The sequence below is a fragment of the Momordica charantia genome (assembly GCF_013281855.1).
Source record: "Momordica charantia cultivar OHB3-1 chromosome 2 unlocalized genomic scaffold, Mcharantia_2.0 BLBB01000002.1, whole genome shotgun sequence".
Classification (NCBI taxonomy): Eukaryota; Viridiplantae; Streptophyta; class Magnoliopsida; order Cucurbitales; family Cucurbitaceae; genus Momordica; species Momordica charantia.
In genome coordinates, this window is record NW_028275160.1 from 9,786,318 (window position 1) to 9,849,599 (window position 63,282).

Here is a 63,282-nt window from a genome sequence, read left to right on the forward strand (position 1 = left end):
GTTAGATAAATCTGTGTACAAACACGTACCTATAAATTTTTAATTTGATTACTAAATTGTTGCAATTAGACCCAACTATTATAATATCATTAGTCATAGATTGCATATCACAAAAATTACCCTTAAACTATAAGAATTGATTTGATTAAACTTCAAACTATAGAATTATTATGATTTAATCCCGATTTTTGAATTTTAGAAGAACAACTTGATGAACACAAAAACTTGAGAAATATAGTCGAGACACGCTTTAATAGAATTGACCTAGCAGACTACAACGATCGTCTCAGCAGGATACACCTAACTTCAGTAGAACAACAACCTTGAACTACTCAAATCTGGCACAACTCTCACTTGCTCTCAACATAAACAAGAACAACAATTCAAAAGAAGAAAGAATTCTCGTGAGGGAGGAGAACTTCAAATGTGAAATACTTAGATATTTCAAATGAAGGAACCAACCACTATATTTAGTTGTCCAAACATGTAACCTCTTACACAAAAATTACACATATATTTAACTTTTTTACATATGTAACTTTAACACATGAATGTAAAAACAACTCCCCAGTTAAGAAATAACTTAAGTTTAATATATATGTGTTTTTAACGCTTATGTAACTTTAACACATATAAAGTTACAAATACGTAATTTTAACACAAAATTAAACAAAACCACTAAAGGAATAATTATTAAGAATAATATTCACAATAATGCATGTGTGAATAATTTCTTTTTAAGTTCGTTTAAAATCCAGCTTAAAAGACTCTAAAGTCATCATCTTAACCTCCATCATTTCTTAGCTTGAAAAGAAAAAATCTCCATGAAACATTTAATTAATTACTTGACTTCAAAATTGAACTATATTTAAATATCAAGAAATTTATATGTTAAATATCTAAATTTAGGTTATGCCTTTTCACACAATTTTTGTTTTTTTTTTTGCTTCACACTTGTCTAACACATTATAATCAATTTTTTAATATATAATATAACATTATAAATTATAAATGTGTGAGATGAATATTCAAACCTCATGGGATTGAGAAACATGTGTATTAAATTTAAAATATAAATATTTACATCTCCATTCACTCTTACTTTTTCTATTTTGGATTAATTTTTCAACATCGAGAAGGAAAAGTTTAGGAGGATGATCACTTTTATTTTTCAATAAACAAATTAAATATGTATACTGTTGGAGGTAGATTTTCGCATGTCACGTGTCAACATCGTAAAAGTATTTGGATTGAAACCTATTTGGGTTATAATAATTCGTCTAAGTCCTTTCAGATTGGAAATCAGGGCACGAGCCGAGCTAGCCATTTTCTGCTATTGATTTGTTTAAATGGTCTGAGCCGACCTGAAATTGCATTCAAGGGAATGTCTCTGAAATCCGACAACACGACCTGTTTTACGGACAGTCGGACGGTCGTTAGTCCCACGTCGAGACTCCTGTCGGGTCCAGTTCTGCCCTTGGAACAAGGTACGCGAATCCATTTGCATTCATTGAATTAGATCGGATAAGAGTTAACTTGCTCGTTAGAGTGTTAACCTTGTTTTGCAGGTTCTTCAAAGACTTAGGAAGATCATTCCTTGCACTCCGACCTACGTTGATTCCAAACTTGATCTTTTTGGATCAAATGTATATTTTGAGAAAGGGTCAATAAACGTGATGAAATAATTATTTCTCAAGTAAGAGAAATTCGAAAATGTCCATGAAAATAGTCCAAAGAAATAAGCCTGCATAAATGTTTTTAATGTCATATTAAATTACATTTTTGGGTAAAATGTGTTTAATTAGAATTTGTTTAGTGCTTTCATATTAATTTTTTTAAAAAACAGCTTTTTGCCACATAAGCAATAAAAAAAAAATAATTGCACACTAACATGATTAACATTATAAAACTAATAAAATAATGTTCAATAAACTTTCTGTAATGTAGCTAATAGAAAATTAGCTATATGGCCGTTTAGAATAATTTTCTATCATTAGATTAGGAAAAAAAAAAAAAAGTGAAACTTTGGTATTGAAATGAAAAAAAAAAAAGTGAAATTTGCCCTAATTTTTTCTATATTGAATTAAAATCTCTATTACAGGCATAACTTTTTTTACAAATATTTTCTTTCTATAAATTAATTTTGAACTAAAATTTTTGTCATAAAGTCACGTTTAATACAGTCTGCTTCACTATCCTTCAACATCTTCAATTTGACATATTATATAAATAGTCACAAATGATTTTTTTTTTCTTCGTAACATTAGACTTTAGTTCTAGGGATATAAGTTTAGGGTTTTGGAAATCTGTCCCCTTTTTTTTACCAACAAATCAACTTCTATAGTATTTAAGATTACTAATTTCTTATTTGCTTGAAGTTGAGTGTTGAGGGTTAATAACAAATATTGCCACAGGGAGAACAACAGACGTTCAAAAGACCAGGTCTTCTTTGGAAACTCGAAGGAGTGGCCGATCTTCGAACTCAACCATGAAGTACACTATGGAAATCCTATTTGGTTGAAGGTCTCACCCGATTTTGACATTCGGCACCCGACTGACAAACCTTTGGTAACAGACTTGACTTTCTGACAGTTGAAATCGCTCAATCGGACGCCCTCTTGGATCACCATTCTATAAATAAAGGACCTCACTTTGATTTTAGGTATGCGTTCTAACTCGATCTTACACCTAAAGTTAAACTCATACAGACTTAGCGTCGGAGTGTCTGTTTCTCTTGTGCAAATCTTCTTCGCTAAGTGACACGCTCAAGCTTGGCCCAGTACCAAATCATGACCAGATCCGACCTAGACTGAAAATTTGCATAAACACCGAGGTTTATTTTACCAAAACAATAAGGTTTAGTGTATATAATTTTTGGGGGAAGTACCATTTTGGTTCCTAAACTTTTTCCTATAAGTCATTTATCGGTCTCTATGTTTCAAAATTATGTGCACTTTTGATCCCTAAGTTTTCAAAACAAGTTTAAAGAGTCTCTCATCTCAAATAATGTCATTAAGCATCTCATAGACAAGATGGTTGAGTTGATGTGGTATATCTGAGTTAGGCAATATCATTTGTTCAATAGACATTCACCATGTAGGCGTTGAACGTTAGACCGTACCTATCACGTAATACGATCAAATAAAATAGGATGAATGTGATGAAGCTCTAACAAGTCCATGTGAAATAGGATTTCATCGACAACATAATATGAATTCCATGTTGACATATGGTTTCATCGAGTAGCTAGTTTTTTTTATCGCACTTCGACATTGGGCCTAACGCCTAGTGCCAAGGTGATCCACGCGTAATGAAGGATATTTTTCAACTCAAGTATGTCATGTTAGTCTAGTCATCTTTAATGTGAGACAACAAACGAAAGCATTAGTTAAACATATTTCTCAAACTCAAGGGTTAAAAAGTGAATTTTTTTTTTTTAAATATAGAGACCAAAGTAACTTAATAGACCAAAATTTCAAAGACCAAGAGGAGTATTTTTCCTATATTTTTCCTATCACTCTTTTTTGGCTTAATTATTAACCATGTTTAGAATTTTATCACTAGGTAAATGGTTATTAGTAGAAGGTAGATTTACTAGTACATTTTTTTAACTTTTTCCCCTCTTCTTCTTGAGCTTGCTTTACCACAAACTTTCTATCCATCATTTGAAAGAAAAGAACCAAATCGAAACAAAATATCATAATTACTTTTGGGGGCTTTTTTATTTATTTATTTTTTTTTTAGAAGTAGAAGCAACATCATAATACTTCTAAGAAATGATTGGAAGATATTCTAAAACATATAGTACTAAAAATCACTCTCCATGTTTTCATACTTATATATATCTTTTTCTCGATGCTTAATAAACTCATCAACGTTGATGCTTTCAGTATTGATATTTTTAGATTTTTTTCTATATATTTGGAATAAGTCATCCTTGAAAGATGTAGGATCCTTTCATTATAAAAATATACTCCCTTGGGAAACAAATGTTGGCCGAGATGATTTTGACATCTCAATAATAATTGGCTCAAGCAAATATGTTAAAAAAAATTGTAATAAAAGAGGTGGAAGTGTGGTAATATGCTCTCTTGAGGAGATTTAAACTCCACAAATTGTTTTTCTTAATCTCTAACCAATGCAATAAGTTTTCTATTGACTTGATTTCTTTAGCATATACACAATAACATATCTAAAATTAGCTCCAACTACTCTTAGTAACCAATAAATGATTGTCACACTGATCATTCTCTGAATGTTGTTAAGAGAGAAGATAACGAGAGAAAATGAATAAATAAAGAGAAGATAGAAAAATAATTATAAGATATAATATTCGAAGTCCTTTAGTTAAATATCTTAACTACTTAATTGTTCAAATTAACATTAACTTCTTAAATAAAAACTCTCTTAATATAAACAGAATTCTTCACACATCAATCTGAACATAGTTTAATAGATAAGATACATAGTACTATCTCGAAGACTCGTGAGAAAAATAAAATGGATGGTAGAAAAAAGGAAATTGAAGGGTGGCACGTGCGGAGGACATGTCAGATGGTGCCAGTTTCCTCCAACAATTATTAGCCTTCCTTTTACCTAACAGTCATAATGCTCCTTTTGTTATGTCCATGGCCCTTTATTTAATGTTCCATGTGTCCCTTGTCTCTCCCATATGTTCATCGTTTTTCACTTTTACTCTCTCTTCTTTTGTCATATTACAAAGGTTAAATTGCAATGCCAAAATTAAACATAGTTTAGTGATAGTACCATGAATTTATCTTAAAAGTCGGAGGTTCAAATCGTGCTCTCAAATTATCGAATTCAAAGTTTGTTTATGAATTTTTAGAGGTGTGTATATAAACTTTTCAAGTGGGGATATTTAGTCTTTCGTTTTTCAAAATTAATTTTTTTAATATATCTTTGCACTTTTAATTTTGGGTCTAATAAATCTATATTGTTGACTTTGTCATTTTAATAATTTTGTGGCATGGTGAAGATTACATGACAATGTCGATTAAAGTGTTTGGTGACCTAATAGAGTTAATATAATGACTTATTAGAAAAAAAAAACGAAAACGTACATATTAATGGAAAACTTTTGAAGTATGTGGACTATAAAGACACAATCCTAAAGGTGTAAAGAACCAAACTGACCCGAGAATTTGACCCGAATCGACTCAACAGTACCACTGTTGGCGACGAAACTCCAGTGGCAGCACGCAACAAAACCCAACGGTAGCTCAGTGTAAATTCGGTGGCAACCCACTGTACATCTATAAGCTTTCGTGAAAAAAGAAATACAATTCCACTTTAGAAGAGAGATTAAAGCTTAGTTTGAAACAGTTACATAGCTGTTAAAATAATTGTTGTCAATTAACGTAAAATTGATGCCAGGTAAATTTCATTTCTAAATATGAAAATTAGTAGGTTACAATGTGTTTAATTAATGCAAAATTTTTGCAAACTTAACTATGCTGAAGGAACTCTTAAAAGGAAAAAAGCTATACTGAAACATAAAATGGAGTTTTAGAAAGTTTATTAACAAGAGGCACAAGCTTTTTTGGGAACTAATAAGAAACACGTGTATTGCATGTAGAATCTTGTAGTTCTAAATTAAAGTAAAACAAATAGTGTTTTTTAGGTTTATAATATTATCATTTTAAAGAAAGGAAGTGATTATATATAAATATAAATTCAATGTATGATATTGTTGTAATAAAAGAAGATGATGAGATATTAGCATGGAAAGTAAGTACAAATTTGAAGTGTAAGAAAGATGAAAAAGCACCAACGTGCAAGTTTTTTTTTTTTTTTTAATGAATGAACGTTCTTAATTTACCTCTAATTTTCTTGATTATAAATTATTATATTACATTTTATCTTTGTTAAATTGTGTGACGTTAAATCATTGAGTTTGTTCATTCTAGAATGAAAAAGAAAGGTAACAGTGAGAGAAAGAGTAAATCCTAAAAGGTCCTATTGAGAGGGATAAAAATTGTTTGTTTGCCCTAACTTTGTAAAAATAATTACAACATTTCACATATATAAATCAAAAGCATCAGTTTAAAAAATAAATAAATAAAAATCAAACTCATAAGCATTCTTATTATCCAAATTATGAGAATAATCGAATTTTGCTTTATCTCGATTCCATCGACCACCATCTCGACACATCGTACTCTGGAATTTCTTTCAACTTGAACAATGATAAATTTGGGGAAAGTGAACTGATGCCATCAACTCAGCTTTAATTTGGTTTCTCTTCACTATCAATTCGACTCTCGATCACCTATATGTGCATTGTTGTTGTCGTTGCTAAAGTAAGAGAGTAATTTTCATACCTTCACACCACTTGGAAAATTTTCCACTTTGTTCCATCCACCACCTTTTGATTTTTGGTTGTAATGAGAAAGAGAGGACACGTATTTATATATGGATTGGAAGGGGATTAGAAAGATGAAAGGATTGGGAGAGGGTATGTGGTAGATGAAAAGAGTTAAAAAAAAATCAATGAGAAAGATAAAGTTAATGAAAGAATAATTAAGAGAGAGAAGATTACTAAGAGAAAATAGGGGAATTTAGAGGGATGGGATCGTGATGGAGAGAAGAGATAAATTGAGAGACAGAAAGTTTGTATTTAAATGACACAATTGTCATCCAAAGAAAGGTGAAGAGAGTTATAATGAGAGGGTAAAAATGGTATATAGAAGTTTCTCCTCATCCCACCTTTTATATATACTATAGATTCAATTTCAAGAGCCACACTTTTGGTCTAATTTTGCAAATCAATGGAATTTTTTTTTTAAATAAATTAATATAAAATCAGTTTTACCCAATGTTGTCTACATTCTAATTTAATTAAACACTTTTTTCTATTACAAAAAGAAGTTTATAAAAATGGTTTTATTTATTTATTTTAGTACAAAGAACTTTACTGGAAAATATGAAAAAACGTCTAACCGTGAATTGGGTTGGTCGGTTAAGAACTCTTTCCATCCATATTGGGTACTCTTCAATCCAAATCCTTGAATGTCGATGTCTCCTTGCATGAATCGCTGAAGTATTTGTAGCTTCATTAGTTTATTTGCTTAAAAAATTGAAAATCCACATATAAAGAAAGCGTATGTGCTTTTATTGGCACAATTACAATATCAATATATAGCATAGTTGCAAGGCTATCGACGAATAGACAATTTTAAAAAAATTTAATTCTGATTCAAATAATAATATTTTAAAACTTACTCTAAACTTAAAGGCGAGATTGACCACTTTTTTTTAATTATTTTTTAAAAAAGTATGATTATAAGTCTTTTTTCCTTGTTTATTAAAATATATTTTAAAATTGTTATTCAAATCAAATATATCAAAATCTTAAAAAGTAAAGAAATGTTTAGTTCTCTTTTTTTCTTCTTTATTTATTTATTTATTTTCTTCTGTGCGATGGGGAGTGTATGGTTCTCAAGAGTCACTTTCGAGTTTTTTAAATTTATATTTCAAAAATAAAAAATAGTAGCTTTCGCAAGCTTAATATTTGAAAACAAAAAAACCAAACAAAAATAGTAATTTTAGACTTAAAAATTAGAACGAGAAACTTTACCTCTGATCATAGCAATCAACTTCGTAGAAAAGAATATATCTTGTACACGTTACTAGCTTATCCAATATTTAAATTTGTGTCTTGAAAAATGCTTAAATTTATACCTTGACGAGAAAACACAAAACTTCTAGAAATTCTTAATATTTCTTTTTAAAAAAAACTCTCGTACATTCTTCTCCCACAGAAAATAAATATATAGACTTAAAAGAATTTTAAAATTACAACCACCACCTAAGATATTGTGGGATAGGGTGAGTCATCATTACGTTTAAATTTATAGAATTTAAGGAGAGGCTAGATATAAATATATATATATATATAATTATGTATTTCATATATGTAATTAATAAAACTTGAAACGCTTACCATTTTCACAAGCTTAATTTTCAAAAAGCAGAAAAAACAAAATTGCTATCGAATAGGACCTTAATTTTTCTCTTTGAAATTTAATTAAGACGTAACAAAAAGTATGAAACAAAAAGAACCTAATGGGTAGGATTAAATTATAAGTTTGATTTTTGAACTTTAAAAATAATATATATTTAATTTAAGAACACTTTTAAAAAATTTATAACTAATGATTAAATTTGTAACTCAGCAAAAAGTTTTAATAGATTATTTGAACTCCTGTGTTTAGGTAAATGAAAGTTATTTTATTAAAAAAAGAGAAAAAAGACTAAAAAATTTATTACCAACTGAATAATTAAAAAAAAAATCCAAACAGTTAAACAATAAAAGGCATCTTGTACATCCATGGGTAACAAAAACAAATACTTTTAAAACAGTTATTGGTTGGATTTTTCATTAGAATATATATATATATATATATATATATATTTCATAACCATTCTTCTGTACTTTTATTTTTATTTTTTATTTTTCTTCCAAGCTTTAACCCTTTTTTTTATATCATATGTAACATAACAATGTGCCATTAATTTGTTAACAAGTACAATATTTTTGGATGCAACAGTAAGTAAATAAATATATATATTTTAATATTATCACTTTTAAATATATCAATCAAATACTATTTATTCGTGCACGTAAAAATAAGGGTCTAAATGTTATATGAACTAATTTTGAATCATCACTCTCTTATTTAGTGCATTCAAGACTTTGAAAACAATAAAGAAAATTAAGTTTTGTATTAATTTTTTAAAAGGACAAAAATTAATTAAAAATAAAGGTTAAATTACAAGTTTGGTTTTTGAAGTTTCGGGTTTATATCTTGTTAGGAGGAAATCTGAGCAAGACACATGTCGGATTTCGAGAGCCACAACAACCTAAGGTGCGGGACCACAGACGACTGACCTTGCGAACACATTGCCACCATAGCTGTATAGGGGAGTCGTCAAGCACGACACGTGTCGGATCTCGTTGGTCATTAATTTTAAAATTGTCTAATAGATTCTTAAACTTTCAATTTTGCATTCAATTAGTCTCTAAATTTTGAATTTGTGTCCGATAGATATTTGACTTATGAGATACTTTTTTTTCGAAAAACATATATCATATACAAAATCGAAAGTTTATGACTTTATTAAAACACATTTTAACTATTAGAACTTTTCTACAGCGTTTTTTTTTTCTTTTTGAGTTCATCAAAATAATGGGTGAGATGAAAATTTGGATGCTTGAACCAAATTAAGAACTCACAACCTTTAGAATTTAGGGACATAACTGGAAAAATGGAAAACTTATTCAAAAGTAGAAAAGAAAGAAAATACTTGAACAGCCAGGTTTAAAGTTCTCTTTTTGTTTATAAAAAATACTTAGGTGCTTATTAATGAAATCTTTTTTTCTTGGTTGACTACAATTAAATTTTTGAAAATTGAAAGAGAAAAATGCACTACTCAAACAAAAACAAAAAGAGATAGAAAATGCCACAAAACAATTTTCTTTTTTCTTTTTTATATTTGTTAAGAAATTAAAATGCTATCAAATTTTTATTGGTATGGACCTATAAACACGTAATATTGTTCTTTTGTTTATTCTCTGGCTCAAAATTAAAACTAGATGGTTATTTTTCTCCTCCATTTTCTTAATTTCTTCCTCCACTCTCAAAAATTAAAAAGATACATTGCAAATTAGTGCATTACTCACTAGTTATGACATTTATATCCGATTAAAAAGTCGTGAATTTGATATCACCTCTATAAAAAATATATAATTTTCCTCATTTTTGAGTTATGAATGCTTTTTCTTATTTTATGAGAGATTTATTTTCTAGTGTATGACAGACTTACACGTGGCATGTTTTGGACGAAAAATTAACACCAATTGAGAAAACGAGCCAACTTCAACACTTGTTAAAATGTTGGAGAAATGATTGATGAAATTTGAAAATTTTAAGAACTCAATTAGATCATTTTTCATGTTTTATATTTATGGTTATTGTTTCTCTTTTCTTATTTCTCTCTTTCTCTCCCTCTCTCTCTTTTTTTGGGGAAAAAAAACTACGTAGGATAATTACTTTGTTTTAATAAGTTGGTTTTTTTCCTTATTTCTTTTCTCTTACGATATAAAATTTTAAAAATCAATGTTCTATATAAACGTTAATTTTCTTAGGGCCGTTGGATAACCATTTCATTTTGTGTTTAGTTTTTTTATTTTTAGTTTTTAAAAAGTAGTGTTGTTCGATGACCAATTCAATTTTCTGTATGGATCCTTTTTCAAGTCCATCTCGAATACAATGCGGTATGGTACTCGTGACCCTGCTGGTGGCTGCCACTACCTCACACTTAAATGCTGCCAGCTCAGTCTTCCTACTTAAGCTTAAGGCATCCGTGACCTGGTTGGTCCGTCAAAGCGACAAACTCTAGCACCATATCAATCAAACTTGGCAAGTTTGTCTTGCTTGCCATCGTCCCCATTTTGGCGTGAGTTTCTTCTAGGTCAGGAAGTCACTCGTCGCCACATTATCCGTCCCATCTTGACCAGAAATTGCGACCCACCTCCACGTTCTCAAGTAGTGCATCACTGTTGTCATCTCCTTCTCTTGGACTATGCCTTTTGGTCTCATTGAGCTTTCGGCTCTCATATTCTACTGGGTTACCTTATTGTACTAGCACACTGCCTATGGCATAGTCTGATGCATCCGTGTGTACTTCAAATGACTTAGTTTCTTCAAAATCTGATTTTTTCTTTAAATACTCAACTTTCTTTCTCATTCTAAAATTTGTTTCTTTCTAAATTTCTCCCTACAAAATTTATTTTTTTCTCTCTAAAATTTTCATATTTTGAATATTTATTATTATTTGTCTCTCCAAATTTTTCTAAATTTTTATTTTTTATGTTTTTCTTCTAACAGATCAGTTTCATTTATCTCTCTAGAAATTTAATATTTCTCGTAACTTTTTTCTTTCTAAAATTTCTATCTTTTATAACTTTTCTTTCAATTCATAATCTATTTTTTCGCTGAAAATTATATTTTCTTTTTTCGTTTAATTTTCTTTCGGTGTAACTTTTATTTATCTATGTATTTATTTATTTTCTCTTAAAATTATTTATTTTCTCTTAAAATTATATTTTGAATCTTGTTTATCTCTAAATTTGTTTCCACTATAGTTTTTCTCTTTCTTTTTCTAATTTTTTTTCTTTAACATATGTTTTCCTCTCAACTTTACTTTTTTTTCTCTAAAATTTTTCTCTTTTTGTCTTTTAACTTTTCTTTCACTCATTTTTTTCTAAATTTTTTTTTATCTCCCTAAAATTTATCTTCCAAAACTTTATTTACATCTCTCTAAACTTGTATTTTCATGTCTCTACAGGGATGACAAAAATTTCCATAGGGTCAAGCCCAAAAATAGGAAATGCATGTCCCGACCCCGTCCCCGATTCCATTTTTTAAATAATTAATATATATTTATCACACTTTTTTTATACTTAAATTCTAAAAATAATTAAAAACAATTATAAAACCGATAATTTTTCTCGAGAACATCTCTCGAACTGAATAACGAGGTGGGGACGGAGACTAAAAATTTTTACGAGCACGAGAATGGGAGCATCCTCACTCGCACCCACACCATTGTCATATCTACTCTACATATAATTTTCTCTCTAATATGTATTTTCAATTTTCTAACTTTTTAAAAACAGAAAACTAAAAATGATTACCAAATTGCTTGGTTTTCTGTTTTTTAAAAACAAAAAACAAAAAATGGTTATCAAACATATATGGTTTTTGTTTTTTAAAAACACAAAACCAAAAACTGTATAGGGTTGATAACCATTTTTTTATAAAAACAGAAAACTAAAAACAAGAAAACCCAAAAATAAAAAATATAAATGGTTATCAAACGGACCCTTCATAAATAATCAAAATTAAGAAAAGGAATTGACCCGACGAGCTATGTTTATATTGATATTAAATTCATTTTTTAATATTTATTATATGTTAGATATCGAATATATAAATTAAATTTACCCAACCCATTAGTTTAAGCTTTCGAGTTGAGTGGTAGTTTTTCATCTTTAAAATTATATTATACTGTCAAAGTAAGCATAGTTTAGCGGTAATTGATACATATCTCTAACCAAGAGGTTGTGAGTTCAAATCCCACCTCTGCCATCTATTGTACTAACGTATGTATATGTATATATATATGTGTGTGTGAATAATAAACCCCTAAATATTATTTACAGCAATATTATCAAATGCGCCTACACACATCTTCTTCTTCGTTTAATTTTTTCAAATTTTTAAAGCGAAGGGTACGTATGTCATTTCAGTCACGTACACAATAATTACGCTGAGGACCGGTTCCTTACCGAACGGGATTTTGCCGATTTTTTTAACCGCCCGATCAGTATCGTTAGAAACTCTGTTACTGTTAGTAACAGATCGCCGTCTCAAATTTTACTTTCTTTACTGCTTGATTCGCTCACCGACTCGTGGCGGTTTGCTAGTGGTACGAAATTTGGCAGTGGGGCCCACCAATTCATATAACTGCGCCGTCAAATTACCCCGTTTACAGATTCCCCTGTCATTGCCAAAACGGGGTCCGGTGCCTGCCCTGGACCACCGGCCATGTCTAGTGGGAAATAATAAGGCGTCAGCTCACCCAAAAGAAAATATTACACAAAATAAATAATAAATAAAAGTTAAATTACACATTTAGTCTTGTATTTCGAAAAAAAAAACCTTTACAATTTTCTTTGTTTCTTATAATTTGAATAAATCTATCCAATCGTCTTTCAATTATCTTTAATCTACTTTAAAATTTTACTTTTTTTTTTTTAATTATTTTTCACTTAGCCTTAAATGATAATGCAATTATCATGTAAAACAAATTGCAGTCAATCCACATTTCTCAAAATTAAAAAATCATAGTCAATCTAAACATCTTATGAAAAATACGTGGCTTTTCACTAGTTGGAACCAAATCTTGTCCTAACCACTATTAAATATTTGATAAGGAGATAAATGCAAAAATAAAGAACTTCTTTTTAATAATGAGATGTTACAATGGTTCAATGAGGAGCCAAGTACTTTCTTTACTTTATTTAAAGTTGAAGATTCGATCTCGTACTCCACGTACAAAGAACTAAAAAAAATGACGAGGGTTGGAGTATTAAATATAGAGACTAAATTAAAAATTTTAAAGTTAAAAGACTTAATTGAAATTATGTCCAAATTATTGGGTCAAATTATAATAGCTAAATTCAAAACAAAAAAAAAAGAAAAAAAACACTTATGAACTTTGCTGGTTTTATTCTGTTTATCGTATCAGAGGTTATGTTCCTTTTTGCTTTTTTTCGGGCTCATGGTTTAAAAAATATCTCTTTCTTTTTTTTTTTAAACCTTTTTCATTTCAAAACTACTACTCTTGACATTTCATAAATATTTTTCAAAATATCCGCAAACATTGATTAGGAAGGTTAAGTTGATGATGCAAAATCTAAAATGGTGTGACAAATTAATATTGTATCCTTGTTGAAAAATATTTAGCTCCCTACCCAGAAGGACCATATTGTCTTGAACACTACCATTGAAAAATTGGCACTTCCTCATTTTTTTATTCCTCCATTGTATCAATTGTCATGTTATTGTTACAGATTCTACTGCATCATAATTTAACAGATAAAGTTATATATATATTTATTTATTATAATTTAGCTATTTATAATTTAACAGAAAATGAAATAAAAAGATTAAAAAAAATTCCGGAAGGCTCTCTGAATAACGGAGTCGTCGTCATCACTATCACCATCACCGTCTGAGAGCCACAGTGAGTTTTATAGAAAGAGAAGAGAGCTTTCTCTCTCTACGCAGCTCTTCCACTCCACTCTCTCTCTTCAGATTCGTACTGTCAAACACCAACGACCCTACGAACCAATTCTGAGTTGATCAGACGACAGTGTGTGTGAGTGAGTGGGAGATAATGGTGAAGAAATGTAGGGGAGTTGCAGAGATTTCAGTCATGGAGCTCGACCTCAGGACTACCAGAGCCGCCCAGCCTGATTTGGATGATGACGATTTGCCCGCTTCCACCTCCAACAAGAGGAAGATTACGGCCGGAACAGATCTGTTTCAGTTTTCCACCGCCACGACGTCGTTTCTCAAGCTCCGTAGCCGGAGACGACGCCGGATTCTTTTGCCGGAGAATTCGGTTGCTACGGCTCCGCCGGAGACGACTGTCCTTCGCCAGCCGAGGACGAGCTCTACCACTCCTTGCTCAGATGATGATGCGTCCGCTATCTGTTGCTCCAGTAGTAACGGCTGCAGCGAGGTTGTTGAGGAGAGTCGCGTGATCAAGTTCGTGGATCTGGAGGTGAGAAGTTCTGAAAATTTGATTCTGAATTTTGGTCGAGAGATTGTTTGGTACGGTTGTAATAATTTTATTTGATTTGTTTCTGAAAATTTGTGTGTTCATATAATTGCTTTTTCAGGATGAGAATAATGATGAACTTGGAGTGCGAGCGTACGAAAATCGCAGTCGAGAAAGGTTTTTTTCCCGACTCGAGATCTGAAATTGTTGAGTTTTCTGATCTCTTTTTGTGATTTTTGAATTCAAATTTTGAAGAAAGATCAGAGAATGTTTCGTTTCGGAAACGGACTTGCCTCCATTAAATTAATCAATAAATTGTTTCCGTTTGTGATTTTAATTCCTCTCTCTCTTCCTCTTCCTCTTTCCTCTCACTCTCTCTTTCGTCTATAAATATACAGTTTGCGAATACAGTCTCATAAAGCTTCAGTACTCCGTTCTTCCTTTCCATCTTCTTGTAGGAGAGAGACCACTCCGTCTAGCAAATTTCGGTCAGCGCAGTCCGACGACATGGAGTCTCCGGCAGGGAAAAGCGAGGCAACTTCTGGTGATACATCGTCTTTGTCAGTAGCGAAGATGCCGACAGAATCCGATCTCGAAGAATTCTTCATATCCGCTGAGAAAAACCTCCAGAAATGCTTCGCAGAGAAGTAAGTATTTGACTACAAATCAAACTCAGCAAAACGATCTAATCAATAGTTTAATTATTTCTTCAATTTCTGGTTAAAAACGTACGCTGTTGATAAATTAAGATTATTAACGGTTTGAGATTCTTCACACTTTTCAGGTACAACTACGACATTGTTGAGGACGTTCCCTTGGAAGGACGTTACGAATGGATTCGATTAAAGCCATAACAGAAGACAAAATCAAGAAAATAGAACCATTCTGATCTCTCCTTAGCCTCGTATATTAGCTTAATCCTCCATTAGAGCGTACGTACTAATTCAATCCTTCCTTCTTTGTAGACTTCCCTCTCCTTCTCTCTTTTTTCCTTTTCTGATTGTACAGTTAGCGCTCTCTCGTTAATTTGTTCTTCGTACGGGTTATACGGAGAGAGACGCTTCTGCAGAAAAAGAGAAATTGTAAATTCCTTAGCGGATTAGGAAGAATTTGATCCAAAAAAGAAAAGAAGAGAAAAATCTTATTCGAGAAGATGAGCATCTAAAATTCGTCAGTTTGCTACACACGCTTCCACATGATCAGTTCTTCACTGGTACGATTCCCAGTCTGAAATTCCTCCTTATTTTTCGTTCTTTTGAATTTTAGCTATTATTTTTTATGGACAGATTAGAAACTCCCCTTTCATTTGTCCTTTTGCTTACATAAATTTGTTTCTTATGCTCTTTTTTAACTCTTTCTTCTTCTTCTTCTTCTTTCAGATTCTTATAAGCTTGTTCTTGTTCTTTATCTGTTCTCTTTTGATCTTTTACACATTTTCTTCAAAATTTTATCCAATTTTCCGTTTCATTCTCCGTTGATTAATCTTTTTTTTTTCTTTTTCTTTTTCACTTCCCGATTCCCAAACAAGGGCTGAGAGAAGAAATCTTTTATTCTTCTCCAACTTCAGATTAGACACAGAGGCCGGGGCATGTGGAAACAAAATCAAGGGAAGAAAGAATTGAAAAGAATAATTTGCTATTTACAGCACACACCCAAAAACCAAATTATCTCTCTAAAATTTTCCAGATCGAATTTTCATATCCCAAAATAAAAATGCCGAGAGCTACGGAATGTCAAAAATAACTTGGATTTTTCTGTTATTGCTATTTTCCTCTCTCTCTGTGGTCCCCTTTCCAATTATTGGCAGTTAAATTTTATTTTGAAAAAAAAAGGGGGTTTAACTTTTTTTTTATCATTTTTTTTCCAAGTGAATTTTGGACTAATAAAATTTAAGTATTTACGGGTGAAAACAGCCGTTAAAAAAAATTGATAGTTATTTTTTACTACTCCAAAACTTACCTCGTAAAAGAAAAAAAAAAGTTAATGGGGAAAATAAAATTTGGGTGTAGGGGAAAGCTATGTGAAAAAGAGAAGGATAAAGTTGCACATGGAATTAGATTCCCTGACATGGCCGATGTGGGAAGGGGAATGAAAAAGGGACGCTTTTTTTCCTTTTTTTTCCTTAAATTAATAATTTATTTATTTATTTTAAAAATATGAAAAATAATAATAATAATATATATATATATTTACTGAGCAAGTGTTGCTTTCTGTTACGGTTTAATGATTGCGAGGATGAGTTCTTTCTTTCTGGGCACGATCTGTTGCAGGTTTCATGTAATTCCGTGACAAATTTCTTCCAATTTGATTTTAGGATTAAATAATATTTGAGATTTTATGAATTTTAGTACCATTTGTATTTTAAAATGCAGATGTCCGACATCTAGTGATGTCTGAAATTTCAGATAGTTAGAATTTTAGATGTCCGGTATCTCCATATAGTCATATTTGTTTCATAAGAAAAGATAGTCGAATTTGATTTTTAATGTGTTAAATTTATAGAAGGTTCCAAAAATGCCCTCACCAATACTCATATAATTTATAAATTCATTTAACATAATAAATTCATTTAAATTAATTTAATATTTTATTTTTTTATATGTTGTTTTGTAGAGCAAATTAGTTCAATATATATTTCATTTTCAACTTTAATATTTTTCCAAAAAGATAATCATATAATTCGTATTATCTTGGATAAAATTTATTTATCTTATTATTTTTTTTAAGAGGAAAGATATCACAGATATATTGGTCGTCAAAAAAATTGTTACTTTAAAATTATATATTTATGATAATAAATATTATTAATAATATAACTCCTTCAAAATATTAAAAATAAATCGAAATATTATATAATTTAATTGCAGTTTATTTTATATGTAAATGTAATGTACAAATATACAATTAATTACATAAAATTGCTTATTAGACAATGAGTCCATTAATTTATTTAAATTATAAATTTCAAAATAAAATAAGAATTTTTTGGGAAAAATAAAGAAAATTGATGAAAGAAAATATATTGAAAAAAAATGAAAGACAAAAATGTAAAGAGCGAATGCCCTCAACACGGGTATCTGATACCCACGTTTCAAAAGGAAATCCAAAACTCGTTAGATGCCTCCTATACGGGCATCCTAGGATACTCGAGCATTTTGAGATACTCAGGTATCATACATTCCCCACAAAACAAATGTGGGAATCTAGATATCCGTCCAATCCAATGGGAATCTTGGATTCCCACGAAACAAACGGCCTCTTAATTCATATATATACTTTCAAAAGTTTTGGTCATTTTTATCTCAATTTTTTCTACGGTAGTTTTAGAATAGCATGACAGTTGACACTGTATTAGTTAAATTTCTTGAAACATACCTAATTTGTATTGAAGTATTTTTATTGTGTATAAAATTTGTGTTAAAATTTTATAAATTGAGACAAAAAAAAAGTTACTTTTTAAAAATACATAGACTAAAGAGATACTTGGGAAGTATAGACGTTAGAATGAACAAAATTATATGGACTAAGATGAAATAGTACTCGAACCAAAATAGTGTTTAACTATTGATTTTGTCTTTTGTTTTAATTAATTAAAAGAACAACGAGATGATGGGTTTTTGTTCCTTCTCTAATTTGTGGGAGGATAATAGAATTTCTAGTTCAATAATGTGGGCATTGATTTTACTAATGAATAATTCAAGTTTTTTTTAACACGAATAATTCAAGTTGATATGATAATAATACTAATGGCAATAAAATCTTTTTTTAAAAAATGGTAATAAATTCAAACAAAAAAAAAATACTAATGGCAATTGTACTCCAAAAAAAAAAAGAGGAAATAATTGGAGACTTGTTTTTTAAAACAAAAATATTAAATTTGACGTACTTTTTATTTTCTTCATTGAAAAATGGACATTTGCTTCATTTATGAAATCTATTTTTAGCTTTAAAGTTTTGGTACCAAATATGGGGTTAATAAGGTAACTTGGAGTTATCAATTACGGGGATAGTTGTTAGCTAGAGAAATTAAAATTTTTAGGTTGACAATCTTTTTTATCGTTAAAAAAATTTCCAACTTGGTTAATTATCCTAAAGTCAAAATACATACAAAATTACAAAGAGAAAGAAAATCACTTAAATTAATGTCAAACCGAGCATAGCTTAAGACACCTATGAGTTCGAACCCCACCCCACATGTTGTATAAAAAAAAACCACTTAAATTAATTTCATGAAAAAGATTAAAAATAAATAAATAGTGGAAGTTTGTCATTGCAAGTTGCAAGAAAACAATTTAAATGCTCATTTGACAAATTTCTACTTTTCACATGTTCTAGTTGTTTTATGTTCCTCTTATTAATTCTTTTTTTTTTTCCTTTGGAAAGATTCCTATTATTAATTCTTTGTCCATATTGTTTCAATCAAAAAAAAAATAAAAAATTCTTTGTCCATATAATTCATGACAACCCTCGCAAAAAAAAACTCAAGACCATGACATTTATAATATCTCTCAATAAAACCAAACGAATATTCCATCAATACCTTTGTCAGTACCTTGTAAAATTTTACATTTATTTCTCTAGAAGAAAATGGTCATTTTCGGAACGAAAATATTTACCCGCATGGGTAAAACATTTTTCTATCGATCCTCTTCGTTGATATTACCGATGTGTATATGAGTGTATATATAGATTGCAAAGGTAAAAGTTTAAGGACATAATATAAGTAATAGCATAACATTTAAAAATAATAATTAAAGATTAAATAAACATAAATTACATCGGTACTAAAAGTAAGGGTGGGGGATTGAACTTACAATCTCTTGATTGGAGATATATGTCAATTACCATATGCTTGTTTTTGGCAATTACATCTTTCTTTTAGTTTAGGAACAAGCGAGAATATACCTTCAAAGCTCTTACATTTATTGTAAAGAGTTTCGACATGGGTCAAATTGCATACCTAAGACACAAGGAAGCATTTGCAATAAATATACATACATACATCTATTATAAGCATTTTATTAATTAATTAATTTATAATAATAGACAAATTTTTTGAGTACAATATGTTAACTTGTTAAAGTAATCTAAGTAATTCCACTATATAATAGATTTCCATTGGACGGATATATGAGCCGATTGAAATTTGGTAAATTTTCCTTTCGTGTTTACTAGAATATAGAAATAAAATCAATTGATGAGATTTAATCCAATTTCTCTAAGAATGAGTAATTTCATTTCTCAAGAATAATCTCATTCTCATCCCATTCGTCTCACACAATTTCATTAATATTTTTTTAGTTTACATAATTTAATTTTACATACTTCTTACTTGTTAATATTTAAATAAATTGTTAAAATAAAAGATATTACTATTAAAATAAAATAAAATATATTAATATTTGAATACAACATGTTGGGGGATTCGAACTCACAACCACTTGGTTGGAGGTATATGCCAATTACCGCTAAGCTATGCTCGCTTTGGCATACTATGAAAAATGTTGATTCGTACCTTAAATCGAATTCATGAAGAAATGTCAATGAAAATGTTGACGCGTGGACGAAAATTTAATACCCGGTCACGTATAAATTATATTCCCTTATTGCCCCTACCTTCCTTCCTCCCGGATTCCTGGACAGACATCCAACGCCAATAACTGAACAACCGCTTCAATCCCTCTAACGAACGAGCTCCGTCAATCCAATAATGATAATAATAATAATAAAGAATTATAAAAATAAAATAAATAAAAAATAATAATTTTCTTTTTCTATTTTAGAGCCAGAGGTGGGGCTGCTTCTTCTGGTTGATCTTCGCCATTTTTGTTCGCTCTCCCATCTTGTTCGCGTCACAAGGTGTGGTGGTTAACGATTATGGATGCTTGATCTTCCCCAACGCAATGGATGTTGATTTCCGGCGTAAATCCCAGTCCACCCCTGCTCGGAGATCTTCGGCGGCGGCGGCGCTGGTGGTGGACGACGACGACGGAGGTATGGCGCTTTCTCAGGTGGTCAGGAGTCCCAGGAACAGGCTCTCTTCATCCTCGGTCCGTATTCCTCTTTCCCTCTCTCGATTTCCATGTCTTGAAATCACGGAATGAGTCGAATGGAAATGGATTCTGATCGTTGTTGATCGATCCTTGGTCGTTAAGGCGCCGCGTTGTGTCGCTGTTGTTTTTTAGGTTCTTTCGGGGAATTTATTTTTGGTTATGATCCTGTTTGTGTTCGCGATTAACAATAGGTGATACGCATTGGTACTAGGGTAAAACGCGGAAGCCAATGGAGGACAATCTGATGGTTCAGAAGGTTAAGAAGAGGCTTGCGGATTGGAAAACCAGCCATGTGAGACGACACTCTGTTTCTTTTTTTGTTTCTATCGTAGGAGGGATAAACTTCTTCTATGACTTTTGGAGAAGTTGCTGCTCGGGAACTTCGATGGATTCTTGGCTAATCAATTTTTTAAAACACGAGTGTGGAAAATTCTGTTTTATCTGAAGGAATCTAATTTTGTATGCATTCTATAAATATAGGAATCAAATTGATATTATAACACGTGAATAGACTTCTTAACTCTTGAGTAAAAATATAATGATGATAATCGCCAATTCATTTCGGGACATATGAAGAGTTCTGAGATTCATTTCTTCCAAATGTGATGATGTAGTTCAATATTTGGGTTACTTCCAAATTTCCAATGATAGGGTTGTTTAACTTATAATCTTCAATCGAGCTAGACTTTTTTTATCTCCACAAGTGCTCATGTAATGTTGATTATTACTGGTATGAAAAGTGGAAGGTCCCAAATCTTGGATGATATAAGACAGATCAAAATACTAACGGGCAAGGTAATGAAAAATTACAAGGAGTGGAACATATCATTGAATTGCATGTTTTGTCCATTTGAAAATGAACTTATTTTCAAACCATTTTGATTGATTGATACCTTCGTTCCACCTAATTTCTAGCATTAGTGGTGCAACAAATGCAGCCTCCATAGATTCCTCTACTCTTTACTAGAGCAATTTTTAATTGTTATAATTAGTGTTGGAATGTCGGGAACTAACTAATCCAAAATTCTGAACAATGCTTGAACAGGCTGTAACTGGTCCTGGAGGGAAGTTTATGAGGTAGGTGAAATATGGCATATGGTTTGCTTCTGTTACATATATGTATTTATGCATGCACAATTATGTACACTTACACACCACACAACTGTCATTTAAGTATTATCTTACGACAAGAATATCTTTGTTTTTGAAGCTTTGAGCAAAATAAAGCAGCATATGACGATCAATGCTCTCCTGGGGAATTTAAATCGTCGGCTGTGATTCATGCACTAGAGGTTCGATCAAAGTTGGAACCGGAATTTCCTAGCTTTGTGAAGTCATTGGTCAGATCACATGTTGCTAACTGTTTTTTGATGGTAGGCTCAGTAAAAATACATGATTTAAGTTGACTCATATAATTGATGAAGTAATTGGTGGCGTTTCCAATATTTTTCTCTTTGTAAAATAACAGGGGCTTCCTGGGTCATTCTGTAAGTCTTACTTGCCAGTAAGAGATAGTACGATGATTTTAGAAGATGAAGCTGGGAGAAATTTTCAAGTAAAATATATTGCACATAAGACAGGATTGAGTGCTGGATGGAGACAATTTTCTGCTGCACACAGGTTGCTTGAGGGCGATGTTTTGGTCTTCCAACTCGTTGGGCCCGCTAAATTTAAGGTAATATCTTGTGTTTCATTATCATAATGTTCATCAACTTGTTGAAGTTTGAATATTATATTGAATGAAATGGTATATCATTTCATTTAAATGCAAAAGAAGAAAAAGAGAAAAAAATCATCCGTTTTAGTCAAATAGACAGACAATATAACTAGATGGACTACAAAAAGGAGTCCGTCAAAAAGGAGTCCGTCTTATAGAAAATATTAAGGAACATACGGGATTGAGTGAATGGATGGCAACTCCTTGAGAATTTAATCATTCAAATATATCACCTCATGTGTGAACTACTTTATTTTGTTTGACAGTGATATCAATACGGGATTGAGTGAATGGATGGCAACTCCTTGAGAATTTAATCATTCAAATATATCACCTCATGTGTGAACTACTTTATTTTGTTTGACAGTGAGATATATCAATATTTTGTTTATGTACTTAATATAAATATTGAGATAACGGTTTGAGTTGAAGAACTCTTGCTACATTATCATTTCATTTCCAAATTAGTATTAACTACAGAAGTGTAAGTTGCTTAAATTTTTTAGTAATTTTTTTTAATAATGTTCACCAAAAGAGAGAACAAAAAAAAGATAAAAACAAATTTTTTATACTTCAACTATGCCCCTAATTCAGAATTACGGTCTTAGATATTTTAGAAATGTGAAGGGCATCATGTTTGAGATATATTTGATCAATAGCTACGTAGAAGGCTAGAACTTAATCATTTTCATTTGGCGGATCGACAAAGTTTCTAGCATTTGCTTTATTCACTTTTTTTCTTACAAGGAACGATAAGCCTCCAATATGGCTCACATTTACAAGGAGAAAAGCGGGTAAGGGTGTTGCAGAAGATAAGGGATAGACTCTATTACGAGCGAGTGTTATGTGCATGAGATATGAGGGAATGGAGGACATCTTTAATACAGACAAAAAGAAGTTTGTTAGAGTGAAAATTGTATCAAGCTGGCTGGTCAGTGGGATGGTCAGAGGGAAGGGACTAAGGGAGAAGGTAGTCAATTAGCTAGCAGTATCTCTGTGAGTAATATCATGAGTAGTGAACGTCCCAAACCTCTTGAAAGTTGGCTATATCCGGTTAATTGCTTTAAATTGGTGCCCGAGCACTTTTGTGGGCTCGTCAAGAGGAAAGAAAATGAACATATAATGGAAGCCAGAGAGTCTATATTTGGAGCTGTAGTAGTGGAAGTCTAGAAGATTCTGATGGAACACCACTGTATTGCTGGATGGAATGAGCAAACTTCTGCACCAGTTGGAAGAGTGTTAGTGGTTCAATACTGAGCCGATAGTGCAAGGAAACGAGGGAATAGGTACCAGCTGACTAGTTTGTGGGGAAGTAGGCAAGTCTAGCGCCAGGGAGTATCGTGATGGAAATGGGGGAGGAATATAAGATCCTGCGAGAAAAGGACAATAGGTTGAGGTTGTTAGTTGGGAATCATTTGCTTGGATTTGAATCTACAATTTCCTACATTCCACCTTGAAAACAAGGTGAAAGTTTAGGTTGGGGTTATTGATAGGAATGCTAAGCCTCTAATCCAGTTTTTATGTATACAAGGTGAAAGATGGGTAAGGGAGGCAGGGAAACTAAGCGTTAGGGGATAGTTTCTATTATGGGCAGGTGAGTGATGTGCGTGTGGTATGAGGGTAGGGATGATATGTTGTAACACATACAAAATGGAGTCTGTTAGAGTGAGAGTAGCATTTGAGTAGTAAGTTGGAAAGGAGATCAGTTAGCAGTAATGACTGATCTCGTGACAAAGGAGGAGAGCTCCCTGTCCTCTTTAAAGTTTGTCTATATTGGAACTGTTTTTCTCTAATCTGAGAAGTATCTAGTGAATTGCTTCAAGTCCTATATTTATTGGCATGTAACCTTACTGTCATTTGCTAATTCCCAGGCACAATCATGTGTTGGCATGGAATAAGTTTCTTTATAAATTTCAGAATTTCATATTCCTCGTGAATTTAGGCATACAGTGAATTGTATAAGTGGTTTGGATGTTGAGTTAGATCAAGGAAAATTTCGTGATCGTTAATGATTGGAGGGTTAAATAGCTTCTTAGGCAGGGGTTTCCTCTACCCCGGCCATTGGGCTGTTTTCAGAACCGTTGTGTTGAATATATATATTTGTCTCTTATAAAAAAAAGAAAAATTGTTATGAGCCTGAGAATGTTAGTTTAGCAAGTTATGTGAGATGAATTATTCATAAAGGAAAATAAGTTAGACTACTATTAAGTAATAATAAATGGTCATATTTACAGTAACCCTTAAGCACTTGAGTTCAATGGTAATTTAACATGATACTAGAGTAGGCATAAAGTAGAAGGTTCTGTATTCAAACACCATTCGAGCAACTATAATGTCATTTCCTCTCCAATTAATATTGATAACTATTTGTTGGGTTTTGTGAAAATTTCCAAGCCCACAAGGGAGAGTGTTAAGTAATAAATGATTAAATTTATCGTGGCCTATCAGCTTGAGCTTTTGGATTAAAGGGTAATTTGACAAATATGTCACTATTAATCAATATCTTGTCACTTTATGATTTCTCCCGGTTCCAAATCATAGGAAGTGTTGTTTATTATTTACCTGCTGATAAATTCTTAGATGATGGATTTGATTGCAACGTGTTTTAAATTTGTTTTACATGGCCATCATCTAGGAGAAATTATTCTGCATGGATTGATGTAATACAGGTTGAAGGTGGTTAGTACTACTACTAATAGTATGCTTTGGAAGTATTTGTTTTCAATACTCTAAACACTCTTTCCACTGATCAAAATATTTCTCAAAATTTTCATGATCTTTTCTAACTACATAATTGGTACTACATCTTTTTTTGGTGCTTGCATGAATAGAGTATTTCATTTAGAAACTTTACTCTCGAAAAGATATTCAAAATACATTCTAAATGTATCAACTATGCCTTCCAATTCGTCAAAGTTCATCTCTCTGGTGTAATTTGTAAAACGCCATATCTAATTTATATTTTTTTTTGTCCTGGCTGCTTAAAATTCCGTTGTGGACTATATTTGTTATGAGCCTTTAACTTCGTACAATCAGACTCGGACTGAATTAAGCAAAGCTGGTCAATGCATAGTGAAACTGAATTTTTCTGTGTTTTAACATGCTTTTGTTCTAATTATTAATGACCAATATCTTGTTTGTTACTTCCCACTAATTTACTTCTACTGTAGGTTTATGTTACAAGGGCAAGTGATGTAACAGAAGTGGACGGTGCTCTTGGCCTACTCAATTTGGAGTCTCATACTAGGCACAGCGATGTCGGTAGGTCCATTCACTGATACTCTTTAGATACCATCTGTTCATTTGCAAATTTTTGTATGTTAATGATTCCCAATTCTCTTGAACCTTGACTACAGGAAAAGAGACCGAGAATAAGGCCGAGGTGCGCAGCGACATTTCAGACAAAAAACGTGCAAAGGGGGCTCTACTCGACTCTCCTGAGAAGCAGAGAAAGCATAGCCCATTGAGGTCAGCTCCAAGGCAGGTAGCAGAATATTCTGAAAATACTAGTGAAGTGGTTGTTTCAGAAACAGTGGAAGCTGCTTTCAACCTCTTTCAGCCAGCGGTTCCATTTAAGGACATCAGAAGTTTTGATGACTTCAACATTGTAATAGATGGGCTATCAATAAACCCTGAACTGCCAAGAGACCTGCGGAAAAGGTACTTCAAGCTTTGCTGCAGTCAGAACATGTTCCTCCACGAAAATCTCATCCAGGGCATGAACCGAAACTTAGTTACCGGAGTTATTTCCGAGACGATCACTATCGCCGATTGCATTAAAGCTAGCGACCTCTCTACTTCACGGGACGAGTTTTCTGCCTGGGACAAAACGCTCCGGGCCTTTCAGCTTTTTGGAATGAATGTTGGATTTTTACGTACTCGGCTCCATAGGCTCGCAAATCTTGCGTACGAATCAGAAAACGCCTTAGATGTAAGAACGTTGGTAGATGCCAAAAATGACCAAGTTCATGTGCATGATGAGATCAGAAATATTGAGACAAAGCTTGTTGAGTTGAAGGAAGCTTGTGATAGATTTGGTGCTGCCATTGATGGCTTAGATTCAAAAGCTGAAGTTTACAAGTCCAAGTTCCAGGAAGAAGTTTCAGCTCCATGGTAATAATATATATACTCTACTCCCTGTAATATAACACCATTATATTTTTTTTTCCTTTTTAATATAATGCTTCGTGCATTTTGTTTTGTTTTTGTTTTTTTTTTTTAAAAAAAATCTAATCTCCCCGTCCACCGCTTGTGAAAATGTGTAGAGACAAAGAAGCTATGATGTAAATTCTCAGCTCATGATCATTTACAGTAGGGGATTGTATACACATATACTTTACATATAAAAAGAACTTGTAACCAATTCAACATGAGATTGGATGATAGTGATTGAGCAAATGACTTGTTCAATCATATGAAGCTAGCCAAATATTCGTTTCGAAGCTTCGAGTGAACATTTGTCGACTAAAACGCCACTTTTCCCTTGCGTTCCGCTCTTCAACATGATCAGAAACAACATCCTCTCTCAAACGAGTGGGTAGTAGAGTTAATTCGAGTTGCAAATTATTCAACACTTGATCATGAACATTAGCTGCAATGTGCTTTATTGTGGTGTGGTAGCAAGAGTTCCTATACATATTTTATCACAACACAAAATCAATTTAATGATTCTTTCATCGAGGAGCTACTGAATCTAATAATTTCTACCAAATATTAGAGATCTTAAACTTGGTCTTAAAAGTTCATTTTTCTTGTAAAGCCAATCTAATGTCAACTTCAGTTAACGTATCTTACTCCTTCTTGATAGACTGAATATTCGATCTCTTCATCCCACGTTTGTTATAACTAAAAAAATAATAACTATACTATCTAATTGTATGAGTATATATTTATTTATTACATTATAAAAAATTTGTAGGGTTGTGGACTGTTATAATATTTGATACTTATTCATTTCTTATATTGAAAAAAAAAGGTTTAATATAAGATTGATGAATGATAAATTTTGACAAATAAAAAAAAATTCACGTCATTATATTTAAATTAATTATGGAATTAATATATTATTGAATCTGGGACCAATTAATATTCAATTAGTGTCTGTAAATTAAATTAAAAGACAAAAAAAAGGGCAAAACCAAATAACGTTACATGTCTTCTTTATAACCGTTTGATCATACAAGTTGGCATGATCAAATTGAGTCATATTAGTCCACACATGAAAATTTTCTCTCTATATATACTTCTAATTAAATTTTAACAATTTAGTCCTTTAAACTTTGGCATATAACTATTTATTTTCGATTGTTTAGCATTTATAATAATTTACCATCTACCGTAAAAAGTCGTGTTGAGGTATAATACGGCCGATTTGTCCTAGCATCTATCTAGATCCCACATGTGACTCTGAATGGTTGCCATATCAAACTCCATTAAAAACTTTAACAATATTTTTTTACAATAGAGAGCGTCAATCGAAAAAAAAAATTTGTTTTTTGATATCCGTGAGTGTCCAAGCCAGTTTATGCACATCTCGACTAATCTCACGGGGAAGCCACTTAACCTTACAACATTTAGTGTTGGGAAACACATCGAAATTAATTTCTAAAGTAGGTGGCCATCGCTCAATCCTCACATTACAAATTATAATAAACTATTGAGATGAGACTAAATCTTAAAACACCAAAGTTGAGAGGGATTGAATGGTTAATTATAAATCAAAACTCAAGAAGAGGGGCAAGTGGATTTTATTTTTAAAATTTTTTATTTAATTTTTGGGAAGGTTATATTAGAGAGGTGAGGTGATAATAGAGAGAGTAGAAAGTAGGAGAAAAAATGTTGGAAAATGGAAAAGGAAATTAAAGAAAGAGAGAGAGAAATAAATAAATAAATGCATAGATAGAGAAGAAATGAAAGTGGCAATGTCCTTGTGTTTTTTATGTTGGTCTGTGTCTGTGGTTTCTGTTTCTGAGCCATTTTTCAGAGTTCAGAGCAGCGACCACCATTACCATTCCAAACAAGGGTTAGGTGTATGCTTTTAAACATTATTCACACCTTTCCAACTCCCCATCCATTTTCTACTAAATTGAATTTCAATTTCGTGTCTAACCAGCAATCCCGTTCGCTTCAAGATTGCTGTCGAGTTGTGCAAAGATTACGTGGTAGGTTGATTTCGTGCACGTTAAGCTTTTGCTGGCTTAAACGATAGTCTTAATTAAGTTAGTCGTATAAATTAAACCATCTAAACTTTTAGATAGAAGTTTTTCTTTTCTTTTTTTTAAAGAATAATATTTAGGTACTTTACGATCAAGTCGTAGGTATATTCTGTTAACTAATATTAAAAAAATTGATAGATAAAAGAGATGAATGCAATAGATCTTTTTTTTCTTTTCTTCAACCAAATAAAAAGTTGTCGGTTCAACTAGTTGAGCCATATATCCCAACCAAAATGTGGTTCCGAATCATATGTTGTACTAAAAAAAATTGTAAAATATTATTCTTTCTAAGATAGAGGGACTAACCGGCACCAAAAAAATGTTTAGAATCTTTTTATTTTGTTAGTTTGGTGGGAAATCGAACTATTTATATTTAGGATGGTAATATATGTCTTATTCACAAGTTCACGTTGAAATTAACAAAATTTTAGAAATCTATCGAGAATTTTTTTCTTTTTTTAAGGGACTCTGTATTAAATTTATAGCTTAACCATTTATGTTAAGAAGTAAATACAAACCAAAATAAACAAATTAAATATATATAAATGGGAAAATCTGCAGATCTACCTTGAAATTGTGTGTATTTAATATTATTATTATTATTATTTTTTTCATTTTAAAAAACTATATGAAGAATCGTGGCTTAGCTGTCCACATTAATTTCGTTTTTGGAATTTGCATTGAAACTCTCGCATTCTTAATCAAATCTTATAATTCTTCCTTCTCTTTCAAATATTTCTTTTGACTTGCATTGTTTAAGGAAACTATATCAATCCATATTATTATTATTTTTATTGTTATTTTATAATTTGGAAGGATATGAGTTTGGTATAACTTTTCAAATCCTAAAATGTCTTTTTTAACCGATTAAAAGTACTTTCAAAAATTCGTCGCTTTTCAAAAGAGTGGTCGAGATAATTTTTGAAAGAAGTGTTTTGAATCTTTTTCTCAAGAATAATATTTAAGTGTTGTTTGGTCCGTTCTTATCTCAAAACATCAAAGAGATCTAATTTTAAATGATAGTCATGAAAATAGACGTTGCCCATCAACATCCAAATATTGTTCTTTTTTCGATAGCTAATTATATGCTTTTTCTGAAGATAATTTAAAATTTTTTGAATATTACTAAAATTTCGAAAATATTATCCACCCTCTTCACCCTAGTACTAGTACTTTTCTTCTAAGAACATCAACATTTTAAATTTGAACCTAAGACTTATGAGAAAGGTTAAATTCTTCGGCCAGTAATACCATTTTGAAAATTAGGAACCTTGCAAAATTACTGATGAGAGAAAAACAAAGGAAAAAGGAAAGTAGAGAGAGAGAGAGAGAGAGAGAGAGGAGTGAAAAGTTGAAGTGGAAAAGAACATTTTTGTACAGTGAAAACACCAAACTTTTGAAGACAACATTAATTAATCAACTCCACAACTTAACAGTTAGCTACAAATCTGAAAAAAACATTAACATAGAACATAAAAAATCGAAATGGTTAAAAAGAAAAAGAAAAAAAAAACGAACCCCGCTTGAACAAGAAGCTCTGCATTTGCCCATTTCCATGTAATCTTCTCTCTCTCTAGAAATCAATCTCCACGTCTTTGCAACTCGGCCCTCCTTCGTTTTCTAACTGAAAAAGGAGACGAGTCGTTAAAATAAGCTCTCGATTACTAACATGAACATAGTTGAATAGTTAAGATATCTCTATATCTCTCGTTATTTTGAAATTTGTATCCAACAGTTCTTATCGAAACTAACCTGGGATGAATTGGGTTTGGTGGCATGTGACGTGGTCCAACCGAACGGCCTTTTACCGTCAGCCACGGTGTCACTGCCACCACTGCCGCCACTTGAGCCGTCGTTTTGGTAGCCCTTCTTGGTGGCATTGTGGGACTTTTTCAAGCCGAGGAAGCCCTTCCACCGGCCCTTGGAGGGGCGGCGGGAGATGTCGTCGTCTTCCTCTTCCTCGTCCTCGTCCTCGAGAAGAAGCTCGTCGCGGAGAGTGGTGGGCCGATGGAAGGGGTGGTGGTGGGAGTGGGAGTCCTTGAAGGGGAGAAGGCGGCCCTCAAAGAAGAGCTCGTCGGCGGGCATCATCGAGTAGTTGGAGACGGAGAATTCGAAATCGGAGGACACGGGCGGGGACGGGGACGAGGTGGCAGCGGTGGGGATGGCGGTTCGGGTCTGCTGGAGATCGACGAAGTCGCTGGAGAAGGAGATTCGGGGGCTGGCCGGAGGACGGTGGTGGAGGGACTTATGGTCGGAGTTGTACATGTCTAATTAAACATGCCATGAGAGATTTGAAAGAAACATGAGGAATTGAGGGAAATGAACCTTTTTTTAACAAACTTAACTATTTATATGTCTTAACAATCCAATCCCCTCTCCCCTCTCTCCTTTTTTTTTTCTTTTTTTCTCTTTGGTTTTGACGGCTGTGTTCTTTTTCCATCACTACTTCAAAAAATAAAAATATTTTGTATGTATTAAGCATTCGTCCACATATATCAGGTAGATATTTTTGTTCCAGTAAATGTTGGGCTGGCATTTAAACCTCTGACTTCAAGAGGAAGAGCAAGATGTCTTTAATGAGCTATGTTCATATGGGTAAAATTAACAAAATGTTTCTCGATTCTTATTTAAATATTTAGTTTAATCAAAATGCTATTTAATCTTGAGTAGGTAAGTGTTATTAATATACCATCTAGCTTTTATTCGAAGAATTGTAATAAAAATAAATAAATAATTCTCATGTGTATTTAGTGAATCGTAAAACATAGGTTTGACATGATTTTTTTTTTAGAATTGAAGGATTATTAGACAAAAATATAAAGGTGAGTGATCAATGTGTCTAGTGAATCCTTGAATTTTAAAAAAATATGTCTACTGGGTGGGGGATCTATTAAACATCGAATTGAAAGATTAAGGATTATTTAATAGAAACTTTTTAAAGTTCAATTTATTAGACACAATAATGAAAATATGAAACTATTAGATGGAACACTAAAAATACAAATACCAAACTTATAATTTAACTTTAAAAAACCTATATTAAAGTCATTTATAAAAGGAAATTAATAATGATATTAATATAAATATCAAAGCTTTCAAAACAATTGAACATATCCATCGAATAATATCAATAAAACCGTTGTCAAAATCGCAACAACCTATTTTAACTTTTAAGTTAGATATGCTATCAGAGGTAAAGTTTCTTTTTTTTTTTTTCCTTCATTCTTCTTCTTCTTTTTTTTAATGGAAAAATTCATTATAGGCATGCAAAATTCATTTAATTAAAGCCAGAATTTCCCTCCTAAAGATTTAGGAGGAAGATTCTGCTGTATTCATACATGGTCTAGCAGGTAAATAAATTGATTTTTTTAATTTTATATAATTTTTAATGTGATCTACTTGTCTATATGTTATTGGACTACATAGGGATTCAGGAGGAGTTTAAATCTTTAGGAGGAAATTTTTTTTTTCTTTAATTAGACTTTAGATTATTTTCAACTTAATTAATAAAATATGTTCCCATGTCACGTCATTATTTTGTCAACTGATATTAACTTTAAAAAATTAATACATACAAAATAGATTTATATAAACAAATAAATAGATGCATGGCATTCCATGATGTGATGTTTTGTCATGACATTTTGGATTGGAATTCAATTATGACCAATCTTTGATGCTGCAGTCCTAAAGTCTATTGTTTTTCTCTTGGATGAATGCCATTTTGCCATGTAGGTGAATTCTTTTTCCTTTTTGTGAACTTCATTTAATTCTTTCTCCAAATTTCCCATTTTCAACCTCCTCATTTGTTTCACCTACCCAACTTCAATATGCTTCCTATACATTTTCTTCGGTCAAAAAAAAAAAACATCGTTTACTTATATACTTAATTCAATGGGTCGATTTTAGTTTTCATGCTCTAATTTCATCGGTTAATCCTAAATTTGAATATTTTTTTTAGTAAAACAAATGCAAGAATGTAGGAGTGTGATGATTTGAACCTTCGACCTTATAGGAGTGAGTAGATAACTTTACAAGAGCCAAAACTACTAAAGGACATTCCATCCAAAGTAAACACCTGGATAATCATAAATGTGACATGACATACCCAAAATCCCTAAGAAATTGGTGGAAGAAGGTCGGATTAACTCTGAAAAAAGTAATCCATAAAAGGATTCGACTTGAAGTTTCAGGGTATGCCCAACCAAAGATTTTACCCACCCAATATTGGAATCCTGCAAATAAAGCAAAAATGACTTCCATAAAAAGTACATAATGAAAATGTGCCACCACGAGTTATGCTGGCTACTTTTTATTAGTTAAATTTCATCTTTTTGAAGATTCGTGATAGTTACTATAGGCTTTTTTTTTTATTGCTATACAAGGGTTTTTTGCTACTAATTGATATTTTTAGTTGGGTTTGTACACTCTATGGTTTTTTTTTTTTTTTGAATTGTACACTTTAATTTATGTTTGATTTTGTAGTTAGGTTAGAATATTTTCATGATTTGATTTTGTCATTTTGTTGGCTTGATTTTGAATTTCTCTGGGGGTTGAATTTTACTATCATTTTTTAATTTAACTTTGTAGGATATTAATTTCAACACTCATTCAACTTCATAATTTAATTTGATAAATTAAAGGTTTAAAATTAAAATCGACTAAATGGTCTAAGTATTGGAACAAAAATGTTGTTTTTGTTTGTATTATGTTTAATAAATTAGTAGATTTTATTAAACCTTTTTTTATTCAATAAAAATAATATATCAAATAAATAAATAAAAATTCTTCTTCCTCGATGAGGAGAGAAATATTTTGTTTGCTTTTAGACAGAACAGTATTTTGACCAAAGAAGATTCCAAGAACTTTCCTTTTAGCTTAAAAAATTAGGAAATCTCTGAAGTAAAGCAAAGCTTTCAGTATTTTTAAAATTAAAAATTAAAAAATTGTTTGCCAGCTGGTATAAAATGTAGTATATACATAGATTTTGGTAAAATATTATAATATAAAAAGTCAAACATAAAAATTAGAATCCATCTTCTTCAAATAATATATATATATATATAGAATGATATGCTACTTGTAAAAGAATTAATAATTTATTTCTAATTAACAATGAAGATTTTGATTCTCTTAGAGCCCATTTAAATAAAATCTATTTAGAAAACTTTCATCAATATATCAATACTTCCCTTAAAATTTTCATAATAAATTTGTTCATCAAAGATAGTTTATATTTCTAAAATATTTGTAGAATGACATCACGATATAAGAATATTGAAAAATATTAGAAACATTATAGACCAAAAATTTGTTGTTGAGAGTGGTGTTTTTAAATAATTTTTTTTTGCATAACATAAAAATATTATAATTTTTTGCTATATATTACTGCATCATCATAATTAAAGGATCCTAAGAATAAACTAGAATTGAGCACTATTGAAACTTCGGTAGAAAAAGGTAAGATTTTGAATCAATAGAAACTATATTCAAATTTTTAAGGACTAAAAAGATATTTATCCGATAATATTTTTTATTTATATTATTTGAAAAGTGAAAAGCACGAAACCTTGTATGATAATTATTTTGTATTGATTTTCTGTTTTTTAAAACTAACATGGCAAATAGTACTACTTTTACTTGTGTATTTCTTTATTTCGCATCTATTTTCTAAAAATGTTTGCAATTTTTTAAAATAAATAAAAAAAACAGAAATCATTTTTGTTTTAAAATTTTGACTAAAAGTTGAATGTGTCTTCCAGAAAGGTGAAAATATCCTAAAAAAATTGTGACCAAACCAATATAATTTTTAAAAACAAAAAATGAAATAGTTATTAAATAGGGTAGGTAACGAAAAATACCCCAAAATCATGTACACGGGAACGTTTTTCAAAAATTAAAAACGATAAATATTGAATAGACATTAAATTATATAATTCTCAAAAAATTAGAAACTAAAAACAACAAATGTGATTAAATCATTCAACATCCATGCATGCCTAGAATTTCCCTATCCATTTTTTCTGCCAATATTGGGAAAATATCTCTCTCTCTCTCTTTTTGGTGCAACTCTTAAATTTGCAATCCAATAATTTTTAAAATTAATTAATTTTGAATCATAGAATTCATAATTCATACGTCCATAAAATCTCATTCTTTCGTAAAATTATTTATGAGTCAATTAACTAAAATAAAATTTTAAAATATTTAAATTTAGACCATAGTTCATATGTGTCCTAATATGAGTGGTGTTGACGAATATTTCATAGTTCATATTGAGATGTTTGAGTTAGATTCAAATTATTACTCTAAGATAGATAAACGAGATGTATAGATTAATACTTTTACTTTATTCTATATATATATATATATTTTTTTTTTTCATAGAAGCCAGCCCGCCCTCGCGTATAGGTGGTGAAAATTCTTTTAAATTTTTAGACCTAGAGCAAAAGTTTAGGATCGGAAGAGAAAGTATATCACACGCTTGATTATGGACCATGTCTTGAGATTTTGATAGTAGAAATATGAGAGAATTGTGATATTTGCAATACTTTTATGAACTCTCACCCAATGCATGTCATAGACCTTTGCTCTTGTCAAGTTAAATAGTTGTCAAAGTTGATTTTCCTTCTTCATTTTTCGAAGTTTTATAAAAGGCATTTTGATTATCTTTGCTAAGTTTATGGGCATGAAAGCCCTTTAAGGCACCAAAATTGTGGCCTTTAGGATCTTTTGAGCCTATTTTTACTAAACATTGAGAGATGATGTCATATTTGAAACTAATGGGATATATAACTCATAGAAATTTTGTTAAAACAAGTATAGCTCAACAATAATTGACATATATCTCAAACCAAGAGATTGTGATTTCGAATTCCTCACATCCCCACTCCACATGTTGTAATAAAAAATAAAAGATAACCTATAGAAATTTTGGTATGTTTTCACTTTGGGTATGAAGATGACATTTAATTCATTTGGAGGAGCTACGAGGAGATTATTGTTCGATTGAGATGGTGCCCTAAACTCGCTCAAGTCCTATTATTGTTAGGAGAGTGAAAGATACCATCACCAAAGAGAAACTTTTGTAGGGGCCGAGAAAATTTCTAATACTACAGGAGTATCATACTCCCTCCCATTTACACAATAAATAGAAGAAATGGACCTCACATCATTTTTAATACATTGTTGATGTGGCAAACAGTCAACGAAATGAGGTATGATACTCCTGTAGTACCAGAAATATTTCCATAGGAGCCAATAATTTGAAAATAAAGTAGACGTCTAGATCTGACATGTATAAAATTGAAAATATGAGACTAAATCGTTACCTTTTCAATCAAAAACTAAATCATTACCTACTGAAATCTTTAGAGACTAAATCAATAACCCAATCAAAGTAGATTAAACCTATTTTGTAACTAGAATTGAAAGCATGGATGGAGCATCCTATACCGCTATACAAATTTATAGAGAGAGAAAAATCAAGTATTACAGGAAGTATGGATACTACTTTCATTCACTGTTCGTCATATCGACATCAACGTGAACACATAGAATTAGGAGTAGCTACTCCGGTAGTACTAAAAATTTTCCGAGTGAAAAGTTGGGAGTAGAGGAAAAAGTGGGTCCCATTGAAGATGAAGATCATTTAAAGAGAAGACAGTAAATAAATGATGGAATTAATGGATGTTTTTGAGATGAATGGAGGGATGGGGATGGGATGTCAAGTAGCCAGTTTTCATCTGCATCTGCCTCGGTTTACAGTTTTCCATTACTAGCATCGAAAATCAGCACTTTGCTTTTATTTTCAATTGTCTTTGGGGAACTTTCTTTTCTTTTCTTTTTTTTTTAATGTATGTTAAACTTATATTTTAAATAATTGAGATGAAAAATAGGTTATTGAAATAAAACTTTTGGCATTCTATTTATCAAATTAATTTTAGAGGTTTTTTGTTTTAGTTTCAAGATTGACTTTTGGTTTTTGAATTTTGTCACGCAAAAATCACTCATAAACACACCCTTAATCTATAAACTTTTTGAATTTTGATTATATCCATTAACTTTGGTTTATTTTTGTCAACCTAACACCATAGCTAAAATTTGAAAAATATTCGTTTTGGTCCCTATTTTTAAAATTGTAACATAAATTGTACGTATAATGGAAACTCTTTTAATATAAAGTTATGGTTATACTTCAAGAAATATATTTAGTAGGATGTTGTGTTGAGATTGTGAAGGAAAAAATGACATAAAAATAAAATTTAAGTGACCAAAATAGTCACTTTTTAAAAGTGCAGGGACTAAAACGAACTTTTTTAAAGGTACGTAGACTAATAAATAAATGAAAGTTGAAAGTATATGGATCAAAATTAATATTTCAAAAGAATAATAGCGGAAATGAACCAAAGCAGAGACCAAAATAACATTTAAACTTATAATTTATTATTTTAAAAAAATTATTAACACATTATGATCTCGAAAAGTTTAATCGTTTCTTGTATTACTAGTGATAGAATAGCAAAAGCCTGTATTAACCTCTCTTTGTAAACATGAAGTGTCATGTTTTGAAACTTAAAAGTTGAGATTAACTTTTTATCAATATTTGAGAACTAAAAAGAACATATTTTATTTATAAAAGTACTTATTTCCAAAGTTGTAACTATATTTCTTTTAATGTTATTTTTATTAAAAAAACTTGTATAGTTAAAATATCATATTGAAAAGTCAATATAATTTGAGGGCAAAAAAATAACTTTTTTTTTTTTTTGATTTATGGACAAAGGTAGGCTCAAACTTGGATCTTGAGTAAACCTTTTGCCACTGCGTCAACACCCAAGAACGCATATAACTTCTTTTATAATTTAAGAGTCGAGTTAAATACATCACAACACAGCATCCATTACGGTACTGCTCTATCTCTTTATCCCAGTCTCTAAATCTGGCCTCCATGTATGTATAAAAAATTAAAATAAAAAAGAGCCGAGTTGAAACATATATATAAATATCTCATTCCACCCTTTGCAAATCTATAGATGTATCCCATTCCATGTTTGCACCAAAATTTTACAAACTTAGGAAAAGAGTTGAAAATTTATATATTCTCTATGGGCATTTTATATAATTGAACAAAATTTAAAATTAGTGGGCCCGGGGGAAGAAGAATAAGAAAAACAGTATTTTCTATCATTCTTAGAAAAAATAAGAAATAAGATTAATTTTCGATTTTAAAATAGCATCTAGGTGAAGGAGCAAAAGTTGTTAAAACCATTTTGAGTCGAAATTTGTTTAACATGTAAACTTAAAAGCGGAAAATAGAGATTTTGATTATGTTTTTTCTACCGTACAGAATATAAAGATAGAGATTTAAACTCACGACTAAATTTTTTAGTCGAAGATAGGTATTTTTTCTAGTCGAGTTAGATTCGTTTTGACGTTTTTTTTATTATATTTTATTGAATATTTTTTATTACGTTTCATTGGTGAAGTTAGAAGTAATAATTATAAGGAAGGAAAAAAAGGGGCAGAATTGCAGGTGGTGGTGGGGAATTGGCATGCATAATAGCATTAGCATATAGGGGTCAGGTTTGACCAATCTTTGACTTGTAAGTAAAATTTTTGCAGTCAAATTATCTGCACAATGGGGGACCACCTCACAACCCTTCTTCTTCATTTTTTTTAATTAAAAAATTTTAAAAAAAAACTTTCTTTTTAAATAATAATAATAAAGTTTAAATACTATTTTTGATAATTGTATTTTCGGCTTCGGTTCACTCTGGTCTATGTACTCTTAAAACGTCTATTTTACTATTTGTACTTTTAATTTTGTTCATTTTAGTCTCTGTACCTTCGAAACGTTTTTTTTTTGTCTCTATATTTTTTTAAAAGTTAACTATTTTTGTCTATTCATTTTTTTTTATTTCATTTCTTTCGATTATAGTTTTAGCGTGATGCTTCACGTACTAAATTTCCTAAAATGTAGTCATAAATTTGTATTAAATGATTTCATTTGTGTTAAAATTTTGTAAATATAGACCAAACTAAACTAGTCACTTATTAAAAGTATAGGGACCAAAACGAATATTTTGAACGTACAAAACTAAAATAAACATTTTGAAAGTACATAGATCAAAATAAACCAAAGTTAAAAGTGTAAAGACTAAAATAGTATTTAAAACTACTAATAATAATAAAGGTTGGTTTACCAATAATGTTAGGGTTAAATTATAAGTTTGATTCTCACATTTTTAAGATTGTGTATATTTAGTCTATATACAAAAAATGCTCGTAATAATTTTCTTAACTTTTAAGCGAGTCTGTTTAATTCTCTCTCTGCTTTCAAATTTTTCTAATAAGTATTTTGAATCTTCAATTTTGTATTTAATAAGTCATTATTATTAACTTAGTCAATTTAGTGATTGGGTGTATGACACAACTATATATATATATATATATATATATAGATTTACGGTAGGAGGTCTATTTTAGGTAGGTTTAAGTGTTTCGTGACATAAGTATTAAATTTAATTTTTTTTCCTTTGAGTTCATCAATAATAAGTAGGGTGAATCGGAGATTTGAACTTCTAACATTACAGAAAGTTACTTAGTTAAGTTATTCACAAATTGATAATACAAAACACAAAATTGAAAGTTCATAGACTTATTGAAACTTTTTAAAAGTATAAAAACTATATAGACATAATGAAAAATTTAGAAACTAAACTTATAATTTAACTTAGTTTTATTTTTAAACCAAACAAAGTTAGCCTTATTTATATATAATTTTCAATTAATTTCCAAATAAGCAAAGTAGTTTACAAAAACCCATTTTAGTATTTAAAGATAAAGTCTTTAGAATCAAATTAGATGCTGATATATTTATTTTCACTTAGAAGAAAACGAAGAAATGAAAAATACATATATGAATTATGATGTAATTAATATTGAATCTTATCATTTCAATTATCCAGCCCCCACCAAAAGACAGACAGGAAAAAGCCAAATGGTTTTCTTTTTATTTAAAAATTAGGCAAAAAAAAAAAAAGAAAAATGGAAATTGAATGGAAGTATTAAAGAGAAGGGGAGTTGGTTGTAGAAGAATTGGTTTTGGATTGTATTGAAAATTGAATAAGAGGATGCTTCCCTCTTTGCCACTGTCAGTTCTACAACTTACTGTCTTTTCATTTACATTGCTGCAACTTTCTTATCCTCCTCTCTATTATCTCTCTTTTTTTTTCTCTTTTCTTTTCAAAATTTTTCTTTCTAAATCTCACCAAGAGATTAATAGAGTGGTCGATAAACGTTTAGGGTTTATTTGGTAGCGTTATTTGTTGTTTGTTTATCGTTTATCGTTTATGGTATTAAGAAATATAAGGGTTTGATAATTATTCTTATTTTTTGTTTCTCAATTTTTAGAAACTTGTATGGAAATTTTAGAAATAACACAATTAAGTTTATGGTTTTTTGTTCAAAATTTTGAATATTTAATTTTAAAGGTTAAATTTGAAGGGAACAAGGAAGAAGATATTGTTATCCCACATGTTTCAATTTCTTTTTTTTAAACTAGAAATAAGAAATAATTACTCTAACACAATTTTTTTTATTGAAAAGGAAACGTAATGTTATCAAATAGGCTCTAAAATTTTAGAAATATTTCATTAGAAAATTTTCTCGATGATCACCCTGGAAACGATTATTTTCATTATACGCTAATAACTTTTTTTTTTTTGCAAGCTATTCACTATTGGGAATATATCTGAAGTGACAGAAAAAAAATTTTCAAAAACTATTTTTTTTTTCTGTTTCTTAAAATTTAGCTTATTTAGTATTTATCGAGTTTTGAAAATAATATTTTTGTTAGATTTTTTTTAATTATTAATAAACAAACCTAATGGTCTTTTTTTAAAAAAATAAATCTGTTATTAAATGGATCATTGATTTCAGGATTTGACATTTAGAAATATTTTTTAAAAAATATTATATCACAAATAATAAGAGGTAGATATGACTGCTAAAGAAGGAAGAATATATAATAATACAGATCTCGTAATTACAGTTCACTTTTTCTAGAAGTAGATTATAAATTAAAAAATTTATTTATGACCCTGATGTTAGTTATGAAATATTTAGTCAATTTAATATTATAAAAGATAATTTGAAAATTATAATTTACATTTCAATTTAGTCCCTTTTTAATATTTTTTAATTCAATCTATAGCAAGTAGTAATGGTTAAAACTGGTTCATGATAAATTTAAGTGATATAATAATGAGTAAATTGACAAAAATTGAGATGAGTAAAACTTCAAATTTCTAAATAAAAAAAAAAGAATAGGAATTTTACCTGTACTTGATGATATTTTTTCTACTCTAAATTTTCTAATTCACTAAATATCATGTCATGCAAGCTATCATTAACCAATTATAACATCACCGGTCGTGAGAGATTAGATTGAAAAATGTTTAACACAAGAGATTAAATTGAAACTTTTTAACATTAAAGACTAATTGAAAAAAAGTTCACGCTCAAACATTAGAGACTAAAACATATATATATATATTTTGACAACAACTAAAACATATTTTTAGCATAATTAGACATTTGCATAATATATTTCAGTTTAAATACTATTTCGGTTCCTATACATTTAACTTTGGTTCTTTTTAGTCTCTGTATATTTAAAAATTTTAATTACTTTCAATCACAATTTTGGCATGACACGTCAAATTAGTCCTTTAAAAGCACATAAATCAAAATAAACAAACATCTTGTTCGTTATTAAAAATGAACGAAAAAAAAATCAAAATATCATTTAAACCTTAATGGACGGAGGCATGGTTCTAAATATCTATCGACACGTCGACATTTCTATTGATATATCCATGTTTCCATGGGTTCAACATCGACATGAGTAGTAATATAAAAAAAATCGACAAAATATAGAAAATGTCAACGAAATGTCACTAATATATATATATACATATATATAATATTAATATTTATTAATTTTAACTCATTTAGAAATAAGAAAATGTTTATTTTGTTAATTTAAATATTTTTACAATTTTTCAACTTTTCTAACTTTTACAGAAATAGCGACATCGATATTTAAAACATTGGATGAAAGGTGTGTCACGGGATTGAAATAAAGAAAAAAGGGGCTAAAATGAGGGAGGGGATAGAGGACACGTGGACAAGGCTGACAGTCACGTGGTTAAAAAGGGCAAGGGATAGTGGAGGACAAATGGGGAAGCGACACGTGGTGGAATCTGGATGGATGGGAGATGAAAGACCAGTCAAAGGTCAGAATGAGCTGTGGGCTAAGCTGGCCGAAGTAAAGTTTTTTTTGTGGTACTATTCAAATCACAACAGTTGTTCAAAGTATTTGTTTCCCTTTTTTGTCCCCTGGTTCATGTCTAAAGGTCAATAATTTTTGTTTTCTCTTGGAAGATTAAATTACAAATTTAATTTCTGAAATTTCAAAGTCGAGAATTTTTAAAAATTTATGATACATTCTTTGTGTTTAATAAGTTTTTGAACTTTTAACTTTGTATCTAAAATGTGTCTTGTAATATATAATTGAATTATGTGTCTTATAACAACATCCTACGACCTTTCAATTTTATATCTAATAGATTCATGAATTTTTAAAAAATTTGAATAATTTTGAAATTGTGGATAATTTAGGACCACTTTATATAATTTAGCCAAAAAAAAATGATAGTATTTTTATTTCTTTATATCAAAATTAATCTTATGTAGCAAATTATTGAATCCTTTAATATTCTATCGTTTAGAAAAATAATAAGATTTTAATATCAGTTATCTTCTTTTAGTTTTTTTTTTTGAAACATAATATTAGTTATCTGTATTATAAGAAATACAAATTATATGTTATATTATAACATTTGAGTCTATTGAGTTCTCTTCATCACTATTATCTATTTACAAAATACTATAAAAATTTGACTAATGCATTTCTTTAGATTGGATACAAATCACCAAAAAGACTGGCCCACTTGGAAATTGATTGGGGACAACCTATTGGGCTAAAGCCCAACAATCCCAATCCATAATTTGGTCCAAAGTTCAACTTTTAAGAGATTTTATATATATATATATATATTTTGTCTGAGTTCATACTATTGTTTAATCTTTTAAAAACTATAACGTAAATTAAACGAGAAAATTGTCAAACATGAACTTGGCTCAACAATAATTGACATTTGTCTCTCATCAAGATATTATGAATTTGAATTTCCCACTTTTTTTTTTTACTAAAAATCTATCATTAGTTTTCCTTTATTTATATTTACTTAAATTTATGAAAATGCATTTTCAATTATGGTTGAAAGTTTGCCATTTTTGGAAATACAAAGAGCATAATCCAAATCAAATTTATATAAAACTAAAACATCAAAACAAAAAATTGTTACACTTATTTTTTAAATTTATTTCGATTTAAAACGAGTAATAGTTTTAAGAAGAAATAATAAATATAATTTAAAGTTTTGAGATTTTTTATTTTTTAAAAAGCAGTAAATTTCATCCAAAAGTTTTAAAAAAAACATAATAATCAAGCCATAATTTTATATTAAAGGGGTTTCATTGGGTATAAGTTTGTGTTAAAATTTTGCAAATAAAATAGGGAACAAATTGGTAACTTTTAAAAAGTATAGGGACCAAAATGAATGTTATAGAATTACAATGACGAAAATGAACAAAAAGTTGATAGTTCAAAAGCCAAAATGGACATTTGAAAATACAAGAACAAAATGACCAAAGCAAGCCAACCGGAGCATAGCTCAATGACTTAAACACATGTATCCAACCATGAAGTTGAAAATTCAAATCCCAACAATACACGTTGTACTAAAAAAAATGAACCAAAACAAAAAATACATGACTAAAATAGTATTTAAACCTAATAATAATTATCTCACTCCAATAAAACTGAAAAAAATGTAGTTTTAAAAAAGTTTAGGGACTCTAGAAAAAGTTAAATCCTCAAGATGGTCGTCTCCGTAGCCAAAAATTAATCGCATGTTGTAAGTTCAAGTATTGTTCAACGCGTTGTAATTTTAAGTTTAACACAATAAATAAAGATAGAGATTTCAAGCTATAATTAATTAATGGATAATATATATATTAATCAATTAAATTATATTCAAATTCATGTCTCATCAACTGAGTTGATAATAGACAATGTGTGTAGATATAAAATATTCTTAAAAAGAAAAAGTTAAAAATAAGAATTTAATAAGCTAGATTAAAAATAGAGGGAAGGAGTGATGAAAGAGTAAAATGATACGGAGGTGTAAAATACGCATGACTGCAAGGATTTCCATGCCAAGGATGGAGTTTGATGTTTCATCTACTAAATTAGGAGTATAATTTGGTCGATTCTAACTGGGTCGGTTCTCGAATAAAATGAATCAATCCGAGAATGTTCGATTTCCATTCGGGTTGGTTCGCGTTTTTTTCCCCCTTGAATCTAGAATTTCCATTTTCAAAAGAACTTCGTTTACTGTAGAAAAGAAAAACACACCTTATTTTGGTTTGATTCCCTCCACAAATTCTCTATACCTAACCTATGTTAAATCATATGGAAAATAAAATAAATAGAAAACTCTCATATATATCCACGATGATATCCCATGAGCAGTAAGCAATGGGTTGTCGTGGGTTTGTTGGGGGAGAGGGGGAGTCACCGTCGCCATCGCTGCCATGGGTTTTTGGATCGTCGCGTATCAAATTTAAATTGTGACAACCCATTGCTTATAAATTATAGAAAAATTTTAAGGATGACACATCAAAGTTCCTAAGTTTCATATATTCATTTAATAAACTTTAAACACATTCAAATGATCTTGAAGCAATTAATAACCTCAAAAAGCCAAATTTAACCTAAAATAATCCTATTTTAGAGAGTTATCACCCCTATCCCTTCAATGTACTATTTTTTTCCAGGTAAATCTTAATATCGAGAGTTGTCTATTTAAACATTTTTATATAATTTTTTTTACCTCCATATATCATTCATTTACATCTGTTAATTTATTAGTAATACATCTATTAACGGTATAGTTTATTAGTGATAGATGTTTATCCAATAATATAGTCTATTAGTAATATATCAATGTGATATAGTCCATCAGTCGAACCTTTTGATGAACTTAATACCAAAATTCTTGATATCTCTCGAATCCGAGCTTTGGGACAAGCGCGGGTGTCCTTGGATATAGGGGAGCAAAGCTCTAACTCTCAATTATAAAAAAAAAATAATAATAAAGCACAATCTACCAGATATATATTGTTGATACAAGTTTATAAGTGATAGGTGTTGGGGGATAAATTTGGAACACCACATGGAGGCTTCCTTAGATAAGCGTATAGACTCAAATTTGAATCATGCCTATTAACGGACTAACGGGCTAGGTGCTGACATCCCGCGACACCTTCTAACAATTGTGCTCGACATCGCTGCAACCCTCTGCAGAATTAGGAGTAGACAGAGGGTGTTGGCGATCCCCCACCCCCCATTTGCCTCACCTTCTCTCCCCCCTATCCATATAAAAGGATCTACTTAGCTCTAGGACATACACAAATGCATGACCAAAATCCTAGAACTCCATACCTAGTTTGCTCCCTTTAGGTAGTAGAGAACAGTCAACCGAGCACCACACGGTATTAGATTTCTGTATGCACGATCCTTAACCTTGAATGTGTACGTGGTACCAACGTGACAAACGTGTGTGACAGATGTTCCAAAACTATTTTAATATTTTTCATGAATGTGTTTGAGTTGGTTTTGTGTTTTTGTTTTTTGTTTTTTTTTTCTTTTTACTATATTTACAAATCTAAAATATTGTTGCTATATTTGCAATTAATGGAGATTATTTTGATATATATGTTTTGATATATATGCAGCACCCGTGTAGCAAATTTTTTTTTTCCTTTTTAAGTTCAACAATGTAGGGGTGAGCATTCAAACACATTTGATCTTTAGAACATGTATTAACTAATTGAACAATTAAGTACAATTGAGGACATGGGAGCCAACAAATTTTCTTAGGGAGGGGAATTTTTCTTTTACATTTTAACTTTTATATATATAATCTTTCGACCCTACAAATTTAGGAGAGTCAACAAACTAGAGGAAAATTGCAAAGTAAGGGAGTGACAATTGCCCCCTTCCTTCTTTGCTCCATCCTTGGTGGAAAAGATGTTTTATCTTTTTAATTTTTAATTTTTCTATTGAGTTTAATCATCGATATTTGAGATGGTAATTGATATCCAATTTACTATGCTATAATGAGATCGACAGTAAAGGAAATACTAAAAGATATTGAATATATATGAAAGTGGAGAAAATAGGACGTGCGAATTTCACTTCGTTAAAGCTTTACAAATTAAATTGAAATTAAGTCTAAATTATAGAGATCAAATTGAAACTTTTAAAATAAACCATCAAACAAAGTTATATGTTAGAATAAGTACTCTTTTAATTATGTTTAGAGATGATTTTCTCTCTTTGTTTTAGTTTTGTTGGTATTACTTTATGCTTTATGTTATGCTTCCTCTAATAGGATTGTAGCATGTGATTTCTTATTCCTGCTATTTAATAGAAGTGCAAACCCCGTTCTCATCATTGAGGGCATTTTCTTTTTGTCTTTGTTTGCTTTATTCCCTACCATTTACTATGGTATCAGAGCTTTGGCTCTTTTCCCAAAATCAAAATGGCCTCGTCTTCTAATCCAAACATTCTAGTAGCAAGCTTAGGCAACCTCGATGAACACATTCTTTCAGCAATAACGCCGAATACTCCCTTAAGCAGATAGAGAAACCCTCTTCAGACTACACCATCATCTTCTACGCCGCCACAAACCTTGCCAGTATCCATTGGGCTTGTACCCATCATTCAACAATCCTTCATGCGTAACCCGACAACTTCTACCTTACGTTTTCTTCTTCTAATCCACAACAAGGGTTTCCATATCCCCCAAATCTAGCCCCCAGCTTCTGCAACTCCAAAATCCACTGCCGGTTTTTTCTCCGAATCTCAATGGTCAAGGCCAACAACTCCCATTTTTCCCTCAATACCAACCCGCGGGTACCTATTTTCTGGCCCTATCTCAATCTTTTGTCGTTAAATTGAGTGATACAAATTATCTACTCTAGAAGAATCAACTCTTTAGCCTGATTGTTGCGTATGATCTAGAGAATTTTATCAACGGGTCCCTATCGCAGCCTCCTCGATTTCTTGATGAACGTGAACTACAGACAAATCTCCAATATATTGTATGGTAGAAATGTAACTGCACCCTCATGAGCTGGCTCTATTCCTCATCACCGGAAGACAAAATGGGTGAAATCGTAGGCTATACATCTGCATTCAAAATTTGGGAAACACTCCGACGAGTTTATGAATCTTCTTCAACCGCGAGGATAATGGGTCTTCGTTCTCAGCTACAACAAATCAAGAAGGATGGTCTCACAATATCTTATTATTTTGCTCAAATCAAAGATGTAGCTTATCAGTTTTCAGCCATTGGGGAACCATTATCCTACAGGGATCACCTGGGATATATCTTAGAAGGTCTTGGCACTGAATACAACGCTTTTGTTACCTCAATCCACAACCGAATGGATCGTCCTTCACTCGCAGATGTCTGGAGTTTGCTACTCGCGTATGAGGCCAAGTTAGAAAAATAATTTGCAATTGATCAAGTTAATTTAATTAAGGTGAATTTGGCAAATATAACTTTGTCTCAGAATGGGAAGAAAGATCAGAAATCATCTTCATGGGCCCGAAACAACAGCAACCATTAGTTGGGTTTTCCTCTCCTTTTCCACACTCCTCTAACCTAATCCCTAGTAACTTAGGAAAACCACAACCTCCTTTTCAGAACAAAAAATGGGGCAAATGGCTTCAACATTCTTCTCCCAACCGTCCCCAATGCCAAATATGTCGCAAGTTTGGCCACACTACCTCAAATTGCTATCATCGAATGAATCCCCTATACCCAACTCCAACCCAAACCTCACCACAAGTCTTTTTCAATACATTCCAGCCTCATCAGTCATCTAATTCCAACATTGAAACTCAACCCTGGTTTATGGACTCCGGTGCTACTCATCATGTGACACCAGATCTCTCTAACCTTCAAACTACATCTCCTTACTATGGTGGTGAGCAAGTGGTGGTTGTTAATGGTAAGTCTCTCCCTGTTACTCATATGGGCTCTTCCCTATTGCTCACCTTTAATTCTTCCATGCCTCTTAAACTCCATTATGTCTTACATGTTCCTCGCATTTCTCATAACTTGATTAGTATTGCCCGTTTGTGCTATGACAATCGTGCCTCTATCGAATTTTATCCATCTTTTTTTGTTGTGAAGGACCTTCTAACCAAGAAACCTCTTCTACGGGGCAACCTTGAAGGCGGTCTTTACAAGCTTCTTCCTTCTGATGTCCATGTCCAGTTCAATTTTGGTTCATCTCCCGGCATGCCTACTATTTTTCTCTCAAGGGTACAAGATGCATCATTTTGGCATACTCGATTAGGACATCCTTCTGTTAGTATAGTGAAAAAAGTCATAGGCTTCCTTTTGCACCTTCATTATCTCGGGCTTTGGCTCCCTTTTTCCCCTTGTGTTTCAGTTAATGGATCCCGTTACTTTCTCTTGTTCATTGATGATTTTAGTAGATTCACATGGTTCTTTACTATGAAAGACAAGAGTGAAATCTTATCGGTGCTCGTCGACAACTCCTCATTCACAATTTATAATAGTAGTCCTCCTCGTTGAGGAGGATGCAAGTATTATTCTTAAAAAATTTAAACTTTTCGAACATATATTTAACCTTTCAAGAAATCTATGTTGCGCAGGTAGGGGTCGAATCTACGACTTTCTACTTAGGGAACAGATGTTCTATCCACTGGGCTACAAGCGTTTATATGATCACTAGTTTTCTTTATTCAATATTTGTACTAAAGCTCTCTTTTCCTAATTATCCCTTTAATTTTATAGAGTTTATGAATCTCTATTTTATCCTTAACCTACCTATAAAATTATTTTTCATTTCCTCTAAAATCTAATAAAATTTCCTATAAAATCCACCTCACGTATATTAGATTTTAGTTGAAGAGTTTTCATTTTTTTTTCTTTTAAATAATTGTGAGATGGATTATCAAATATTCTATTTCAAATAAGATAATCCGCGCGTTATCAGTTGAACTAAATTATAATTAATGATTTATTTAACATTACTTCAAATAAGATAATTGGTGCTAGTTATAATTAATGATTTATTTGAAATAATTTTAAAAGTTGGGAAATTGGGATTTATGACTCTCCAATAATTTATTTTGGATTTATGACTCTTTTTGAAAAAAACTATTTGTGACCCAAAATCAACTATAGTTTTGATTTATGACTCTTTTTTTTACCCCTTTCATAATTTTTAAATGTGAAATTACTGTAGTACCCTCATATTCCAAAATCAACCATCTCTCCCCTCTCATTATAAAAAAACAAAAAAAAAAATTCAATCTTTATTCCTTCCACAAATCTCGCAAAATAATCCAGACTTAAAAAATCTAACTTTTAAATTGAAAAATCAATTACAAATAGAAAAACATCTGACTCAAATAGTTAATTAAAATTTTAATATAGAAAAAATCGATTAAAAAAAGTTGAAATTACAAAATGTAATATTAGATATTTAATTGTTTAGTATGGAAATTCGAATGTACATAATTACATAATATACAATAAGAGGGTCAATAGGAAAGAGAATGCACACAAAAAGAAAAAATTTGAAATGCCAGTCCGGTTTGTGCTATCATGGACCGCGATTAGCCCCGTTCCATATATTTTTTTTTTGGGTCTTCCCTCCCCTCTTAGTTCTGTTTATTGTCAATCAAATCTCATCATTTAATAGATCTGAAATCTATGAAATCTTGAGTTTTTTTTAATTAAATATGCATTTATTCTTGATTTTTTTTTGGATTCGATTGTTAATTCTCTCTTAGATTCAAATTAAAAAGAAATGGTAAGAGTTGAGGGGGGAGATTGATGGATAATTTTACTTTAAAAAAATAAGGATATTTTAAAAAATATCACAAATTAGAATAAAAGGAGGGGTCATGAGCCTCAATTTCCCCTTAAAATTCATAGATTTGTTAGATATGTTTTAAAATTAAAAAATCTATCAAGAACAAGGCATTAACTTTTTCAGAGAAGAAAAAAACAAGGCATTAAAATTTCCATCAATTCAACGTGCACACAGAAAAAACCGAAAGAAAAGAAACCGACCCCCATGCTTAGTTTCCAAAGACGAAAGCAGATTGGGAATACAATTCAAAGCATTCGACGTTTTTGTTAAGACGTTCGAAATTTCTCTGATTTCATTCTTCTGCTGCGGGATCGTTCTCCATGGTGCGCTCTTTCGAAGCCAGTCCCGATCTTCTTCCCTAAGTTTTTTTTTTCCCGATCTTTTCTTATTCTTGCATTTTTCACGATTTTTGCGACCTCGAGGCCATTTTGTTGTTCATAATCTTTGTAATTTGTTGCATTCTCCGCTAGAATTAGGTCAATTGTACAAGTTTTTGATATTTGAAACTTGGGTACTATTTGATTTTGGTAGGAAATGAACGGAGGGACTGCTTCTCTGGCCAAATTGCTTCGTTCTTTTGTTGAAATTGGATTTTTTTTTTTTTATTTGTTATGTCTTGTTTACTTTTTGGTTGGATTTTGTAATCGTCTTTGTAGGCAAGCTTATACAGAGGTGTTTCTAGGAAAGAAAAACCTAAAGGACGTCATGGGTTAACCCCCCAAAAGAAGCAGGAGATTAGGGAAGCTTTTGAGTTGTTTGATACTGATGGCTCTGGTACTCAAATTGTTCATTGGTTTTTGCTTGTTAATGGGGTTTTATGTGTGTATGTATCTTGTATTCAGTTATTAGTTTGTATTACTTTTGATTAGGAACTATTGATGCGAAGGAACTTAACGTCGCAATGAGGTATGAATATCTTACAATGGATGACAGAAAACGAACTAAAAGATTGTAAATTTAAACTTCAACAACTGATTATTTTTAATTTGTTTTTTTGTGGCAGGGCTCTTGGTTTTGAGATGACTGAAGAGGTAACTCCATGCCTTAGACCTATAAAAGTTGCAAAATTTTTGGCACTTGTGCATAATTTTTCATTTCAATGGACAAACGTGCGACATCCAAGCATGCATGACTCCCACATTAGAATAAGTTTATCAGAGATCATTAGTATATTCATCTTGTAGCACCCTCGTTGTTTCTTAACATATTGGACTGATCTCCTTTTATTTCACAATGAGATCAATGTAGCTATCTCATTTTTCCCCATTATTGAGAATGCATAGTAAGGTTGTAAAGGTGGTGCCATCTCCTTTAGAATGCATTGCCTCTTTACTTTAACCTTCAACCTTGACTTTCTTATTTTCTGCAACTGCACCTCATCTTGAAAGGGCAGATTTTTCCTTTGTAAAAGGCGATTTTTAATAAAATATTTAGATGGAGTTACTAATATGGACGATTTCTTAGTTTCCTTTTATGCTTTTTTAGAATTATGTTTGCTGTTTATTTTAGGCATCCTTCATATGATGCTCTTAGTTGGAAGATACGATTTAACAAATTTACAATTAAATGCAGCAACTTGTTTGAATGTCAATAATCTAATTACTTTTGATTTGACTTAAATATCTGCTTACTTTGACAGTAGTATTGCTGATTGACATTACATTTATTTGCTGTTGTTTCATTCCAGCAAATTAGACAAATGATTGCAGATGTGGACAAGGATGGGAGTGGTGCCATTGATTACGATGAATTTGAATACATGATGACAGCGAAAATTGGAGAGAGAGACACTAAGGAGGAACTTATGAAAGCATTTCGCATTATTGACCAAGATAACAATGTGAGATCTTGATCTCTTAGATGATATGGATCCAGGTGGTTATGTTTTCTAAAAGAAGGAGAAATTTATTGTTTTTCCTTTTAATGCAAATGCTGTTACTGAGAACTGTAAAACATAGTTGAACTGAAATATACTTGTGAAATGGAATTTCTCAAAATCCAATTTTACTTAAAATTTTCTGATAGAATTTTGGGGAAGCTAATTTTCTACACAAAAATTTTCCTATCTTTTTTAACTCAAACATTTTGTGATTATATTTAAAATTGGCATTATATTTTCATACTCTTTTCCATGAATTTAGGGGAAGATATCTGCCACTGACATCAAGCGTATAGCAAAGGACTTGGGTGAGGTCTTCACTGACAGAGACATTCAAGAGATGATTGATGAAGCAGACCGAGATCGTGAGTCACCCTTACTCTATTTTTTATGCAGTTTTCCTTTTGTAAGGTTATACTGTCGTACAGATTAATGTTTTTCTTTTCTTTCCATGTTTTTCCCAAATAAGTTTGTTGGGTGGTATTATCTTGTGGATGTTCAATTTGGTGAAAGTGTCCTGTCTTGACACTCCATTTTTTTAACCCGTCTATAAATATTTAATACCATACCCTGCGTATAAAACTCCTCTTTTCTCATTTTGATTTGGCGTTGCAACAAATGCTGTATGGGGTGGCATATATATTTTTTTAATATATAAATAATATCAGTGAGTGTATAAGGTCGCATTCATGTAGTTGAAGTTTAGAAATCATTGAAATTATTAATTTCTAAGAAGTTATATTGTGAAGTTGGTGTTAGTTCTAATGTTTATAATGCAACAATGCACCAAAAATTTGAATCTTCGCAGGGGATCACTTGTGGCCCAGGTTTAAGAAGTGGGCTAGATTACATATGATTTTAGATAATGAGTAAAAGAGGGATTTGGCGGTTGTTTGACCTTGCAAACTGTGACTTATGAAGAGCTAACTGAGAGCTCGGGTATACAATGGTTTGGACTATTTCTGGAATGAGTGGAGTAGTCGTCCATATCATTAAATGGATGTAAATAAAATCTTATAAATAAGGTCTTCTATAAGCAGCCATGTTTATTCTATGTTCAGGGAGGAAAAGTTTAAATAGATATTTTATAAGAGTTCAAATGAAAGATATGGGAGGAAGATATTGCTGTTTGGAGTTTTGTGTTAAGAATAAATTTGACATACTCTGAGGAAGGGGAGTTCCAACAGTTGTTGTAGTTACTTAATGGGAATTTCTTCGAATCCAAGGGAAGATAAATGTTGTGGTGTTTACATTCTGGAAGGTTTTCATTTAGGTCTTTGTTTTTCTATTAACCAACATGAGAAGTGGTTTAAAGACAATTTTTGGCTTTTACGATATTGAGGGGAGTTAAATTCTTTATATGGATGATGTGTTTTGACGGATTAAACACAACAAAGAATTTAGAGAATATGTTCTGAAAGGTGAGTCTTTGGAATTGGTGTTTACTTTCTGGATGCCACCAAATCGTTTCAAAGTTTCCCTAGGTCTTTAGTAAAGCGACTAAAGATTCAAGGGAAAGGCAAAGATTTTGGGGTCAATACTATAAAGGCTTACTGCTTGGAGAATTTAGATGGAAAGAAACTACTAAAATTTCAATGGAAAGGAATGAAATGGGGAAGACGTCTTTTAGTTGGCTAAGTTTCATTGCTCTTCATGGTGTTCCCTTTCCTTTCTTTTTTTTTCATGGATTTTTCGTGACTAGTGAGTTTACAATAAGGGGTGGCTTTCTTTGTAAATATAATTATATAGTATATTTTTGAGATTTTTGAGTTTTATTATAACTTTTTACTACGATGAAGAGCATGTTTCATTTTTTAAATTTGTCATTTACTGTTATTCTTTTTCTTTTAAACGCTTAAAATAGGCCACTAGGAGTAAATTTTGGAATTTCATTTGTATTTTTAAAGTTATGGCACGAAGCTTGTATGTAGCCTCGAGAGTTTTCAAGAATACTTCATTTTAATGACAAGAATTTGATTCTTTTATCTTTTTGAGTGTCAGGTAAGGCTCACCTAAATCTTCAGGAGTCCTGAAACATTGCATAAAATCCTCATTTTGAGTCAGCGACCGTCTTCAACGGTTATTCCTTTTTAAATTGGGAAACCCTATTTTGAATCAACTACTTTTAAAACCTCGTGCTGGAATTCCAAACAGAAATCTATGATTCTTGAAGCTCTTGTTATTCCCATTCCTTTTGTTGATTAAAGTTCCTTTTGTAACTTACTGGCTTTACCTCTAGTAGTTGTAGTATTTAATTTTGGACCAGAAAAGTTTAGATGCAAATTGAGCCTCTTAATGTTGATATTGGATTAACCTGGCTTCTTTTTTCCATACTGCAATGCAGTTTAGTTTATATACTTGGATACACATCTCGTCGATTCCCTATTTTGTACCTCATGCTTAGTAAATTCTGCAGTGTCGATTGCAGCTATGTTTGTTGGTTTAGTAACATGATCCCAATTATATTCTCATTTTTTTGAACTCCGAGATATGTTGTTGGTTATATGCTCATCAGGAAGAAAAGCGGTTAACGTGGATTTGTTAATTGCAGATGATGGTGAAGTGAATGTTGACGAGTTCATTAGAATGATGAAGAGAACGACATACGGATTATAGAGAGCAGATTATTATCAGACCGTGTATCATCCACATGAGGTATGATTAGGATAAGTACAGATGTAAGAATAAGAGTCATTTACAAAATATTGTGGTCAGGATGATGAATGACTTAGTATACCTTGTTTTGTATTTAAAGTTTCTCTGAGTGTTATTTGGAGTTCATTTGAATATATTTCGCCTCTTTTGAATTTTGTGTAATGCTTGTGATTGACATATTTTGAATTTTGTGTAATGCTGTGATTTCGAATAGTGAGTGGAATAAAGCTATTTTATTGAAAAAGTCCGTGTACAAAAAGATGGCCATTAGCCTGCCAACAGAACTAACTACCTACTAGAAGAGGTGTGTATGAGTGAGGATGGTAAAAAAAACCGGTGGGCGATTTGATCAGGGATGGGGTCAAACTTGGGGTTGGGTATGGGGAGGTCTCCCAGCCCCGTTCCCGACCCGTTTAATATTTTATTAATTTTTATGTAATAATATTAATATATATTAATTTTAATAAATACTTTTTATATATTTATAAAAAAAGCCAAAATCTAATATCCATTTAGCCACTTCTTTCTTTAGTTTTAACTCCTATAAAAATAAGAAATATATATATTTATCGGGATGGGTTCTCGGGGATCGGGGATGGGGACCATATAGGAGATGTACGACTGTGGTCTCTACCTTACCATCATGTTGGGGTTGCTCAAAATATGTTGAATACAAGCCATTCTTTCTTCATTCAATCCATTGTCTGTCGATACGCTTGTGTCGCAACGATATATCTCTATCGAGTGAGGGAAGTTAGGTATTGGTCTAGAAAGAGAGAACTAGAGGAATTATAAATCAAGGTCACATGGTTACACTATAAATTTTCACCTCACTCGATGATAATTTCTAGTCTTATCGTAGTATGAAAACCTTCCATGCTATCTCCACTAATTTTGTGTCATGTGTCATTTGCATCCTTATACAAATAAGGATAAAATACACTTTTAGTCCATGAATTGAAGTCAAACTTTCGTTAGTGGCACTAACTAGGTGGCATTTCCTTTTTAATGTTTCGCATTTCTATCTCTCCCTCCCCTCCACCACTTCTCCTTGTGTGGCCGGTTATTGTGTTCTCCAATTTGGCAACTGAGAACACAAATCAATGTACCCAATATTCGAACTAAAAACACCAGAAGAGTCTTCCATCACTCTTCTTCCTCACCAAATCGCCATTTTTAAATCAGGTACCAATGTGTCACTGATGCTCGTCAACATTTCGTTAGTGATAGTGATAGGAAGTGCGACTCCAAGGATCCTGTTTTCTAGAGGTTAGAGATTAAATTGTCACTTTTTGAAACTTGTGGATCAAATACCAAATAGAAATTTATGCTCAAATTTTGGGACTAAATATATATTTTACCCTGCAAATAAAGTATATAAATAAGGTGGACTCCACCGGATCTTAAGGGATAAAAATCCTCACCAAAAATATTCTCTCTCCCTCTTACATTATCTTCTCTCTTCCCTAATATTATTTGTACTTTCAATAGGACCTTTTATTCTTTTTTTTTTCTTTTTTTTTCCCTTCCATTTCTTCTATCTTCTTTTTTTCTTCATTTGAATGTTTTTACAACTCCACTTTATTGGGTATTTTCTTTTTATTTGTAAGTTTATTTCAAATAATTAAATAATTATTTTTCTTATCTACTAATATTAAAATTTGACTATCCCACCTATAAAAGTTGAATTCAAATGAATTTTGATACAAGATGAACATGTTCTCTCCCTAGATCACACTAGCAATAGAGGCGATTGATCGAGGTAAAGGCATGCAAGCTCGTCAAGCAATTAAGAGGCCGTTTGATAACCATTTCTGTTTATTGTTTTTGGTTTTCTGCTTTTAGAATACAAAAACCATATACATTTAATAACTTATTTTATTTTTTGTTTTTGAAAAACTGAAAATCAAGCCTATGTTTGATAACCATTTTTTATTTTCTGTTTTTAAAAAGTTAGAAAATTGAAAATATATGTGAGAGACAAAAAAATCTATGTAAAATATTAGAGATGACAACAATGTGTGGGTAGGAGTCAGGGTGCCCTCTTCCATGAAACTTTTAATTCTCGTCTCCAACCCGTTCTCTAATTTTGGGAATCAAGGTTCAGGTTCAAGAATCCTCATTTGGGAGCGAGAATCTTCACGAGAAAAATTATTGGCTTAATAATCAATTTTTCATATTTTATAATTTAAAAAATAAAGATATATAATTTATATTATTTTACTCAAAAATTATTATTTACACTAAATACTTAGATTAATATTTATTCATAATTTAATAAAATAATTAATAAAATATATATTAATTATTTAAAAAATAGAACGGGAGACGAGAAATGGTGGGAAATTCATTATCTGTTCTTAAAGCGGTTACTCGACCCTACAAGATTTTTTGTCGTCTCTAGCATAGAGACATGAAAATAAAAGTTTAAAGAGAGAAAAAAGAATTTTGAAAGAAAAATTTCAGACACTCTGAATTTTAGAGAGTTAGATAAAAGTTAGAAAAATAAATTAGTGAGAGAAAAGTAAGTCAAAAATAGAAAATTAAAGTTGAGAGCAAAATACAGGTTAAAGAAATAAAATAAAATTAGAAAGAGAGAAAAATTATAGTAACAACAAAATTTGGACAATGAAAAGTTCAAAATATATTTGTTTACGGAAAGTAAATAAATAAAAAGCAAAAGAAAAGTTATAAGGGAAAGAAAATTGAATGAGAAAGCGTTTAGATATAGAAAAATTGAAGATATATTTCTTAGAGAAAAAATGAACTATAAAAAAAGTTATAAAATGTGAAATTTAAGAAAGAAACGTTTAGAAAAAATATTAACAGAAAAAAAGAAAGTGATATGTTAGAACAAAAAATATATATACAAATGAAAATTTTAGAGACGAGAAATTTAGGTAGAAAAATATTTTAGAGCGAACAACAAATTATTAGATAGAAATTTGTCAAAGAAGAAAAAAGTTAAGCATTGGAAGAAAAAATAGAATTTGAAAAACAAAAACTTGTATTTTAAAACTACTTTTTTTTTTAATTTACCATTTTGTTTTCTATTTTTTCTATTTTTAGTTTTTAAAAACAGTCTTGTTGGATAACCCATTCAATTTTATATTTTTTTTTGTTTTTTACCTAGATTTCTCCCTCTATCAAATTTATCTTTCTCTTTCTAAAATTTTGTATCAGAGACTTTCTAAAAATATTTCTCTCTTCAAAATTTTCATTTTTATATATTTATATCCTTTATTTTTTTTTCTAACATATCACTCCCTTTTGTCTCTCTCAAAAAATTTAATATTTTTCCGAACATTTTTCATTTTCAAATTTCACATTTTATAGGTTTGCTTCTCTTTCTAGCCTATTTTTTCTCATAAATATATCTTCACTTTTCCCATTCAATTTTCTTTCACTTATAATTTTTATTTTTTATTATTTACTTTAGGTAACAAATATATTTTAAACTTTTTTTTGTCCAAATTTTGTTCAAACTATAATTTTTCTCTCTTTCTAATTTTTTTTTTTCATTATTTAACATGTCTTTTGTTCTCAATTTTATTCTTTCTAGAATTTTCTATTTTTGACTTTCACTTTTCTCTCACTATTTTTTTCCCTAACTTTTCTCCGGCTCTCTAAATTTCTCTTTTAAACATTTTTTTTATCTCCCTAAACTTTTATTTTCATGTCTCTATATTAGAGACGACAAAAATTCTCGTAGGATAAGTCCCAAGAACAGACAATGCATTTCCCACATGTCCTGTCTCCGATTCCATTTTTTAAATAACTAATATATATTTTATTAACTGTGTTTACTAAATTGTGAATAAATATTAAATATTTTCTAAACTAATTATTTATACTAAATAATAATTTTTGAGTAAAATAATATAAATTATATATATTTATTACTTTGTATTTTTAAATTCTGAAAATAATTCAAATTAATTATTAAACCAATAATTTTTCTGATCATCGTCTACAGATGAGGATTCAGAACCTGACCTCGATTCCTGAAATCGGAGCACGTGCGTTGGAAATGAGAATTAAAAATTTCGTGGAAGAACGACATCCTGACTCCTACCCCACATAATTGCCATCTCTATTTTACATAGATTTTTCTATCTCTAACATATATATATTTTCAATTTTCTTAATTTTTTAAAAACATAAAACCAAAAATAGTTATCAAAACATACATTTGGTTTTTAGTTTTTCAAAAACAAAAAACAAAAACAGTTATCAAACATGTCGTTTTTGTTTTTTAAAAGCAGAGAACTAAAAACAGAAAATAGAAAAACCAAAAACTAAAAATAGAAATGATTATGAGATGAGCCCTAAAGATTTCAAAAAACGATTTTAAAAAACAGAAAACAAAAAAATGAATTGGTTATGAAACAAGTTTGTTTTTAAAAAAACTTAAAAATAAAAAACTGAAAAATGAAATAGTTATCAAACTGACTCTGACTAGTTTGGATAATTGAGAGTACTCCATACCCAAATCATACTAGTATTGTAATTAATTTAATTTCATTTTAATTTCTTGCTTTGCACAAATTATGAACTATGGAGTTTAGCATTTACGTGGATGAAATAATGTGTCTCAATTGAAAGGTAAAAGGCCTAAAGCAAAAGGCATTACATACATGCATATAGTTAAAAATGTTAGAAACGAAATTATCATACTAAGTTCACTTTTAAGTAAAGTTAAGGGAGCAACTGGAATTTCACTTTAAGTAAAGTCAAGAAACAACATGGATTGAGACTTGTCCGAGTTAGACCACCCAGTTAGGATGAGATCACTCGACTAGACCTAAACTTAAGTAGAGTCACATCACTCACTCGAGAGCTGATCGAATATAGTTGAGTTGATCCATTCGAACCAACTTAAAGAGTCTCCCTCTATAAATAAGAGGATAGGTTTGAGACGTGAGTTACGTTATACGACTTAACATTAGATGTGTTGGGATTAACATTATACTAATGTACAAATCTATTGTGGGCAGGTGTCGGTTGGAGCCTCGATCCAAATGTTGCATCAAAAGAAAAATATGAAACTTTTTAAGTTGTTAGTTCTTAATTTGGAAAAAATTTGGATGTGAACAACACAATTGTGAAATGAAGCTTGAGTATGGTGGAAGGAACAAAAAGTTTTTGAAAGAATTTGGTTAAAAAAAAAAAGGTTTAAAAGAATTCCTCTATATATTTGTACCGAAGGAATATGAAGAATAAGTTTTACAAAGTTTAAGGTCCTTTCATAACCTTTCATAACCATTTCTATTTTTGGTTTTTGTGCTTCTGGTTTTTGGTTTTTTATTTTCTATTTTTAAAAAATAAAAACCATATATATTTGATAACTATTTTATGTTTTTTTTTAATTTTCAAAAATATAAATCAAACATGTTTGGTAACCATTTTTTATTTCTTCCATCCTAGCGATATTCTCGAGAAAATTATCAGTTTTATAATTGTTTTTAATTATTTTTAGAATTTAAAAAATAAAAAAGTGTAATAAATATGTATTAATTATTTAAAAAATGGAATTGAGAATGAGGTCAGGACATGCATTTCCTAATTTTGGGGGCCCGACTCTACGAAAATTTTTGTCATCCTTAATGTAGAGACGTGAAAATAAAGTTTAGAGAGATGTAAATAAAGTTTTGGAAGATAAATGTTAGAGATATAAATAAAAAGATTTAGAAAAACAATTAATGAAAGAAAAGTAAAGAAATTAAGAAATTTTAAAGAAAAAAATAAAGTTGAGAGGAAAAGATAGGTTAAAAGAAAAGATATTGGAAAGAAAGAGAAAATAAATAAATACAGAGATAAATAAAAGTTAGAGTGAAAAAAAATATATAACTTTCAAAGGAAACAATAGATTAGGAAGGGAAAAAAAAGTTAAAAAAAAATTTAGAGAGAAAAAAGTCCGAGAAAATATTAATTTTTTAGTTAGAAAAATGAAACTGATCTATTAAAAAAATAGTTAATAAAAATACAAAGAGATGAAAATTTTGGATATAGAGACAAATAATAATAAATATTCAAAATATAAGAATTTTAGAGAGAGAAAAATAAATTTTGTAGATAAAAATTTAGAAAGAAATAAAATTTAGAGTCATAAAGAAATTTTTTAGAGATAAATATGAGAAAGAAAAAAAAAGTTGGAGATTAGAAGAAAAAAATCAGATTTTGAAAAATTGAATTTACCGTAGAATTTTAAAATGGTTTTTGAAAAACAAAAAACAGTAAATTGAATAGGTTATCCAACCCTGTTTTTCGAAAATTAAAAACCAAAATAATTATGCTAAATTTGAAAGATGTATTTACTTTTTAAGAAACATTTGTAAAATAGTGTAGTAAGAATACTTAATTATACAGCATTTCAACTTTAATAAATTATATTTAATTAAAGGTTGGTTTTGTCAATTTTCTTTTAAAGATTAAATTATTAGCTTGGCTCCGAAAATTTAAGAGCGTGTCTAATAATTAATAAGTCATTGAAGCTTAAAAGTGTTTAGTAGGTCTCCAAAATTTTAGTTTTATGTTCTAATAGATCATTAAATTTTAAAAAAATGTTTGATTTTGATGCATAAATTTGACCTATAAAAATTAACAAAATTGCATAAATCTTTTAGAATAAACGAATTCAATGAAATCTGTGCAAAATAAAAAGATTACACATGTGGTGCTAGACACACACTTCGATATTTAAGTTAAAATTAGGGTCTTATGTAAAGTGTAACAAAAGGTAGAGTTTTGTAGCGTAGGTTGGTTATGAAGTTTCTCTCTTTATTTATGGACGGAAGAAATAGAGTTGATAGAAAACCTAGACACAATAGGATATCCTTTCCTTTCGAATTCCTTAGATTAAGGATAATTTGAATTTCGTAGATCTCGAGATCTTTTTCCTTGACGAGTCCTTGTTGAGGTAAGATGAGTTCAACTGTAGACTAATCGGTTGGCTTGCTACTCTCGTATAGGAAAAAGCTTCTCTTTGATAGCGGTCATAGGGTAAGGATCTGATCGTATCTCGAGACTGAAACCTGTGCGGGGGTAGGGGCGGGCGGATGTAGCCAAGTGGATCAAGGCAGTGGATTGTGAATCCACCACACGCGGGTTCAATCCCCGTTGTTCGCCCATCAATAAAAAAATAAATGGACCATTTGTTACGGAGACACAAGACAAACCTAGAAAGCATTTTTTCTGCTAATCATCTCGAGGCTTTCAAACAAAGGCATCCAAGCAATTGGTATCCCATTGAAACATAGAAACCATAGATTCGCGTCGCCTACTTGCTTCAAGCACAAATGGAATGGCTGACCAAGTGTAGTTGGCCAAGTTAACCAACCAACCAAAGATGACTTTTCAGCCTAGTCGAATTGAGCAAGCTAACTAGTCGAGGCTGGTTGGCCGCCTCATTGCTCAGTTGAGACGACCAAGGCTAGTCGGCTATTAATAAGGCTTGGTCGAGCCGACCGAGGCTCGTCAGCTACAAGGTCAGGTTTAGTCAACCAAGGCTGGTCGGCTGTAAGGACGAGCTGACCAGCCAATATAGGGCTGGTCGGCTTTGTGGTCAGCTTGGCCATGGTTTGGTCGAGTCGACCGGCCAGTCCACTAGTTGGCCTCAATCCCTGGATATTGGGTCGAGTCCAGTTTTTCGGTGTCAACTTTCTGAGTTCTTGGACGCCCGCTTGACGTATGAGTTTGGTTTGTCAGATTTTAGTATTGCTTTATTTTACCCATAACATCGAACAAAATTTTGAACTTTCAATAAATAGGCAAGATTTTAAATGTCGATATCGATGGAAATATCGAGGTCTTAATTTCATATAAATGTTGATGAAAATATCGATGAAATAATGATGGATATTTTAGGAAAGGTTATAAAAATAAAAAATTTGTAAAAATTATTTAAATTAAAAAATAAGCAATTAACCCATAGACATACCGAATTAACATGGGTGTCTCTCTTTAGTTCACCAATTTTGGGTCGGATGCTGGTTTGAGCGTTTTTGGACTCTGATACCAGATTACTATGGTTTCATCTCAAAATCAATTGGTAATGGAGAGAAATAATTAACTCAGGTCTATTATAAACCATTGTTAGGTCTTATATCTTTTTAAGGTGAATTCTTAACGCAAAATACTTATATATTTATTTATTTATAAAGTCAATATCAATTAGTAAGGTTGTTGATTGGATTTTGACATCAGAACCCTCCCTCTATTCTATATTATTGTAAGTTATTATTATTATTATTATTTTTCTTTTTTTTAGGAATATATTATTGTAAGTTATTTATACTTATATTAAAAAAAATAAAAACTCAGAAAAAATTTAAATCTTAATTAAATTAAAATAGTATAAGAGCACAATTAATGTGCGTGTACTTTTGTAGGTTAATTGTACATGATTTTCTAATTTTCACAATTTTAATTAACTTTTGAATAGTTTAAAGATACTGCTTTTCTCCAACGGCTTACTTTAATGTTTGAACACTTTTTAAAAAGCAATAGTTAGAATATAAGTTTCAATTTAATTAGAGATGATGGAACCAAAAAAAAAAAAAAAAAAGTGACGTATATTATATTCTGATTCTTGAACTTTCATGACTGCTATTAGGGAGTTTTTAACCCTTTTGTTTTTGGTTCATGAATTTTGCCTAACAACAGAGACAATTTTGATACATGTCATTAATTATCTAATAAAGTGTTTAATTAAAATATATATATATATATATATATATATATATATATTTAAGGTTAGATTATGAGTTTGGTTCCAAATTCGTAAACTTGTCTTTTCAATCTCTATACTTTAAAATGTTCTAAAACGTTCTTAGACGCTTTTAAGGCTGTTTATTTTATCCTTATATTTTAAAAAATTTGTAATATGTGATCTTTCAATTTTAGTTTAATATAATTTCATTTACTATATTTATTAAAATTTGAAGCACCAAAATACCTAAACATTGTAATTCTTAAATAACATATAGTCATTGTACCACATAAATATCAAACTAATTAAGTAACGATAGACACCTACTATACAAATAAAATAGAAAGTTCAAAAATCTATTAGAAATATTTTTAAGTATAAGGATCCAAATAAACAAAAAAATTTAAAAGTTTAGGGACCAATTAAAGACATATGTATTAAATAGACACAACCTTAATAAATTCATTGACAAAACTTATAATCTAACAAAAATAAAGCATCTTTTGATAACAACTTTTATTTTTCTTGAAAATTAATCTGATAAAATACTATTTTCACTTATG

At 30.7% G+C, this 63,282-nt stretch overlaps 4 protein-coding genes across 7 annotated transcripts; 3 read left to right on the forward strand and 1 right to left on the reverse strand.

Annotated features, from left to right (window-relative positions):
- The first annotated feature begins 13,795 nt into the window (after positions 1-13,795).
- On the forward strand, positions 13,796-15,724 carry LOC111017879 (uncharacterized). Of its 2 annotated transcripts, none has more exons than XM_022293760.2 (4): positions 13,796-14,376; positions 14,495-14,550; positions 14,772-15,020; positions 15,158-15,724. In XM_022293760.2, exons 1-4 carry the CDS (start codon positions 13,987-13,989, stop codon positions 15,225-15,227), a joined length of 765 nt encoding a protein of 254 aa, XP_022149452.1. In that variant the 5' UTR covers positions 13,796-13,986; the 3' UTR covers positions 15,228-15,724. The 2 variants fall into 2 exon arrangements, with proteins under 2 accessions (XP_022149452.1, XP_022149453.1); XM_022293761.2 differs by having other exon boundaries at positions 13,800-14,376; positions 14,832-15,020.
- LOC111017874 (B3 domain-containing protein Os01g0234100) lies at positions 15,446-26,386 on the forward strand. 3 transcript variants are annotated; one of them, XM_088120951.1, is made up of 7 exons: positions 15,446-15,586; positions 20,157-20,423; positions 21,472-21,503; positions 21,637-21,799; positions 21,895-22,101; positions 25,314-25,404; positions 25,500-26,386. In XM_088120951.1, the coding sequence occupies exons 1-7, from the start codon at positions 15,569-15,571 to the stop codon at positions 26,258-26,260; spliced, it is 1,539 nt and encodes a 512-aa protein (XP_087977077.1). In that variant the 5' UTR covers positions 15,446-15,568; the 3' UTR covers positions 26,261-26,386. The 3 variants fall into 3 exon arrangements, with proteins under 3 accessions (XP_087977077.1, XP_022149446.1, XP_022149447.1); XM_022293754.2 differs by lacking the exon at positions 15,446-15,586 and adding an exon at positions 20,638-20,718; XM_022293755.2 differs by lacking the exon at positions 15,446-15,586 and adding an exon at positions 20,618-20,718 and having other exon boundaries at positions 20,284-20,423.
- A 3,366-nt stretch (positions 26,387-29,752) lies between these two features.
- LOC111017947 (uncharacterized) lies at positions 29,753-30,736 on the reverse strand. Its single transcript, XM_022293845.2, has 2 exons — positions 30,111-30,736; positions 29,753-29,982 (listed from the first exon to the last, which is right to left on the reverse strand). Exons 1-2 carry the CDS (start codon positions 30,621-30,623, stop codon positions 29,932-29,934), a joined length of 564 nt encoding a protein of 187 aa, XP_022149537.1. The 5' UTR covers positions 30,624-30,736; the 3' UTR covers positions 29,753-29,931.
- Positions 30,737-49,603: 18,867 nt separating this feature from the next.
- On the forward strand, positions 49,604-54,171 carry CEN2 (centrin2). The gene is made up of 7 exons (XM_022293848.2): positions 49,604-49,798; positions 50,132-50,249; positions 50,345-50,381; positions 50,479-50,506; positions 51,163-51,315; positions 51,617-51,719; positions 53,906-54,171. The coding sequence occupies exons 1-7, from the start codon at positions 49,796-49,798 to the stop codon at positions 53,968-53,970; spliced, it is 507 nt and encodes a 168-aa protein (XP_022149540.1). The 5' UTR covers positions 49,604-49,795; the 3' UTR covers positions 53,971-54,171.
- The last annotated feature ends 9,111 nt before the right edge of the window (positions 54,172-63,282 follow it).

Excerpts from the sequence above, each read along its gene's own strand:
- LOC111017879 (XM_022293760.2), top strand. The coding sequence starts at position 13,987 with ATGGTGAAGAAATGTAGGGGAGTTGCAGAGATTTCAGTCATGGAGCTC. Across the intron at positions 14,377-14,494 it reads TCAAGTTCGTGGATCTGGAG|GATGAGAATAATGATGAACT; the intron begins GTGAGAAGTTCT and ends TTGCTTTTTCAG. Across the intron at positions 14,551-14,771 it reads GAAAATCGCAGTCGAGAAAG|TTTGCGAATACAGTCTCATA; the intron begins GTTTTTTTCCCG and ends ATAAATATACAG.
- LOC111017874 (XM_088120951.1), top strand. Across the intron at positions 20,424-21,471 it reads ACAGGCTCTCTTCATCCTCG|GCTGTAACTGGTCCTGGAGG; the intron begins GTCCGTATTCCT and ends ATGCTTGAACAG. Across the intron at positions 25,405-25,499 it reads TACTAGGCACAGCGATGTCG|GAAAAGAGACCGAGAATAAG; the intron begins GTAGGTCCATTC and ends CCTTGACTACAG.
- LOC111017947 (XM_022293845.2), bottom strand. The coding sequence starts at position 30,623 with ATGTACAACTCCGACCATAAGTCCCTCCACCACCGTCCTCCGGCCAGC. Across the intron at positions 29,983-30,110 it reads CCAAACCCAATTCATCCCAG|TTAGAAAACGAAGGAGGGCC; the intron begins GTTAGTTTCGAT and ends CTCCTTTTTCAG.
- CEN2 (XM_022293848.2), top strand. Across the intron at positions 50,250-50,344 it reads GTTTGATACTGATGGCTCTG|GAACTATTGATGCGAAGGAA; the intron begins GTACTCAAATTG and ends ACTTTTGATTAG. Across the intron at positions 50,382-50,478 it reads GAACTTAACGTCGCAATGAG|GGCTCTTGGTTTTGAGATGA; the intron begins GTATGAATATCT and ends TTTTTGTGGCAG.